Consider the following 72089-nt stretch of genomic DNA (forward strand, 5'->3'; position numbering starts at 1 on the left):
TTTTCTAAAGATTTATTAGGCAAAAAATATAGTCAGGAAAACAATATGACCTGTATACCTCCTTTCCTACCTGTGCCTCTTGGTATGAGTCAAATTTATTATAGTATAATGCTTTTCTAGTTCTAGTATTAAGGACAGTATTAACATCAACACGATAGGCTGTATTTTATCACTATATCCCCTAGAGCCTAGTTCAGCCTGCTATATTCCTGATCTCATGAGCTACCAAACCTTTATGTGAAGTCTTGGCAAAAATTTGGGATAAAAACCTCAATAGAAAAAAGAAACAAGAACATCCCTGGCGTCAAATAAAGGAGAAGAGTAATCAGTATTTATTTCATATTTAAATGTTTCAATGTATGCGATAGAATGGTACTCTCTTCCCAAATATTAATTTTACATTCAGGTATGCATACATTGTGGAATATATTTTGTCACACTTCAAAATTTTTTAGGATTATCACTGAGATGTATGTGGGTTGGGGAAGAGAATACATAGATAGTCTCATAGAAGATGTGATGCGTAAGTTGGTCTGAAAAGAAGCACTTACCTGAAAAGCAGCCTAGGAAGGATGTTTATGAGAAAGACTTCTCATTATCATATCCTTGACCCAACCACTGCATTTCTTACTTTGAAAACTCATCACCTACACAGCAAATATTTTCTGTTTCATTTTCCTATCTATATTCTACCTTAGCAGGCCCCAACCTGTGAGGGCTCTTTTCTTTTTGTGTCACTTTTCCATAATTCATATTTTTAATCTTGATAACCATCATCTGCAGTTTTTTAAAACCAATGGTGGGAAGCTACCCAGAAACAAAACACAGTAGACATCAGTAAGACATCTCATGAGTAAAGTAGCCCTAAAATGAACAAGTTCAACCACTCAGGGTTGCCATTGCTCCACTTAAGTGGGGAAGCATTTTTTTTAAGTACCTTTATATATGAGAAAATATGCAACATCAGGTCATTTGGCATCCACAAAAGAAACAACTTTACAATAAAAGTTATCCACCTCCTCAATTCGTCAATTTACAGTTGTATCTCCAGATCAGTTCTTTCAATTATAACCAAATATCCATAAAGACTAGTATTACATATTGACAGCACTTTGAGTTAGCTGTCTTAAATTTGTAACGGACAAAGGTAGGTAGAAACGACAAGAAGCTTGTCGACTCTAACACACGACATTTTAAAATTACTTCCATCAGCTGAAAACCAGTTTATAATGCCCAAGATATGACATATATTTAAAGGCAAATTATTTAGAAATGACCTTCTGTTTTACCGTACGTTTAAGCATTACTGGTCTTTATAAACAAGAAATGGATTAATAACTTCATTATAAAGATGATAGGTACTACATCTTATTCTCAATGATATCTCCAGCCTAGTCCAGGCCCTGGCATTCAATAATACTTCATTGAACAAAAACTTAAATTAATAAATACATGAATGAATGAAGAACGAATACATAAAATCACCTGCAGAAAATTAAATTAGATATACATTAATAGAAAGTTCTGCATTTGCAATAATTTTAACATACTAAAGTGTTAAATTGCTTTTAACACTCTAGTAATATACTTATATCAAAGATCCCATCTAGGTCTACAGATGGGGATCCTTGCCTTAAAAATAATTTCACTTACAACATTCAACCAATGTTTCTTCAAAAAGATGGCAGAAACATCACAAAATGGGGAAGTTTGCACAATAGCACTGACTCTGTATAATTAGTTAAGATACGCATCCAAGGCAAAAACAATTATCATTAGGGCAAAGAGAAAAGTTCATGTTTAGGTAATTGGCTAGAATGAGCAAGGTTATACTAAGTAACAACCCCTAAATTTCAGTGGCTTAGAACGACAGAGGCTTATTTCTCACCTATGTGCTATGTCTTTCCCAGAGTGGCTGAAGTTTCTGCTTTATATCATCCCACTCTAAGACCTCGTTGATGGAGCAACCACCATCTCCTACATGTCCAGTCCTTGAGTCAAAGAGAAAAGACAGCTCTGAAGAGTCTTGCACCGGCAATTAGATGCCAGTCACCTGATCCACGGGAAGTCCAATCTTACAATGTGCCCAGAAGAGAAAGGTAGCTAACATATTTCATAATGGCTACCACATTTAGAAAGTAAATTATTGCTGATTTCCACTCAAACTATAAAATCCTATATAATTCCTAGAAGAATAATAAACTAAAAATATGTATTTGAACACTGCCAACTTCATTTTCCCGGTTTGTAAGTAAGTAAAAGGAGCTTTACAGTTCAGGATAAAATTGTGCCTTCTGGTGTGCCTCCTGGTGTGCCTCCAAGGTGACAGACTGAGCCCAAACAGGATCTCTGCACCCACCAGGTGCAGCTACCTGGCAGTATTGCAGTTGTTTGCAGAACACCTAAAAGGAACACAGAACTGCAAAGACTGTACTTAGGGGACACAGTTTTTTGCAAGTTATAAGGAGCAGACATACTAGAGGGCAAAGATTTAACAATAATGAAGATGTCAACATTTTCCAGATGGGAGAATGATATGTGTGTGTGTGTGTGTGTGTGTGTGTGTGTGTGTCTGCTCACACTTCACCTGGCTGCACTTCCCAAGAAACCAAGAGAAATTAGGTACAGCCCAGCAAAGAGAAAGAAGAATAAGGTGGTCTTAGGTTGTAAATTCCAGAACTTCTGAAAGATTTAAATATTGAATATCTGATCTCTTTGCAAGAACCAACAAAGATTTATGAGGAGAAAGTGTGAAGGGGACAGGATTTCTAACGAGTTAATGTTCGGAGCCGACCCTCCTACCGCCCATGAAGAGAACAAGCGGCCGCATTTACTGCTCCTCCCACCTCTGCGTTCGGAGGAGATTGTCTCTGACAAAGTAGTTCAAGGACTCTTGCAAGCTGAAAAAGAAAATGGGCAGAAAACAATTGAACCTAAAAATACAAAAGAAAAGAGAGGGATGCCTAAGGAGAAATCGAAAAGTGAGTAGAAGAGACGAAAACAAAAAGAGAGGCCAGTTAACGGAGAAGGAGAAAGAACCCGAGAGAAGAAAGTACGCTGTGGGATTCGAAACGACGGAGGATTTGTTTTGTGAACTTCTGATTGTGTGTGGAGGGTGGAGGGTCACACACAGATGAGAGGCTCCAACAAAAATGATATGAAAGGGAATTGAGACAAAGCAGGAAAAGGAGCATGAGAAATATTACCTGAGTTTATGAATTGCATTCCCTTTATTGTTTTCCAGAGACTGAAGGGTTTCATTACTTTTGGTTATTTGGATATGCTTAGATGAATAGGACTCTGTAAGGCTTTCATTTATCTTTAAATACACAGATAAGAAATTGCTGTAATTTATTTAGAAATGCAAGAATTAATATGTCATGATACACTTAAGAAATATCAAGAAATGTTGGTCTTTGGTCAACAGAAAAAAAAAGTTTGATCGTCAGCATATTCGAAAGGTTTTAAAGGTTCTCTTTTCTTTTTTTTTTTTTTTTTTTTTTTGAGGCGGAGTCTCGCTCTGTCGCTCGGACTGGAGTGCAGTGACCGGATCTCAGCTCACTGCAAGCTCCGCCTCCCGGGTTTTTACGCCATTCTCCTGCCTCAGCCTCCCCAGTAGCTGGGACTACAGACGCCCGCCACCTCGCCCGGCTAGTTTTTGTATTTTTTTTAAGTAGAGACGGGGTTTCACTGTGTTAGCCAGGATGGTCTCGATCTCCTGACCTCGTGATCCGCCCGTCTCGGCCTCCCAAAGTGCTGGGATTACAGGCTTGAGCCACCGCGCCTGGCCAAAGGTTCTCTTTTCATAGATTGAAAATAGCCTCCAGCTTTTTTTGTGATGCTGTTATTGGCCTTCTTCACTGCTTTTGGACCCTGGGTCAGGTATCAGTTTATTGTCATACGGGTGCAAATACACCCTTCAATACAGTGCGTTGTGATCAACCACCAGTTCCTTTAAGCCTTTCTCCTTTAAAGTGACAGTGATGTTAAACTGTGTCAGTAGAGGGCGCTGGAGGAAGATTCCAAGAAAAAGAGGCTTCCGTGATTTGCAGCACAGGCAGAGGAGTTGAGTGTCAGCCACGCTGGAGCCTGACCAAACCACAGGACCAGGACACAATCCCTCGGCAACCTTGCACACTTGGCCCGGGGATAACCTGTCCTCAGCCCTGAGAAGCTTTTCCCAGACCCCTGCCCCAGTGCATCCCATGCACTCTGAAGGCCCTCTTGTCCCACAGCCAGGTAGCACTGCACCCCCATTGCACCAGTTGCTGATCACCTGTTCCCAGCTACAATCCCGAGGGTTGCCTAGTGTTTGCACACAACTCCATACCAGCTAACTTTCTCTGCTACCAAGTGGCCAAGGCAAACCTCATCCAAGAGATCTCAACCCCTTCCAAATGTTTCCTCCCTTTTCTTATATCTATGGTTACTTTTTTATTAGAGTTTGAAATTTTTATACTCAACTTTTCCTGTTAAACCTACTATGTGGTTTCTCTAGAGCCCAGATTGCTACAGGCCCTGATGTAATTTGCTATACCAAACTCCACACCTAATACTGTTTCTTGTGCAAGTGTGTAACTGGCTCGTTCATTTGGAAACATCCATTTTATGAATATTGAAAAATGAGCAGATAAAAAAACTTACATAGAGCCACAGGAGTCTGCAGTCGATCCAAAACCAGATTTTCGATGACTAAAGAATTATCTTTAGGCTGGATGCAGTGGCTCATGTCTGTAATCCCAGCACTTTGGGAGACCAAGGCAGGCGGATCACTTGAGGCCAGGAGTTTGAAGCCAGTCTGGCCAACATGGTAAAATCCTGTCTCCACTAAAACTATAAAAATTAGCTGGGCATGGTGGTGGGTGCCTGTAGTCTCAGCTACTTGGGAGGCTGAGGCAGGAGAATCACTTGAACTCAGGAGGCAGAGGTTGCAGTGAACTGAGATTGTGCCACTGCACTGCAGCCTGGGCAACAGAGTGAGTGAGACTCCATCTCAAAAAAAAAAAAAAAAAAAAATCCTTTAATCCACTGCTGAGTAAACAGTTAAAAAATAGTTATAGATCTACAGGGAAACACATTCTGTGGAGGCAAGACACGGAGATGAAATGACATATCCAAAAATGTAATTGAGGGTGAACTTCAGTCTAGATCTTGTGATTTTTCACTCGTCCTGAGCCTAGAAAACGCCAGCTACATCACGTGCGGATCTGTTTCTTAACATGCAGCACATTCTAAAGGAACACTCAGGATCTGTTTCTTCTCTAGGCATCCTGCCCCACTGCTTCAGAGATTTAATGTTTCACCGCGAAAGTTAACCGCTAAACAGTTAAAAGGATTTTCCCTACCCACTCCATGACCACACACACAAAGAAAAAAGTTTTGGTATATCTGACTTCTAACTTGCATCTATTCCTACCTCCTATCATTTCATTTTTTTCTTCTTATTTGTAAATGCCACCACTGCTTTTGAAAAACCAGGTTATGGCCGGGCGTGGTGGCTCACGCCTGTAATCCCAGCACTTTGGGAGGCCGAGGCGGCCGGATCATGAGGTCAGGAGATCGAGACCACTCTGGCTAACACGGTGAAACCCCGTCTCTACTAAAAAAAAAAAAAAATTCCAAAAAAACTAGCCGGGTGAGGTGGCGAGCACCTGTAATCCCAGCTACTCGGGAGGCTGAGGCAGGAGAATGGCGTGAACCCGGGAGGCGGAGCTTGCAGTGAGCTGAGATCCGGCCACTGCACTCCAGCCTGGGCAACAGAGCGAGACTCCGTCTCAAAAAAAAAAAAGAAAAGAAAAACCAGGTTATAATTTACTGCATTTTAAAAAGTCTTAATTATGGATCTTGCAGCCTTCTTAATCTTGTGAGCAATTATTTGAGTTTTCTCTTTTTCTGTTTGTCATGTCACATGCCTAAGAGTAGAATTTACATTAGTAGTTCTCAAGCCCATGAGTCCCAAACTAAGAAAAGAGAACCTACAGGTTATATCAGCTTTTGAAAGATAAAATAACATCCTGTTGCAAATACCTTTAATTCAAATTTGTCATGCTCCAGAGGGCTCATCTCTTTCAAAAGTGCAGAACTCAGAAGGCCAAGAAATGGCAGTAGAAGGTGTGATCTTGAGTGTGGAATATCTGTGCAATTACTACATTAAATATTCATGCAATTCAGAGCAAATGAAATTTCTCTCATAATCAACTTGCAGTCACAAACTAGTATGTATCTTATTAATCTCTTAACAGGAATGAGACCAAATATAAATTTGAACCATACTAGCAGTTATTGTCTGATCTGCTTTTCCTTAACTTACTAAAGAAAAAAATCCGCATATGAGAAAAAAATGATATGAGACTTTGTTAGAAAACAATGGCTGAGTCAAACCTTGGAAGATACTATCAATTGAAAATATCTGAATGCATTTTCAGCAAGACTTACGATATTACAAACCGACATCAAGTTACTTGAAATGCATCAGATGTAAAAGTTGAAAAACCTATTGCTAAGAATGTCAAAAACTGAAAAATAATATTAAACAAAGTGGAGCCATGCATAATTCCTATGTTAATACATTTATCATCAATCACCAGTTTCAGATCAACTGCAAATCTTCTATTCTTTCAAAGGTCTCTATACTTTTGATTTTTTTAACTTTCTGAAACTTTACTGTTGTAAGTTTCCACATAGCCTGTGGGTAGACTGTTTTGAAGAAGTTTCTTTCCATTTGCTGTCCTATCTTCGGTATATTCATGTAATCTTTCTCCCTCAAAGCCTATTTCCTTACATCATTTTGAAGTAAAGATTTGACATTCTTACCAACCACCTTAAACTCCTCTTCAGCCCCCACCCCCAACATTGCTATTATCATGATCCTAATACAAGCTCTCATCTTCTTTCGCTTGAATGATTCCAGCAGATTCCAGACTTGTCTTTCTGCTTCCCCTCTGATCTATTCTTCCGTATTGCCTCTAAAGTTGTTTGCAGTTAATGGTTCTGGAATAAGTATGTATTCATTTTGAAAGTAATGAAATTGCATCTTCACTTCACATTAAAGACTCAACACCTGATGTGTTATATACTTAATGTAAATACAAGACAAATCTGTAAAGCTTTCAGAAGGATATGAGAAACTATCTTCAAGGTCTTAGGGTAAGAAAAGCTTTCTTTAGTAAGTCATCAAAAGCAGAAATTAGACATATCTTAGTTTATTAAAATTAATAACTCATCAAAAAGTACATTTTAATAAAGTTTAAAAACACCCAAGAGTGGGGAAATCTATTGCAGCCCATAAAACCAGCCAACATTCAGGTCCAAAGTATGTAAAATCTTCTATAAAGCAATAAGAAAAGACATACACAATTAAAAAAAAAAAAAAAGGACAGAAGACTTGAACAGGCACTTCATACAAAAGAAATCCAATGGCTAAAAAATATGAAAACGTGTTACATATTATACATAAAGCATAGATTATGATTATATTTATTATAGAATCATATTATATGTATGATTATATATAAATACCTCATTAGTAATCAGAAAATGGAAATTGTGGAAATCATAATGAGATTCTGTCACATACCCACAGACTGACAAAAATTAAAAGTCTGACAATAACAAGTGCTAGCAAGGATATGGAGCATCAGGAACACTCAAATACAGCTGTGTCAGGGTTAAATGGTTCCTGGCACTTTTGAAAATGATTTGGGTCTCTTTCACTGAAGTTGAAGATATGCTTATTTTAAGGCCCTGAAAATTTGTGTTTCTGGAGAAACTGAGTTTCTACTGATATATGTAGCAATAGTAAATTGTTTAAATACTGTACTTATAAAATGGAAATGTACCTGTCAATGAAAATGAATCAATTATAGCTATCCAAAGCAAGTAACAGCATTAATCAAAAGAAGCAAGACACGGAAGGACATATGGAATGACTTCATTTACATAAATTTCAAAAACAAGCAAAACTAATCTATAGTGTTTAGAGGTACACACCTCTGCAGAGGTGGTAAAACAATAGAGCTAATCAAGGACTTGATCATCATCATAAGGTCGGATTGCAGTTTGCATTAGGCTGAGAGGGGAGGGTATGAAGAGGAAGGAACTTCCGGCATGCAGGCAGTATCCTGTCTCAGACCTGGGTACTGGATATATGGGTGTCTGTTTCGTAATTTTTAAATAAACAGTACCTTTATGTTTTGTGAACTTTTCTATGTGCTAGACTACAATAGAATGTAACCAAATTTTTAAAAATTTGTGGAATAGACAAATGTGAACAGAAATATATAAACGTAGCCGGGCGCAGTGGCTCACACCTGTAATCCCAGCACTTTGGGAGGCCAAGGCAGGTGGATCACCTGAGGTCAACAACATGACACCAGCCAACATAGTGAAACCCCATCTCTACTAAAAATCCAAAAATTAGCTGGTGTGGTGGCGGGCACCTGTAGTCTCAACTACTTGGGAGGCCAAGGCAGGAGACTCACTTGAACCTGGGAAGCAGAAGTTGCAGTGAGCTGAGATCACTCCTCTGCACTCCAGCCTGGGCACAGAGCAAGACTCTGTCTCAAAAAAATAAAAACAAATATTATATATATATACCTATTTTTCATAGACCCAGTTGGGTCAAGTATGTTTTCAGTTAAGGAAATATTTATACCACTTTTAGTAGTCATTTGTGACCTTGCAGTCCCTGTTGTCATGGACTGTGTCTGCTGCTTTTGTGGGTTGTGAAGGCTTCTTCCATATCTCCAGATTTGGCACTCACCAATTTTTTTATTATGGACTCTATGACCATCCCCACTGAAAATGATATTTAGAATGAACCCACATATCCTGAGTATTTTAAAAAAGATAGACAAAAATCAAATAAGTGAGAAAAGTCTGATCATTTGAACTTTCAAACTCAAAGAGAGAGAATGCAATTGGCAATATCTTTCTGATCATAGTGGGAAACCCCAGACAAGTGCAGGCTGCTGCCCTGGCTGGCATGAGAACTTCAGAGAAACCACTGGTCCTGTCTCCCAGCTGTTACTAACCCAGGTGACTCAGATCACCTGCTTCATTTTGTTCTTTTCAATTTTCTCTGGCACAGCTATTAAAATGTTTAAAGAGAAAATGAAATATCTTACTTGGGGAATTTTACATATTTGGTTATTCTGTTGCTACAACGACTGTTACCTTGTACTTCTAGTTTATTATTATTCACCTGTTCCGTGTACAACACTGAGTCGCTAATGAAACACGGGTACTGTGCTGGGCCCAGCGCTACAAGAAGCCACTCATGCACAGCCACTGCATTCTTTCACAGACTTTTCCAACAATGTGATGGGGGAGGCAATGGATATGTTGCTATTTTATTATTAAAATTAGACTTATTATTAAAATTAGAATCAGTTGTCTTTTGCTCGAAACAACCTACGTCAAAACTTAGGGGCTTAAAGCAGCATTTTTTTTTTAGCTCCAATTTAGCAAATTAGCTAAGCAGTCTCCTCTGATCTGGTTAGCTGTGCTCATACTGGGCAGGCTCTTTAGTGATGCAGCTAGCACCTAGCTGGCTTAGGATGGCCTTGCTTATATGCCTGGCCAGGATGATAGGGAAAATGGGTCACATGTATCTAATCGTACTGTAGGTTCACTCGGGCTTCTTCACCTGGCAGAGTTCCAAGGGCAGCCAAAGGGCAAGCCAAACCGATAGAGACAGGAGGCAGAGAAATTCTGGGAGGGCAGGTCCCAAGTGAGGGCCCCACCCTCAAGCTGAAAAGCCTGATACCATGACCCAAAGTGAGAATTTACACACCTGTTTTCTTTCTTGAATGTTGCCTTCTCCAAAACCACCCATGGCCCACCCCACCACCCCTCCTGTACCTATAAAAACCCCAGGATTAGCTGGCAGAGAGAGGAGAGGCAGCTGGACATTGGAGACGATGGTTGGATGTCACAGAGAAGCAGTTTGACTTCAGAGGGACAGCTTGACAATGTAGCTTCAGAGAGGAGTCTGGCTGGGGATGGTCAGACTTCCGCAGAGGACAACTTTCCCACTCTGTCCCCTTTTTAACTCCCCTTCCTGCTGAGAGCCACTTCCGTTGGCAATAAAATCCCCCACATTACTGTCCTCAAATTGTTTGTGTGACTTCATTTCTCCTGGCTGGACAAGAACTTGGGGGCCATGAATGTGGGTGCAAAAGGCTGTCACACTGACCCTCCACTGAGCTGCTAACACTTAAGCCATCTGCAGATGGCAAAGCTAAAAGAGCACTGTGTCACTCCTTCTGAGGCTTCAGAGGTCATGGGCATCCCCCCTAGATGCTGCTATGGGACCCACATGGAGTTTTGCTCCTACTGGCACCCAAAAGCACTCACCCTGGCTCCTGTACCCACTCGCCTGTGCTCCCCCTCCTGCGAGGGGTGGAATGCAGTGGGACAAAGCAAGTGGGTGGAGTACAGCCCTGACAGCACTGAATCAGCTGGCTAGTTCTACCACCTGGGCACTCCTGTTCTTGCCCACAATGGGGTCAGGGAAATATCCTGCTTCAAAATGAGCAAGCATGTTTGAAGGCTCTGCTTATGTCACATTTGCTAAAGTCCATTGGTCAAAGCAAAGCACATGATTTAGCCCAGAATCAGGGCAGCAGGGGACTACCAAGGAATGTGGCTGCAGAAGATGATGAATTCATGGCCATCCTTGCAACCCATCACAGCCCTAGAGAAATTTTACTAGGGTCATACAGTTAGTGTGTGGCATTGGGACCATAGCTTATGGCTCCCTTCGGTTCAATGTTCTTTCCACCGGGGCAAATAAATGTAAGGAATAGGGAAGCAAATGGAGTGGGAGCTGGGGAAGATGTGCAGGGGAAAATGATCAGCAAGTTGCACAGAATAGTTCAGATTGCAAAGTAATCTTTTTGATCTGAATTTTTTGGTTAATGTGCTTATCTTGTTGAAATCAACTGAACAACTGCACGTTTGTTTACAATGCTAATCAATTTCAGAATACTCAAATCACCAACAACATAAATGTGACGATAAACACGCATCCCAGCTTCCTATATCCTTTCATCCTCTTCCCATCTCCCCAGGATCAACACCTCATTACTGCTTTGCAGAGCACAGAAATCCTTTATTTCTTTTGTAAGTACACATAATATCTAGCTGGGTTTCACAAAGTGAATGTTCCTTAAGTTTGGTTGACTAAATGATCATTAGCATAAAGAACACATTAAAATATCAAACGATTTACCCTGGGAATATTTACTTTATTATGAGTGTTGTTAACGCTACAAAGACTGTTCAGGCCCCGCAGTCCAAGCAGTGCCTTCATTTGTATGTTTAGTTTTCTGTCACTCATATGTCACATTCAAAACATGGGAACGCTGCCCACAGGTTTGGAAAAACCAACAGACATAAACGGTTAAGAGGGCCATGGAGCCAGACACTCCCACCCCACCCCACTGGTGTGGCTCTCACTCTTACCCTTCCCAGCTCTTTGTCCTCGAGCTGGTTGTTAATGCTTTGAGACTAAGTGTTCACATCTGTAAAGTGACTAAGTGTTCACATCTGTAAAGTGTACCTGCCTCAAAGGGTATGTGAAGGATTGAACAGTATCTGTTTGTAGCATGCAGCACAAAGCCTGGCTCATGGTGAATATTCTTTCAATGATTACCCCTACCGTTGTTAATAGTATTATCATTACAAGACAGATTATTTAAAGAGGGATTGGTTCACAAACTTAGATTGCAGGAGAAACTGAAAGATCCATCTCTAAGGAATTCTAGGATTTTTTTTTTTTTTGCTTGTTTTCTAAAGTTCATTAAATCTCATTTAGAGCAAACCAGAGAAGCTGTTTCATGAGTCTTCTGATGTATTAATTAGTTCACCCAGGCCTTTCTTTCATCTCCCTGTCTCCTTTTCCCTATTCAGAGGACCGATGTTGTTGACCTATCTTTACACACTTCCTTCTACCCAGAGTCACTCACTGCCTTTCCACATATATTCAAAAACATCCCAGGTGTGAAAAAAATCAGACTGATAAAAATGCAGGCTAGTCATTTGTTCAAAAAAAATCACCTTTCTGAATAAAGATGAGAGATTTTACTAGTAATACTCTTCTTGAAAAAAATCATGTTTTCATTCATATAGAAGAAAGAGAAGGCAAACTCTTTGCAAGGGGCAAGTCTTGTTCTTCTTTGGGTCCCCATTGCTTCTTAAACAGCCATGTGCATCTACAAGGAGGAGAATATCTTGCTGAAACAATAAATGGTTCCTAAAGAACTCAAAGACCCCTGAGGAAATTATTATTAATTTTTCAATCACCATTTTAACAAGGAAAAATTTCAGATTCAAAAAATTAAAATGGAATCCCTGGAGTCATATGGCACTTGTATAGTGAACAAGTCTCAGTGGACTGGTTTTCCAAAAATATCTTGGTCATTTTCATGAAGGGCTTTTTGAAAAATAAATACCAACAACACAAAAACATATATATACACATACACACATACACACACATAATAGAGGTAGTTATATATAAGTATGGCCTAGTTCAGAGACATGGATTAAAAGGCTACTCTGTGTAAAATTGTTTAAGATACACAAAAACTGGCTGGGCACAGTGGCTCAAGCCTGTAATGCCAGTACTTTGGGAAGCCAAGGTGGGCCGATCACTTGAGCCCAGAAGTTCAAGACCAGCCTGGGGAACATGGCAAAACCCCGTCTCCACAAAAAATATAAAACTTAGCCAGGTATGGTGTTGTGCACCTTTGGTCCCAGCTACTTGGGAGCCTGAGATGGGAGGATTGATTGAGCCCAGTAGGTTGAGGCTGCAGTGAGCTGAGATTGAGCCACTCCACTCCAGCCCGGGTGACAGAGTGAGGCCCTGTCTCAAAAAATGAAATATGATACACTAAAGTCTATTCGAGTTCAAATTATTTTCTAAAACAATTGTTACTATGGTTCTCATTTGTTTAGGTTAATTCACCAACTCCTGTAGTAGTAACTCTGGGAGAGGTAACATAATGAGTCACTACCTGTGGAATATATCAGTGTGAATTAATTCATCCAAAGAAAATGAAACAGACTAGCTGTTTTTATGTCAAAGGAAGGGGATACAGAGATTCTGAGCATATATGGCAGGACTTCACCCTGATAAATCTTTTTTGTTTGTTTTTTTGAGATGGTGTCTTGCTGTGTTGCCCAGGATGCAGTGCAGTGGCATGATCTTGGCTCACTGCGACCTCTGTCTCCTGGGTTCAAGCAATTCTCTTGTCTCAGCCTCCTGAGTAGCTGGGATTACAGGTGTGCACCACCACACCTGGCTAATTTTTGTATTTTTAGTAGAGACAGAGTTTCACCATGTTGGCCAGACTGGTCTCGGACTCCTGACCTCAGATGATCTGCCCACCTCAGCCTCCCAAAGTGCTGGGATTACAGGCGTGAGCCACCACGCCCATGTCCAGCCCACCCTGGTAAATCTTAAGCTCACAGGAGATGGGATAGGAGGGTATGAACACAGGCAATGTAATACGACTCAGTTGGTAGTTAGGCAATTTTCTCTAAGCCTCAACTTCTTCCTTTGTAAAACAGAAATAATAATTTTTTTTTTTTTTTAGCTCAGAGATTCACTTTGAGAATTAAATTCAATAATATGGTTGAAAAACTTTAATGTTTTTCAAATGTAACAAATTAATAAATGGGTCCTAGAGGTGGGTGGCAGAGGGTCATAAGCACAAAAAACTAACATGTATTAAGATGGGATAGGAGCGTTGATATAAGTAAATGAATACATAAATACATAATATAAGAAATGTCAGTTACTGAAGTTCTGCCTGAACTTACTCCTGAAAAAAACAGTGTAGATATTGTATTCAAGGACGTATTATAAAATAAGGATAAAAATAAGACAAGTTGCTGCATTAAACAAAGTTTCTCTAACGTATTTCTGAAGAACCCTGGAGACATGAAAGTCAGTTTCTTTCCTTGATCTCTCCTTTAAAAAAAAAAAAAAAAGCAACTGCTAAAAAAAAGTGGTAGATTTTTAAGCCCTGGCGTGCACAGATGCCCATGAGATATGAAATGAGAAAGCTAACTGCTGAACCATATTCATATATAGATTCTATTATTTATATGTATGTTTGTAAATGCAGACAAAAAGAGCTAGAAACCACACTAAACTATTAATAGTGGTTACCTCTAAGGGGAAGAGTAGGACTGGGGAAAGGTAGGAAGGAGGACTTTCTTTACATGTTTATATTATTGAAAAATTTTGCAGTTAAACCCTTTATGATTTCAAAAAAATTTTTTTCTTTTTTTTTTTTTTTTTCTTGAGACAGAGTCTCACTCTGTCACCTAGGCTACAGTACAGTGGTGTGATCTAGGCTCACTGTAACCTCCACCTCCCAGACTCAAGTGATTTTCATGCCAAGTAGCTAAGACTATAGGCGTGTGCCACCGCACTGTGCTAATTTTTGTATTTTTAGTAGAGATGGGGTTTTGCCATGTTGACCAGGCTGGTCTTGAACTCCTGGCCTTAAGTGACCCCCCCACCTCGTTCTCCAGAAGTGTGGGATTACAGGTATGAGTCACTGCGCCTCGACTATGATTTCAAAAATTTACTATAATATATAGCCTTATAAATCACAGTTATAATTTTCTTACCATTGGGAAAGGATGGAGGGTAAAGCCTTGAAGACTAAGTGGGAACTGGTCAGAACACCTATATGGCAGAGGTGTTCAAGTTTCACACATAATGATGTAATCTGAATAGGAAAAACATTGAAAGGAGATATGAAGTTTTCAGCATGGAATTTGGTATTAGTTCATCGCATCACTATGAACTCCCTCAAATCCCTTGCCATTCCAGCCATGGTTCATACTCTGCACTTCAAGAAATATGAATTTCAACTATATCTGCAGGCTAGACAAACCTTGAGAATGCACAAGTTTAGATCAGGAAAAGCCCCAAAATAGAATCCTCATACATAAGAGGTGAGCATAAAAAGAAAAGCTAACGAAGGAGTCTAGGACACCACACCTGGTCTGAACTGAGAAGGAGAATCTAAAGTGGCAGGAGAAAAGTTCAATGCAATTGCCATTGAAACCAAGGGAGAAAAAAATTAGAAAGAGAAAGCACCAGTTAAGAATGAAGAACTAGGCCAGGCGCGGTGGCTCACACCTGTAATCCCAGCGCTTTGGGGGGCCGAGGCGGTCGGATCACGAGGTCAGGAGATCGAGACCATCCTGGCTAACACGGTGAAACATCGTCTCTACTAAAAATACAAAAAATTAGCCAGGCGAGGTGGCGGGCACCTGTAGTCCCAGCTACTCGGGAGGCTGAGGCAGGAGAATGGCGTGAACCTGGGAGACGGAGCTTGCAGTGAGTCGAGATGGCGCCACCTCACTCCAGCCTGGGCGACAGAGCGAGACTCCGTCTCAAAAAAAAAAAAAAAAAAAAAAAAAAGAATGAAGAATTAGGCCGGGCGCCATGGCTCATACCTGAGATCCCAGCACTTTGGGAGGCCAAAGTGAGAGGCTTGCTTCAGCTCAAGAGTTGGAGACCAACCTGTGCAACACAGTGAGCCCTCGTCTCTGTTAAAATTTTAAAAAAGGAATAAGCACAAGTATCTGCCTTCTAATTGGCTCCAAATCCCAAGCAATGGCATAAAATAACAACTTTGTGAAAGTACTATCAGTAGAACCATAATTTTAAGAAATTCCTGAGAGCCATCAGATGACATCAAATGCACGGAGAAACAAAACCGTGCCCCATGTGCACACTGAAGATGATTTAACAGATTTAACAAGGGTTAACGGATTAATCAAGGTCAAACAGGGATTATTTCCAGGAAGCAAGCATAATAGATGCCTCTCCCTTTTCTTATCTATATTATCTTAGTTCCATAATAAATAAACAGTATTTTGTGATATTAAGCAATATTTTTAATTAAAGGAATGTATTAATTATCTCTTGCTGAGTATAAAATTACTCTAAAACATAGTATGTTAAAACAACATTTATTTATTAGCTCATAATTTCTATAGGGCAGGAACCTGGTCATGACTTCTCTGGGTCCCCTGGTTCATGATCTCTCATAAGGCTCTAATCAAAGTGTGGGCCCAGTGTTTGTGGTCTCATCTACAGTCTCGACTAGGGAAGGAGGTGCTTCCTGGTTACTCAGTGGCTGTTGGCAGCATTCATCTCTTTGTAGGCTGCTGGACTGATGGTTTTAATTCTTTACTAGTTCTTTTCTAAAGGCAGCTCCTGGTTCCTTGTTTGGGGGCCCCTACAACATAACATCATGCTGTATCAAAGTGTGCAAGCCAAGAAAGCAACAGAGAGCATCTGCTAGCAAGAAAAAAAGTACCAATATTTTATAACCTAATTATGGAAGTGACATTCCCTCAATGTTGCCATGAATAGCAGGAGGCAAGAATCATGGGCACCTATCATAGAGACTTCCTACCTCAAGGAGTCCTTCTTGCGCAAATTATTACATTTAGATCCATCTGACTCTAAAACTATACCCAAGTGCTTCAGTTTACAGATGAGAAAACTGTGACTCAAGCGATTCCTTTACTTACCCAAGGTCAAGTCTAGAGTGAGAACCAAGATCTCCTCAGCTTTATTTTAATTTTCATTACCTATATTTCAGCTGCTTCTAAATCCAAGCACAGATCCTACATACCAACAGCTTTAGGGTTTGCCTGTGGACAACCCTCCTTCTGAAGATTCACCAATAGCATGAAGTCTCTATGTTACTGACATGGTATTGAATCACACAGTAGCTGAGTGACTGTTTAAGGTTTTAGAGTAATTGCCTTACCTCCCCAAAAATGTACCTCCCAAGTAAAAACAATATTTCATGCATCTTTATTTTCCTTTAAATCCTAGGAGCTTCCTACCCACAGAAAGAATTTAGTGAACAGTTTGCTGACTGACAAAAGTTTAAAACTTCAAGGAAGCATAAATGTTAGAGAAAGAAACATGGTATGGCTTGCTACTGAGGGTCATATAACATCCTCAAATTGTCAAATAAAAATTTCCTTAAGTAATTTTTATGGGATAATATGGGGTCAATGAATTAATGAGAGCAAGGGTCAGCATTGCCCACCTAGTAAAGTTCAATGTGAGGAAATGTAAAGACCTTAACTAATTCCCACCTCTCAGTCTCTGGTCCCGGGCTAGTTAGCATTTCTACTCCTTGGGGCCTTCATTTGCATGAGGAGGGCCTCAGCTTAACTTTTAAGAGTATAAAAGATATATAAATGACAATGAAACATTTGGAATGTACAGACCAATGAAAAATTGTGGACAAACATTCAATGTTTGAGAAGAGAGTAATCACAATTATTTTTATTATTTTTCCAGTGCCCCAATCCACTCCCTTTTCCTCCATACAAAGTAAAATCGATCTCTAAATAAACTGCAAAGGAGGAGGTTGAACTAATCATCCTTTTATAACAAACCCACTGCCTCTGTAACAGCACTAATCCATTCATGAGGACAGAGCCCTCATAACCTAATCACCTCTTAAAAGTAAGTCCCACCCTCCCCAACATTGCTGTGTTGTGGCTCAAATTTCCAACATGTGAAATTTGGGAGATACATTAAACCATAGCACTTGGATATCTATGTGGATAAAACAGGTACTTGCAAACTTCTCAGTAAAAACAATAGCTGCACATTTTGTCCAAGGCATTATGAATTCCTCCACATTATAAATTTGCCTCCAAAAAGAAACGAGAAGGTAGGTTGTAGGAAGATAAGTCGTTTCATTTTTGTGACACTCTGGGAAAAAAAGGAAATATAATTATAGCTTCCTCAACATTCAAAGATGAAGAAAATGTTCTAGCATATATTTAGTAATTGGTAGACCCACTGTCCTAAGCACTGGTACAGCAAGCAATACTAAAACAACAGCTTGTTGATGTTAAGACAGGTGATTTTAACATATGGGTAGGTGAGGATAGCAGTACAGCAATATATACGCAATTAATTCTAATGATACTACTGATAGAAAAGTCCAGAAACACATCAGTGATGTAACTGAAGATTTTACAACATTTATACTTTTATTTAAAAGATAGCTCTATTTCACATTTGTCTCTACAATCTTATCAAGGGAAACTGGGTTTTTATTCAAAGATGTGAAATAGTTCTTACATGCTTTGAAAGATTTGAACAGACCAAGTTCTGATTTCCTATATTAGTACGTTCATGATAAGGAAATTTGTGATTAACTATTGGCAGCACAGAGACTAGACACGCCCTTCTTTACCTTGGGTTGACATTATGTTTTGATACATTTTTAACAGCTTGAATTCCTTATTTTTGGAAAGGTTAGAAGCAAAAGACTAGAAAAATATTATTAATGACAGGCCTTTGTCCTCCCTCAGAAGATTTGTCTCTTTCCATTCAAATAAAGTAAAGAAGATTCTGGTTTCCCTCACCAGCATCCTTGTAGGGGCCTGAAGCAGGGCATACCCAAGGTGGGAGAGAGACTGTAATTTCTAGGAATTTCTTCACATTAAAAAAAAAAAAAAGGCATCAGGATTTAAATACTCCTTCCTCAACAAACACAGGTATCCAAGTGCTATGGTTTAATATATCTCCCAAAATTCACATGTTGGAAATTTGATCCCCAACACAGCAATGTTTGGGGTGGGACTTTTAAGAGATGATTAGGTTATGAGGGTTCTGCCCTCATGAATGGATTAGGGCTGTTATGGAGGGAGTGGGTTTGTTATAAAAGGGTGAGTTCAACCTCCTCCTCTGCTCGCTCTCTCTCCTTCCATCTTCCCCAGTCCCACGTTATGCCTCCCACTACGTTATTAAGCAGCAGGAAGGCCCTCGCAAGATGCTGACCCTGTAATTTTGGACTTCTTAGCCTCCAGAAATTGTGAGGAAATAAATTTATCTTCTTTATAAGTTTCCTAGTCTCAGGTATTCTGTTATAGCAGCACAAAACAAAGACACCAAACACAATTTAGCTTACAAAAATTTTGCACTCAAATTGATGCCCTAGGGAAAAATCAGTCAAACTAACAGATGCTCAGTCATTTTAGAGATCTTTTAGAATATTGGAATTTAACAGCAGTTTATTATCATCACCAATAACAACCAAAATGATGAGATTCAAGGTCTGGTCTTTAAGACAAAATTATTCCTACTACGTTATCCATAATATGACAATTGCAAAAAATAAATTATCAAGACTAAGTAAGAAATGTTTTCTAATAAAGGTGGCTATTGTGTTAAATGAGATTAATAGGGGCTTTGAATTTTAGAAACATTGAATTAAACATCAGGTGATGAAAAATAATTATCCCAATTAAGCAGAAAAAAAATAAAATGAAAGCACACACAATGGTCTTCTTCTTTACTCCTGAAATGCCCTGATGTATAGCACTAAAATCCTCATGTGATTTCTATACTACCTTCTGAAAAAGCAAGAACTCTGCTTAATTCTCTATATAACATCAAATAATAGTTTCTCCCTGATTAGTCTCTTCAATTTTGCAACCGAAGAAAGATATAAGTGAAGATAAAATTCCCTAATGATAAGAAGTGGACATTTAAGAAGAAAGATTGTATAAAGGCACATCAATTTTAGAGAAATCAAATATGTGGGCCTGGGAATGGATCTCTAACTCATAAAGTCTCCTCAAAAACACACATTGGGTCACAGATTGACGGATGGCTCTGGCAGTTTTTGAGCCAGAGATTCAAGACTGTGGTGAGAGCTGGATGGCATACTTGTATTCTAGATGGCCTAGAGTGGGGTCCATAAAGGATCATGTAGATGAGCTTTGCCCTACCTCTTATTTCATTCCCATCTGTGAAATAACTGAAACCCCTTCTGAGGACCTCGACAGAATCGGGATGTTAGACAAAGTGCTTCTGGGTAGATTTCCAAGGTAAATAAAGATGTGTGACCATTCACTAGACATGCTATATATTTTATTCTGATATCTAACCTTTTATTGTGATTAATACATGTTAAATAGCCTTAGAAACATTTTTTTCTGAGAAGATAACTAAAATTTTCTAGGTCTTGTGCATCCCAGGTACTCTGTTAAGTGCCTTCACATTTGACGTGTTATCCAGTTTCGTCTTTGTAACCCTGTAGGGCGGGTGTTTCACTCTGATTTTACAGGTGGAAAACCCAAGCCTCAGAGAAGGGCAAAAAATAGAAGATTGACAATAATTTCTTAAGATAGACTATGAATAAAGCATGAGCAGATTATCACCAACATCTATAAAGGCAGTCATTTCAAACATAACTAAAATAAAGATTTTTCATTTTTCACAAGATCATGACTAATAGAAAGTATCCTTTCTAAGCAGCCGGCTGTTCAGTTCAGAGCAAAGACTGTCACAGCTTTCAGCATCTACTGACGACAGTTCCCATGGTTCACTTTCTTAGATCTCTCTATACTTCTTAGAGGGTAGAAGCTCCATGCCTGGGCTAGACTGTCTGGATTTGAATCCTATCTGTACACTGGGGGTAAATCCTAGTGAAAGAATTACTGACTTGATTACCTAAGGAAAATTACTCAACATTGGAGTTTGTAGTAGGCCATTAAAAGGGGAACACGATGGTATCCATGTTGGTAAATTTAACTACAGCCTGACATCATTCCACAAAATGACAAGTGAGCCAAGTGCATACAGCTGCTCATAAAAGGACTCTTGGGGACAAGATAGAACATTGTCACAGTTTCTTCACCCAGGCAGCATACAGTACTCTCTCAGTGGCAGTCAGAGCTCTTCAGAACATTGGCTGGATTTCGAGTATTGGCCAACCCTTTATATGTGAAGTCTTGTGAAACTGACCTTGTGCATTCTTCTGTCTCTCAGCCAGGGGTCAGGGTAGAAGCAACACTGGTCTAGCATAAGTTTGCCTAGTCTCCTTCAGCTACTTCTATGGTGTAAATTTTGTTTGCTTCCTACATTTTTCAATCCTTCTCTTTTCAATCTCAAAACTCTGCTTTGGAAATCAAGAAAATGAAACACAGACTCTTTCTTCTTTTAGTTATTTTTTTTTAAGAGACAGAGTCTCACTCTGTTGCCCAGGCTGCAGTGCAGTGGCATGTTCATAGCTCACTGTAGCCTCAACCTCCTGTGCTCCAGCAATCCTCCCACCTCAGCCCCCTAAGTACCTGGGACTATAGGCACACACCACCACGCCTGGCTTTTTTTTTTTTTTTTTTTTTTTTTTAACTTTTTGTAGGAACAAGGTCTCTCTATGCTGCCCAAACTGGGTCTCCAACTCCTGGCTTCAGGCAATCCTCCTATCTCAGCCTCCCAAAGTGCTAGGATTACAGGCACAAGCTACTGTGTCCATCCTTTTCTTTTAGTTCCCTTTATGACATTCCCACTTCTTTTTGGAGTAGTAGGGATGCGTCTGATAGCCTGGGGGAAAATAAATTGGAAAAAAGAAGGGCTCAACAAATAGTGTCTCAAGATATTATCTCAGTTCGTAACTATATAAAATAAGCTGAAATGTAAGTTTCTGAAGCTAAAGTTACTTCTAATCTTATTTATATGGGCAAGAAAAACAAAAGTGCCAGATTCACTCAATTATATATATTTTGCTTGTAGCTGCTCCCTTGCAGTTCCCTTTTTAAAAAATCTCTCCCATCATTTGCATACTCATGTACTCCAAAAGTGCTCTGAAATGAAGGTTTTGGAATTTGTTCTGTGGTAGTAGAAACTCTAGCAATTGATAAACAGTATCACATCCTTGCTTCCACTCTGATTACAACACACACCACCACTGCCCAAAGTTTCTTCCGTCTCCCACATCTGTATCAAATAATAATAGAAAAATCTGCTTTATAAACCAAACACAAGCAAGTTCTAAATTCCAATAGACGAAATGTTCTCAAATAATTAAATTCACATTATACATGTGAAGAGCGTTCGCATATATAATGGAGTGTTGGAAGTATGTCATAATGCATAAAATATTATTCACTGCTGTTGGGAATTACTCTCCTGCTTACAAGCCATCTTCCTATGCAATATTTGGTTAAACACAAGAGCTCAATATCTCATTCAAAAGAAGTATTCCAATGGAAAAAAAAAATGTCGGTGGCTTGCCCTTGTTAAGGAAAGCTGAACTTCTCTCTTATATTGAACACGCACAAGAGCAAATACACCTGGCGTTTCACCTAGTAAATAAGCCACAAGCCCAGCTTGGGAAAGTTGGCTGTGGGAAGTTTGCAGAACAATGTAGCCAGTCCTTTACATGCAATCATGTCTCTAGGCACCCCTTTTTTCTAGCCCAACTGTTCCCATTATTTCTGTGATGTCATTCAGCCAACTGGACACCTTAGTTTTTTCCAACAGTTTTTCCTATTGAAGTTTCATCAGTGGAGCTGCCCCTATGAGTGACATAGCATGTGGCACACTGAACACCAAGACCTACCCTTCCCATCGCCAGCAATGGCAGGAATGTCCATCGTACCTGCAAAAGTCAAGTAATCGACAAGTAATGCGGAAGGGCCAGCAGTCATTTAGGCAGCGCCCGCTTTCATAGACTTCCATAAAACAAGACTTGTGAAAACTTTGCTGGAGTCTTAAAAACCTAAATGATTTAAGCAAATAATACTAAAGTAGAAAAAAAAAAAAAAGCCGGTAAATCTTTTTGTCAGAATATGGTGTCAACATGGAATTAAGCTTCAGGTCAAGCTAATGATTCTTGCTGAACAATCATGATTGTTCAATAATGATTGTTCAACAATCATGATTGAACTGTTGTTCAGCCTAATGATTGCTGAACAATAGTTTACAGCACAACTATGTGGCTGATGTGCTAAGACTTACTAGAATATAAAAACACCTCCATTATTTTCCCTGTGTTATTTTACCATCTCCAGGATTGACGAAGAAAATCACAGCAAGTAAGAAATGCTGGATTACTGTATTTCTACAGACATCATCTTACTGAACCCTGGAAGTCCCAATAACATGAGGTAGATGAGTAAAGTTTAACATATATCACAGTTCATGTACAGCTCTTGGATGGTGATAGGAATGGTAACTGAGGATGAAAAAGATGACGAGGATATAAAGCAAAATGATAGCAAAGGAAAACACAGCATTTCTGTTCCTCTTTACTAAACCAGGCTCTCTACTTCCTTTAAATCTCACTTTGGCTGGGCGCGGTGGCTCAAGCCTGTAATCCCAGCACTTTGGGAGGCCGAGACGGGCGGATCACGAGGTCAGGAGATCGAGACCATCCTGGCTAACACGGTGAAACCCCGTCTCTACTAAAAAAAAAAAAAGTACAAAAAACTAGCTGGGCGAGCTGGCGGGCGCCTGTAGTCCCAGCTACTCGGGAGGCTGAGGCAGGAGAATGGCATAAACCCGGGAGGCGGAGCTTGCAGTGAGCTGAGATCCGGCCACTGCACTCCAGCTTGGGCGACAGAGCGAGACTCCGTCTCAAAAAAAAAAAAAAAAAACTCACTTCAAGGACGGGCGCAGTGGCTCATGCCTGTAATCCCAGCACTTTGGGAGGCCAAGGCAAGTGGATCACCTGAGGTCAGGAGTTGGAGACCAGCCTGGCCAACGTGGTGAAACCCCGTCTCTACTAAAAATGCAAAACTTAGCCCAGCATGGTGGCGGGTGCCTGTAATCTCAGCTACTCCAGGGGCTGAGGCAGGAGAATTGCTGGAACCTGGGAGGCAGAGGTTGCAATAAGCCGAGATCACACCATTGCACTCCAGCACTCCAGCCCAGTCTGACAACAGCAAGACTCCATCAAAAAATAAACAAAAACCAAACCAAAACAAAACAAAAAAACTCACCTAGAACAATATCCCTAAACCTAACCAACTTAGATTATTCTTTAATTGTTCATTGCCTCAGTATTCATGTATTCTATTTTTATTCCACCATTTGTACCAGCTATTTTACTTTATAATTTTTCGAAAATTACTTCAGATCTGCATATGTTGGTTTTCTGTCTCTTAGAACGGAAGCTGTGACTAATATTTTTAATGCAATCAATGAAACCTGGCTCAGCGCTCTGTACATCTTGGGTGCTGCTTAGTTATTAAATTCAACTTTATAAATACATGCACATGAGCACCTATTTAATGTGAATGATATCAGGCTGAAAAATGCAAAGATAAATAAGACATAATGCCTTACCTCACATTCCTGAAACTTAATATTTAGTAGGTAAGAGAGACTTGTGAATAGTTAACAAGAATAGATGGTAGGATGCCATCATTGCTCATGTAATTAGCTAATCTATGCATTAATGTTAAAAACAACAACAACAGGCCGGGCGCGGTGGCTCAAGCCTGTAATCCCAGCACTTTGGGAGGCCGAGACGGGCGGATCACGAGGTCAGGAGATCGAGACCATCCTGGCTAACACGGTGAAACCCCGTCTCTACTAAAAATGCAAAACTTAGCCCAGCATGGTGGCGGGTGCCTGTAATCTCAGCTACTCCAGGGGCTGAGGCAGGAGAATTGCTGGAACCTGGGAGGCAGAGGTTGCAATAAGCCGAGATCACACCATTGCACTCCAGCACTCCAGCCCAGTCTGACAACAGCAAGACTCCATCAAAAAATAAACAAAAACCAAACCAAAACAAAACAAAAAAACTCACCTAGAACAATATCCCTAAACCTAACCAACTTAGATTATTCTTTAATTGTTCATTGCCTCAGTATTCATGTATTCTATTTTTATTCCACCATTTGTACCAGCTATTTTACTTTATAATTTTTCGAAAATTACTTCAGATCTGCATATGTTGGTTTTCTGTCTCTTAGAACGGAAGCTGTGACTAATATTTTTAATGCAATCAATGAAACCTGGCTCAGCGCTCTGTACATCTTGGGTGCTGCTTAGTTATTAAATTCAACTTTATAAATACATGCACATGAGCACCTATTTAATGTGAATGATATCAGGCTGAAAAATGCAAAGATAAATAAGACATAATGCCTTACCTCACATTCCTGAAACTTAATATTTAGTAGGTAAGAGAGACTTGTGAATAGTTAACAAGAATAGATGGTAGGATGCCATCATTGCTCATGTAATTAGCTAATCTATGCATTAATGTTAAAAACAACAACAACAGGCCGGGCGCGGTGGCTCAAGCCTGTAATCCCAGCACTTTGGGAGGCCGAGACGGGCGGATCACGAGGTCAGGAGATCGAGACCATCCTGGCTAACACGGTGAAACCCCGTCTCTACTAAAAATACAAAAAAAACTAGCCGGGCGAGGTGGCGGGCGCCTGTAGTCCCAGCTACTCGGGAGGCTGAGGTAGGAGAATGGCGTAAACCCGGGAGGCGAGCTTGCAGTGAGCTGAGATCCGGCCACTGCACTCCAGTCCGGGCGACAGAGCAAGACTCCGCCTCAAAAAAAAAAAAAAAAAAAAACAACAACAACAAAAAAAGATGTTTGCTATGGTGATCACAAAAGAAGAGTAATTCGTTTACACTTAAAAGAACAGGTAAAACTTTGAAGTGAACAAGGTGAAGCGTTTCAGGAGGACAAAATGAAGGGAGAGCACATCAGACCAAGCCTAAACAAACACATGAAATGCCAAGAGTGCAAATTTCCCTCAGGAAATATCAAGAAGTATGACTGTATACTATTCAAGTGCAGGAAAATGTAATACATGGCTGAAGGTTTAATTGGAGTCATCATAAGAGATGTTGGGAGTCATACTGAATAGTGGACGTTATTCTGTTGGCCGCTATTCCCTAAACTATTTTCCAACAAATTCTAGTTTCAAGATATTATTTGTTATTTAACAGTCGTGTGGTGAGAAATTTTGGGGAAATGGGCATACTTACTATGCTCCCTTCTTGAGAATGTTTTATGCACTCTGAGTCCTGCAATTATTTTCTCCTTCTTTGATGACATCTTTAATGCCTTGTAGATTTGGTCTTTAGGAGAATATTGAGAAAGGTGATATGAAGAAACCAGTCAGAAAGGCAGTTGCGGGGGGTCTTCGGTTGAATTTTTTCAAACAAAAGAACAGCCTGAAAAATCAAGCTTTATGCACAGATAAGGGAACTTTCATAGGTGGGCTTGCCTAACACATGCCCACAGCTGCACAGATAAGAAAGTCTACATGGGTAACTTGCTCAGACATGTCCACAATGGAAAATTCCATCCCTTAACACATGCGCAGTAAGGAGAACAAGGGAATAATGGAGCAACTCAAGCTATGGGTCTGCATGTGCACTAGGAGGACAGAGTAGAGCTACACAGTTTGTACCTTATGCAAATGAGATGCCCAACCCTCATTGGTTTTTTATAAAAGCCTTGCATTCAACTGTGAAAATAGCAATGACAACCCTCTTCCAGGTCCCCTCTCCACAGTAGAGAGCTTTCTTCTTTCACTTATTAAACTTTCGCTCCAACCTCACCCTTTGTGTACAAGCTCCTTAATTCTCTTGGTCATAAGACAAAGAATTCTGGGTGAAATTCACCTTACAATGAGGGACTGCTACATTGTGGTGCACTGGCAAGACTGCAACAATATGGCTTGTAAAATGCTGCTCTGGGCAAAGAAGATCAATAATTTACCTGGATGGGAGTGATAGGGTCTGGCTCATGTTTAATAAATGTTTGTAGCTTGCCCACTGAAAAAAACATAAAAGGAATTTTAAGCAATGTAGAATCATTAATGTGAGAGCCCTGAAACTAAGCCACCAACAAATCACCCCTGCAAGAGGAAAGTAGGATAAGTTAGGACCACTCAATTTTTTATTGTGATAAAATATACATAAGATAAAATGTGTCACTTTAACCATTTTTAAGAGTACAGTTTGGTAGCATTAAATAGATTCACTTGTGCAACTATCGCAAGAATCCATCTCCAGAATTCTTTCATTATTCCAATCTGAAACTCTGTACCCATTAAACACTAACTCTCCTTTCCTCTCTCCCCCCAGGAGCTGGCAGCCATCGTTCTGCTTTCTGTTTCTGTGAATTTGACAGAATTCAGAATTCTAGGTACTTCATATAAGTGGATTTATACAATGTTTGCACTTCTGTTTCTGGCTTATTTCACTTACCATAACACTTGCAGGACAAGTCATTTTTAAAAGAGGTGGCCTAAGGTCCATGAAAGAAAATAAACAGTCACATATTATAACAGGCCCTAGTTAGAATTACTAGCAAAATGCCAAACAATACAAATGTAAAGCACTAAATGTAAAGCACTGAGGGATATAAAAGCATTAAGGCTTTCCTCAAGAAGGACATACTCTCAAATAAAGGGCAGAAATGGAAAGAGCTGAAAATACATCTTCCCCTGGTATTTAATTCCTTGGGAGCTGGTGTCACAGAGACTAATCAGCATCACGCAAGGCCTTCAAAAGGCTTTGCTTATGTTAAAGCATCTAGAACATATCAGACCTCACCAAAGCCATTGAAACTGCTGCAGAAGGTCCACTCTAAACAAGAACATAAACTGCTTTCATTTGTTCCAAATGGCTACTTTTCAAATCACAAACAGCAGAATGTATCCTGATTAGCATTCAAATATCAAAGGCAAAAACGTGACTGTTTGTTGCGTTGCAAAACTCTCACAGGGAAAGGAACCAGAAAAAAGTAAGTGTGCTTGTTGTAAAGAAGGAAAGCTGAGAAAAGAGGAAGCTATTAAGATATGTCTTTTTAGGTCTTCTCCATGTTTCCCAAAATCATATCAAACGCAAATCACTTCCCACCTAGGCCAATTGCAAGACTGCTCCTAGCTGGCCTCCTACCCTGATCCTAAGACCCTAATTCTCATGACTTTATTCTCCTGCACCAAACCATTCTCCACAGGAGTTGCCAAATGAGCTTCCCATCTAAAGCATCACCATGGTAATTGTGCTTCTCCAAAATCTCTGATTCTCTAATGGGTCCCCGTTGTCTAACAGTTAAGTTCAACATTCACAGTCCTCCATCATTGAACCTTTTTTGAGAGACAGATCAAACAGCTGGGAATCAGTCACACCTTCTCTGCTTCTGGAAAACTCCTCTCTGTGTACATCATAAGTTGCGTTTGTCGTTGACACTTTTATGTGTAGCCTTTTGAGAAGATAGCTGAGTTAAGGGAAAAGCTGGGGAGTCTGCATGCTGAGATCATATTCTACTTCCTCCCTGTGTGACCCAGGGCTAGTTGTTTAATTCTCTGTGCCTCAGTTTCCTTGCCAGAAAAATAAGAAAATAATAGGGTCTGTATCACTGGAGGCACATATGGATGTGTGAGTTAATATGGATGAAATGCTTAGAGAACAGTGTGGACTCTGAGCAGCGCCTAACCTTGTGCTCTCTAGCACACAGTATCATATAATACAATATGTACTGCTCAACAATGTCTCTGGATGAAAGAATCCATTGAAATTAAAAAATAATGTGGCCAAATAGAAAGGTTCTTGTGTTGAACACAGGAAATTCTTTTAAAGTTGAAAATTTCCAAACTATTTAGGGTTATCATTATTAATGATAAATTGTAGAAATAAAATTCTGTCATTTTCTCACTTCTAATAATAAAATTCAGTCAAACAAAGGAAAAAAGAAAGAGATTGATGGGAAAGAAAGTTCAGTCATCAATAGATGTCTCTTTTGTTCATTCACCTTCTTATGCAAACACTACCCTGCTTCCTTGCTAATCCTTCCATTACAGAATTGTGAACAACAGTCCTCCAAAGATCAATCATTCTTCTTCCTTACCATAAAGTCTTATTATTTCATGAAGACACAATGTCCCTCTCAAACTTTTCCAGCAAGAGTGGACACACCCCAATGCATTAAGCAATAAAAATAAAATAGATTCTTATGCATGTTGGTGCTGAAATATAGCCAAGCCATCACCTTCCTTTAGTCATTCCTGGCTTTTGTAATTGTTGCTGTTTACTTTTAGGTTTCCATTATGAATTTACATCAACCTCTTCCATCATGGTTTCTCTGTCCTGAAACCTCCCTTACCTTTTTGGATTTTATACAGACTTTCTCCAACCCATTCCTTGCATTTTATTCTTAGGCCTTCATTAATACGTTCAAAACTACCATTTGAACTGGGAAATACAGAAAAGTGATCTGCAGCAAGAAAAGAAGAGTCAAACAGATTCACTGAGGGGAGTTCCTGCATCTCCGCAGCACTCTAGTTCCTGATTGCCCTCTGCAGACTATGAAGAGCCCCTGCTCTTAGAGTCCCAGGAGATCCTAGTGTCCTTCCTTTCTAATTCAAGTTGGTTCTAATTAAGTTTCTATTATAACAGAACAAGTCTTTTTAGGTGTTTTTTTTTTAAAACATTTGTCTAAAGTCAGAAAAAGTCATAGGGCTCAGGTTAATGTGGCCTTCATGTACGGCATGAAGTAAGTCTCTTACTGTCTCTGTCTCTTTTTTTACTTTAGCAAAATGAGAGACTGCATTTAATTTCTTCCCAGAGCTATGGGGAGAACAACTAATCAATCAGTGTGCAGGGTCCTGAAGAAGTGTAGTGAGCATCCCCAACATGCTGTGGCACAGTATTCTCCTATGCACACTAATGAGTACTGTAACTAGAATGCATCTCAGTAGCTCTTTAACCTAGGGGGACAACTCCCACTAGTACTGGATTCCAATTGGACTCTGTCTCCTCTAACTCTATGGAGAGTATCCTAGGGGGGTCATGGATTATCTGAGCAACTCAAGCTAAAGACTTGGGTGATTGAACCTAGATTTGGATGTTGAGTATTAGAGACCCAAGTAATTACATATCCACAGGCTCAACTAACTTGGCAATCATGGTGCCAGCTAGAGTAAAGAGCCTGTTTTAAGTTCTTTCGCCAATCACTTTCTTCTCTCTTTATGTTGTTGATGTATCTATTTTCTAATTTTGAACCATAAAGGCTTAATTCTTAATAAATGTGTATTTATTTAGAAACATTTTACAGATGGCCTAATTCTTAAGTCCCTTCAGTTTCTCTTAAAGAGTAAACTTTTGTAATGTTTCCATCTTGACCGTCTGAAAATAAAACTGGGGTACATCACAACTAATGCACCTTGCATGGTGTCTCTCCAAATTTGATTCAATGATAATCCAACCCCTTATAAAAAGCCAAAGAATCACACACACAAAAATGTGTGATTTATCTTTCATTTGTTTATCTTTCAAGGAGGATTTAGCAATCTTGGTATCTTTGTATCTATTTAGCAATCTTGGTATCTTTCAAGGAGGATTTAGCAATCTTGGTAAAAGAGCCACAAACTTAGATTGCAACTGATTTAAGAGTCTCCATGTAGCTCCCAAGTAACAAAAATGTATGATCTTTGGATATTCATTCTAAAAGGAAAAAATACAATGTAAAAGAATTGGGAGCCATCTCCAGAAGTCGGCAGTAGCCTCAGCCCTCAGACTTGTGCTTGCTACAGCGAGTGGTAAACACAGTGTCTTGTGGTTCCTGGTGTTTGAACCTTGTCTGTAATGGTGGGAAAAGAAAATGTCATTGCCTAGCAATAACCGGGCTGCAGTCAGTGCTTCAATCTAGGGGCCAATTCCAATGACGCTTGTTCATCCCACCCAGGTGTTCCAGTCTTTGCGATGCATTAGAGGGTTGGTCTCACTGTAAGAGAAGCACAACTGATTTTTCTGATTCCTTATGCATTGCAGGCTGTACTACAGGTAAACGGAATAGTGAGAAGTCACCTGAGCCAGTCAAACCTGAAGTCAAGACTACAGAGAAGAAAGAACTATTTGAATCAAAACCCAAATTTCAGGAGCTCATCATTTGAGCCTCTAACCCAGCAGAATCAAAGAAAAGGCCAAGTCCAGATAAACCAGTGACAAACTTGAAACTAAAAAGCATCTGCCCGCCTAAAGCACTTGATAAACTGTCGTAAGGGAATGAATAAGATAAGAAAGAAGACAGTGAAGAAATCAAGATTGGGACCTCATGTGAAAATGGAGGTTGTTCAAAGATACCTCACGGTCCACAAAATCTAGAGAAAGCCTGTGTCTATCATTCTGGAGCACCTATTTTCCACGAGGAGATGAAACTCTGAAACTATTGAAGAAAATGAAAGAAACTTCTGATTTTAATATGTTCTTAGCCCAAGAGGGCTGTGTAACAAGGAAACACATGTAGACCAAAGAAAAAAATGCCGGGAACAATTCCATGTAGACAAGCCTGGCATCAAGCAGGAGGTCACAATTTCCATAGATGTTAAAAATTCCCTTCTAGAACTTAGTTGAGTAGAAGCAAATAGTACATTATTAAATGTGTACATTGCATTTGAATGTGGCTCTTTGCATGGTGGCTCATGCCTATAAGCCCAGCACTTTGGGAGGCCAACGCTGGTGGATCACTTGAGCCTAGGAGTTCAAGTCCAGCCTGGCCAACATGACAAAACCTGTGTCTACCAAAATACAAAAGTTAGCCAGGTGTAGTGGTGAATGCCTGTAATCCCAGCTATTTGGGAGTCTGAGGCATGAGAATCACTTGAACCTGGGAAGCAGAGGTCGCAATGACCAGAGGTTGCACCACTGTACTCCAGCCTGGGCAACAGAGCAAGACTCTGTCTCAACAATAACAACAACATCAACAACAACAAAACAATGCATTGTATTTGAAGGAGAGAAGAAGTTTCATCAAAATGCAAAATTATGGATTGTTGTAAAGTGAAGTTGTGTAGCTATGACTGCAACGCAGATGGAGAGCGCAGTAAGAATAGCTGGTCCTATGCAATAGGCACGCCTTGAATGGCCTGCAGCCAAAAAGCAAGAAAAACAAATAGAAGATACAACAGATTGAGTGATTGAGCTATTGCCTATTTCAGAATTCTTAATAATGTGTGGCAAAGTGGTATCTTGCTGCTATAATCTTTCGTTTTCTTGTTGTGCTATTGAATCTGGCATTTCAGGGTCAACATCAGGTTCCTAAAAGCCAAAGTCAGTTCATCTTTTTGTGCCTCCCATCATTCTTTTGAGTTACGTAAGATTGATTATTCATTTCTCCTCACTGATAGAACCACAGTTGTGTCCTATACTTGGAGAAGCTGGAAAATAGCTCACCAACATAATTGCAGTATTTCTTAGTGTAATACTATGTTAGGCAGAAAAACATTAAAGAACATCTGTTTTTGTCACATCTCTATTATCTCATAATTAGTAAGGCAAGATGAAATGTCAAATTGTAATCCTTTTTTTATGGATTTGTGTTCCTATAATATATGAAAATCTTTGAGGAAGAGATGAAGCTCTGCATTATTTTTTCCATGTGGGAGGGTTCTTTTTCATAGGAGGATTAATTCTGAGATAGTATAGTAGGTGGTTAAAGGGAAATATATACACTTATTAACAAATCAGAATTTGTTTACAACTAATTGAATTTAAAAATTATGTCAATACTTATATTGCTTGCCAAGTAGTATTATTTAAGAGTATGGGAAACAAATAAGAGTACAAAGGTATTAATTTGGTTAAAATTTACCATTTTATAAGACTAAGCAATAATGTAGAAAAAAAAAACTCTTTCCTAATTAAGTGTCTTTGGGTGGTGTTATGGCAAAATTGTAACTGTTTACAGCCTAACCTCTTTTAAAGCCTTTAATTAGTTACATATAAAAAAAATTATCTACATCTGGCTTCTTGGATGGAAAACTATATCTATAAAATTTTAGACTTAAAGATTCATGGAAATACATTAGGGTATCAAAAAGCAAAATGTATGAACTTTATGACAACTATGATGTATTAAATAAAATAGCTTAATTTTTTTTTAGAAAAAGGATCTTAATAGGGTTTGAGGTAAAACTCATGCTACTGCTAACTGATGAAGGTCGTATTCCATAAAAATCCTCCTCCATCCCTTTTCTTATTGATGGATGGCTCCAAAAAATTTGCTCCCTCCAATTTCACTCATGTATTGTGTCCTCTGTGAGCAGCCATATTTGTTAAAGCTGAAATGTCATGATGATGGATCACAGCCAGGCACTGTATTCAGGGTTAGATACCTGAGCCGATCTGTCATTATGTGCAAATTATCTTCTTGTTGGATCTGGGAGAGATAACTAAGGAAGATGAAATTGCACATGGTTTTATAACCTGTTTTAACTAAACGAAGGTATGGCCCTATAAGAATGGGGGTAGGACATCGTGGGACTCCATGGAACCTGTGATTCTGGAAGTGAGCCAGCTAAGGCCCCTCTGAGCCTGCTCCTGCTTTCCTCTGGATTTTTGGATGCACCATGATACCTAAAAAACACTGAACACCATCTGACTTAAATTCTATTTCATATTTGTTCACTTCATGCTTGAACCCTTAGCCTGGTCCTCATCTCTTCAAATTCACCCGCATCTAACTCCAAAGATGATTCCCTGACTTCATTTCAGACAATGCCATTTTAGTCTCCAGCAGGAGCCCTGGGGAAACTCACTATGTCTACTTTATCTTCCGTGAATATCAAATCATATTTCACCACATAAAGGTTAGGATGACTTTATCAGTTTTATTAAAGCTGTAAATTTTGCTTTTAAAACCTGCCAAAGCCTGTGCTTCTAGAATCCTCTAACAACAAATTCACTTTTTTCCCTTCTTTCTCTGCATAGTCCTCCAGCCAGTCTGACCAATAGGATACTCCACGTAGAGCATGTGTGAAAATTGTCCTGTGATTCCAAACAGCAGAGTGGTATTTCTGTTTTTCTATCTGGATTCACACTTGGCACAGTGCTGTAGTTCAGAAAGAAAAACTGCACATCTAAGAATCACAGTTCCAGGCAAGGCTGTTGGAGGCTTTGGTCTTACAGACATGAAAAAGTTGCTTTCAGTCGCTTGACGTTTTCGACTCAGGAACCCCAAACTTGTGCCTTCTGTTCTCATTCTTTGTTAAGGCCTCCTTCTCCAGCCTCTGTGTAACATGATCTCAGCCCTCCTGAGCCTGGATTCCCCCATTGCCTCACTCCTCCCACTGCCCTCACTATGCCTTGTGGGAACCTCTCCAGAGGATACTATCTCCTGAATGGAGACTGTTCCTTCAGATCTTTCAGCTTTTGCTCTGAATATTCCATCCAAATACATTCTCTTTGTCTTCTTTTCCACCTGTTGAAATCCTATAGATCTTTTAGGGACCAGGCTGAATTCACATGCTTCATTCTCCTCTAATGCATCTAATCACCTTTCCTCCTTTCTCCATACTCCTTTAGCACTTTGCATCCCTTTTCCCTGTCTATCTCTCTCTCTACTTTAAATGCTCATGATCATCCTGATCCTCCCAGCACCTGTCTCTGTCTTTCCAATACTAGCCATAGCAAACAAATTGCTTAAAAAGCTCACGTAGGGCCGGACGCAGTGGCTCACGCCTGTAATCCCAGCACTTTGGGAGGCCAAGGCGGGTGAATCATGAGGTCAGGAGATCAAGACCATGCTGCCTAACGCGATGAAACCCTATCTCTACTAAAAATACAAAATTAGCGGGTGTGTGTTGGCAGGCTACTCAGGAGGCTGAGGCAGGAGAATGGTGTGAACCTGGGAGGCGGAGCTTGCAGTGAGCTGAGATTGCGCCACTGCATTCCAGCCTGGGCAACAGAGCCAGACTCCATCTCAAAAAAAAAAAAACTCAGGTTAGGCCAGGTGTGGTGGCTCATGCCTATAATCCCAGCACTTTCAAAGGTCAAGGCAGGTGGATCATCTGAGGTCAGGAGTTGGAGACCAGCCTGACCAACATGGTGAAATCCTGTCTCTACTAAATACAAAAAATTAGCCGGGCATGGTGGTGCATGCCTGTAATCCCAGCTACTTGGGAGGCTAAGGCAGGAGAATCACTTGAACCTGGGATGTGGAGGTTGCAGAGATTGCGCCATTGCACTCCAGCCTGAACAACAAGAGCAAAACTCAGACTCAAAAAAAAAAAAGGAAGCTCACATTAGAAAGAAAAAGAAAGATGATTTACAAGGTGAGGCATAGAATTTGCATATGGATTATGGAGCTGAAAAAGACATGGAAGTCAAGGAGTTTGGTGCATGTTCTAGGAATAAACCAAATACCAGTGGCTGTATCATAATAAGTCCTGAGGCTTCCTCACCCAGGTGACACTCAAAGACTTAAAGACTTAATATTTTATTTATTCAATTAGCCAACCAGTATCCTTTGCAAGTCAAGGCCATTTTATAAAACCTGAACAATATGTTCATCAAATCTTTGTAATTAGGGAACTATATTTCCAAAACCAAAATAAAATCCAAAAGACTCACTCACACTTGCATTTTCCAACATTACTAAGGAAATAAGAAAAAAAAATTAGGAGACTAGACCACTGATAACAATGGAAATGTCGGTCATGGAGAAAATTCCTTCTTTTTTCCCAGTCATTAATGACAATTCTGGGCACAAAGATCATGAGGTCTGTGTATTTCCTTAGCACCTAGAATACTACCTGGGACATGACAGGTCTTAAGTATATGTAGAATAAATGTTTTAGGAGAAAAATTGATAAACTGTGGTTCTCAATTAAGTGTGGATGGCAAGGCAGAGAGAGAAGTGTAGAGCAACCACCAGTTTGGAGCTGGAACAGCAGAGTGGATGTTGGAACTGTTGATTAAAGGCATTAGTAGCAGAAAAAGCGTGGGTTCTACAGGTAAGACTGTTGGTTTGGCTTTAGATATGTGTTGAACTTGCGAGAACTTTGATCCCAATAGAGATGTCTGTTAGCTAATTGATTACTCAGGTCAGGAGCTTAGGAGAGAGGTGGCAACCAGAAATTAAGGCATAGTCTCATGGTTGCAGACTGCTAGCTCACAGACTTGTCTAGCCAGCACAACATTATTTATATTTTTGTGTCATTTGAAAACTTTAACAAACAAGAAGATTTCACATAAAAATCCAGATTTTCGGCTTCTCTTTAAAAAGCTGACGATCTAGTAAAGTTATACCTACCTTCCCTCAAGCTATCAAAGAGCGGGGGCTGAGAAATGGCTTTTCCCTTACATGGAAATGTCCCCTCAGTCACCACAGAACCTTCATTTCATGTTGTTCTCCCCATGCCAAGGGTTCCGGGTACCATTGCCATCCTGTTTGTGTGGTTATTCTTAGAGGAGAGCTAAGAAAAATGAAATCTTTCTCTATCATATTTATTTAAAGTGGGAAAATTAAAAGTACCAAGACTAGAAAAAAAAAATTCTTATACTTATCCAACATCTTTGTTGTGTTACCAATCTAGCTTCTGAAGGCATTCGACATTGTGACCTCTGACACAGTTTCAAGAGTTGTCTGAGTTACTGTCGTGATACTCAGCTTTGAGTTTCATTGCCCAGAACCTCAGCAGCAGATGGTTCTCTCTCAGAAGAATACAGTGGTCTTGGGGTCAAGTTCTGTTCTTTGTTCAGCATTTTCCTTGACGCCATTGCCAACCATTTTTACATCCTTGTTAAGCTGGTAGTTCATTCATAATAAAATTATATATATTGATGTTTTTCTGGTGATATCAATGATGAATGCAGGTTAAACTGTTACTTGCTGGGGTAAATAAGGAAGCACTAACAGTGAGCTAAAATTAAGTCATGCTTATTTTAGTAACTATAGAACTTGTGAACCTGTAAGAAATGTCACCTCTCTATGTGGCACAGACTTGTTTACAGAATTCTAAAACCCCTTAGATCAGTCTTCGTTGCCTACTCCCAACCTTGATTCTTAGATACTTAGATAATACTAATGCCTTCTCCTAGAATCCTAAAATAAACTATCCTACTGTTCTGAGAAAATAAATTTTAAAAGCCTCCTTGAGTTGAAGAATGAAGCACATGTTGCATAAGGAGGAAGCACCAAATAGCTTTATTTAATAGAAATGAACAAACAACTTACTCTACTTGGGTTCAACACTGTAATTCTGCTGTGAACTTGCTATCATTCTCTGGATAAGTTAATTAATCTTTCTAAACCTTTCTGTAAAATGGGGGTTAAACAATAGCTGAATAATCTACCTCTCAGAACTGTGGGAACTAATATGTAAAGGACTTTATAAAAGCATATGACATTTTTCAAATTTTGATTGTCATTTCGTTTTCTGGAGATAACAAATGACATATGTTGAGTCTACTTTGTGTTCAAGCCAATCTTTTGTCAGCTTACCTTTGGTTTATTAATACTACATTGGTTGTTGAACTAAAACAGAGGCTTTTCATGGGTGTTTGATAAGAAAATATTACCAAGAAAGTTGTTTTTACATTAAAACATTCGTTCAAATGGTCACTTTTTTAGCTTCCCCTTGTTATCTCTTAGTACTGACTTTACATCTAGTATTTTGATCATTTTCCTAAAAAGTCTTCCCTTCAGCGGCTGGGAGTTAGTGCAGCTTACTAAAAGATTAAAAATAACTAAACATTGCAAATAAAGGTCTGTGCTGTCACCCAGGTGATAGGAATTGCAATGGTGCCCCCTTGCGAGGATGTTCTGTCAATGCACCTCACAGACGAATGGATGCAATGTGTTTTTGGAGGATATTCTCAGCACTAATATGAGTTAGATGAATTCTGTGGCTCTTTATAAATGTAAGAAGCTCCCAGGTACGGCTGTCATTGACCACAATTCTCTTAACTTAGCCAACAATGCAATTAGAAGTGGACTTTTATTATAGTATTTCTAGAGTTTTATTTGTACTCGACTGTGTCTGTAATTGGTTGCCAGGAAACAGAAGTTTTTAAAATTATATTTCAATTTGAATTTCAATTAAATTTAATAAATACATATATATGAATCCTCACTTGTCTACTTTTTAGAGGGAATAATAGGCACTACTAACTATTACTTGTCCACCAAGTACAAAGCAATGGACTTCATATAAGATTTTTGAAATATAATTTGTTATGTCTATCAGATATTAACTTCCCATTTCACTTAAAAGGAAACTGAAATTCAGAGAGGTTATTCAAATTCATGTAATAGTAAGTGACAAAGCTGGAAATCAATAAATCTTTGAGTCCTGTTAATTAAAGCATTAAAAGATATATATGTGTGTGTGTATGTATATCTCCTATATAGATAGTGCTCAAAACACTTATCATCTAAAAAGTGATAGCAAATTAAAAATCCCAGCACCTTGTGTTGATTGATGTATATAAGGTACTTTGGAAGCACTTGACCCAGACTGAGGAAACCAGGGATGTCTTCTTAGTAAAGATGACACCTGAGTCCAGACAGGAAGGATGAAGAGGAGTTCTGCAGGTAAAGTAGGAAGAAGGTAGGTTGCTCCTGTCTCAGGCTAAAGCCTAGATCTGTTCTATTCTGTGATTAGTACGATGAGGTGCAGGTCCATCTAGTAAACAAAAATATGAGTCTTTTCTAAAGGATCAAAATTTGTTTCTCTCTTACATGAGAGAAATCCAGTGATGGATAATCTATAGCTGTTCTGGCAGATCTGTGGTGTTTTTAGGAACCAGCCTCCTATCTTTCTGTCCCACTCTCCACACTTAAGAATTCAAGTCTAGGCCGGGCGCGGTGGCTCATGCCTGTAATCCCAGCACTTTGGGAGGCCGAGACGGGCAGATCACGAGGTCAGGAGATCGAGACCATCCTGGCTAACACGGTGAAACCTTGTCTCTACTAAAAAAAAAAAAAAATACAAAAAACTAGCTGGGCGAGCTGGCGGGCGCCTGTAGTCCCAGCTACTCGGGAGGCTGAGGCAGGAGAATGGCGTAAGCCCGGGAGGTGGAGCTTGCAGTGAGCTGAGATCCGGCCACTGCACTCCAGCCTGGGCGACAGAGCGAGACTCCGTCTCAAAAAAAAAAAAAAAAAAAAAAAAGAATTCAAGTCTAAGGGCTCCTGAAAGATATAGAGCTCCAACCATCACCTCCCCTGTTCAGTCCTAAGGAGGAGGAAAGGAAAGAGGCACAAAAAGAACACCCCCCAACACCGAGTCTACACTCATTTCAATGTCTTCTCCTAAGTTGCATGCATTGTCATATTGTTGGCCAAAGCATAGATATACGGCTATACCCACTTGCAGAGGTGGCTAGAAATGTCTTTTATTGTATGCTGCAGTGTGCACAATTAAAAAGTAGGAAGAAGAAAAAGGAAGATAATAAATGGATAGGCTAGCAGCTTCCCTCAGACCCCAAATCCCATACTTCTACACACTAGTATTGTCCCAGGTAAAAATGTTTAGGTAATTAATAAAAGAGAATAAATGAATTACAGCAAACAAATGTCAAAGGAGAAGAAGTATTTTTCAATGATCAAATGAAATATTACAACAAAGAAAACTTAGATTATGTTTGTATTTGTCTCTCTCCCAAACAAAAAAAGCAACATTGAATACCTGGAGTATATCTGCCTAAAAAATAATGTCTCAAACTTAGACATTCATTAGTAAACAAGAGGTCCTTCATTATCCAATTTGAGAAAGTATCTAAGTAAATTATTAAAAATCTGTTAATGTGAGGCTAGGCTTTTGGTGGAAACCTCAAAAACACCAATAGCTTATGTTAATATAGTTGTTTTGGTTAAAAAAAAAAAAGTCACTTTCACATAATTTTTTTCTTTTTCAGAGATTTTGCAGAATATATTACCTAGTCACAACTTTTAAGTATTCTTTAAATCTTAAATACATGCCTGATAACATCTACTTGAAAAACACAGACCCACTGGAAATTTATCCCAAAAAAATCGATATTTATACTTTCAGGATAGATACCAAACTGCCAAGTCATCCCTGATGTTGAATTACACCTAAAACACAGAATCTGAAAACATGCATGTGCTAAATGTATAATTATTTAAGTCACTAATGAGGGCACGACTGCCTGCAAGGTGTCTAAAACCTGCTTTTTGACATTGGAAGCTCTGTGTGATTTTATGCCTGACGTGAGGTTCTGCTACGTGGCCTGGTTATTTACAGCTGGAGGCAGTATCTCTCCTCAATTTATTCCTGCCTCCTGAGGGGAAATGTGTTAGCTGGTGTGAGAGTCAAACTGCTGAAACATTTTTATTAGTGACAGATACTTTTAATAAGGTAAAAATGGCTACAGATTTGCATTGGTTTTCTATTGCTGGGCAAAAATTACTAGAAGCATGGAGGCTTAAAACAAAACTGATTTAGTGGCTCTCGTTAATGTGTTAGAATTTTAGGACAACATGACTGAGTTCTCTACTCAGGGTATCCCAAGGCAGAAATAAGGTATCATCTGGACTGAGTTCTCTTTGGGGCTCTGGGAGAAAATCCAAGTCCAAATTGATTCCTGGTGTTGACAGAGTTCAGTTCCTTGCAGTTGTAGGACTGAGGTGTCCATTTCCTTGCTGGCTCTCAGCCGGGGGTCACTCAGCTCCTAGAGGTCACCCTCAGTTCTGTGCCACGTGATTCCCTCCATCTTTCAGCCAGCAATGATGTGTCAAATCCTTCTCACTTTTCCGGTTTCTAACTTCCTTACTGTGACAAGCTGGACAAAAGTGGTCCAGCCCACTTGATTTTCATCATCTAATCATGGGAATAAAATCCATCCTATTCTCAGTTCCAGGGATCATTCAGGATGTATACGGGGGTGAGAAGTCTTAGGAGCTGTTGAGAATCTGCCTGCGTAGGAGCTGCTCAGAACTTGAATGGGGAGGGAATTCTAGGCTGAGAATGGCAAATCTCTCTTGGGATTTTAATCCTAACATTAATAGCAAATAGTAAATTTTCCTAGATAAACCAGTGCTGAAATGTCTCTTTCCTGTGCTGGCAAGTATCCATTCTCTACTTTTTCTGATTGCTCTGAATTAAATGAAGTTTTAAATACCCTAGAAGGACTGAAAGAGATTTGCTTGAGATTCGTTGTCACCTGGGGCTTGGGTCTAATAAAGCAGGAGATTGAGTTGTTTGTTACCAATTTCCAAACGGTATCTCAAAGAGCAGTTAAATATCTGATTATCTGATTATTGGATAAGTGTCATCCCCTTGATAAGCCTACAAAGCAGGTAAAAGAAATACTTTTGTTTTAGGTTCCTTAAGGCACCCACCAGAGCCCAGAGACTAAGCTTCTACACCAAGAGACGACTCCCTTCGTGAGTCTCAGTTTCTGTTTGTAATTTTCTTTTCTTTCTTTTTTTTTTTTTTTGAGGCAGAGTTTCACTCTTGTCGCCCAGGCTGGAGTATAATAGTGCAATCTCGGCTCACTGCAACCTATGCCTGCCTCCCGGGTTCAAGCAATTCTCCTGTCTCAGCCTCCTGAGTAGCTGGGATTACAGGCATCCACAACCATGCCTGGCTAATTTTGTATTTTTAGTAGAGATGGGATTTCACTATATTTTGGCCAGATTAAAGAGCCTTCTGGGTTCAAGAGATTCCTGCCTTAGCCTCCCAAGTAGCTGGGATTACAGGCATGCACCACCAGGCCCAGCTAATTTTTTGTATTTTAGTAGAAATGGGGTTTCACCACGTTGGCCAGTATGGTCTCGATCTCCTGGCCTCGTGATCCACCCGCCTTGGCCTCCCAAAGTGTTGGGATTACAGGCGTGAGCCACTGCACCCAGCTGGTATCATTTTTATCTAGTAGATTACTCTTGAAATTTCATGATGTGATGTTGGTGAAGTGTTCCTGTCTGTATTACTGGTTTCCTGGTTTTGCAAAGGAATTTGGTAACAGGTACCTAGAATCTGACAAGGACTTCCTCCTTAACTGGGTACTTGTCAGGCTCCTCTAAGCATTCTTCTTGACCAGGCCTCATCCTTGGCCGACTGAGTCCAGTTTTACAAGAGTCCTGAGAAGCCAGTTTAGCAAGAATGCCTCCTATAATTGATCAAGTTTCTCATTTTCCCCAGTTGTTGATATCTAATCAAGTTCCTCAGTAACTTTTCACTCACTGATCCCACCCTGCCTAGTGGCCATCCACCCCAGGGTGCCTTGGCTGTATTTAGAATCCAGTTTTGTACTGAAGTCGCTCTCCTGTACTGCAGTAACTTGACAGAATAAAATCTGTCTTGCCATTTTTAACAAATGTCTGTTGTAATTTCTCTTTGGCAAGTCCAAAAATACTAAACAAACTTTGACTAAAAATTTTTATCTCTGGGAGTTTGTCTTAAGGAAATAATTTGGAGTCAAGTAAAAAGATTTATTTATGAATTTGATGGTAGTGAATAAAATAGCAAAGGAATGGGAACAGGTAATTGATTCTTAAAATACTCAACACTAGGGGGATGAATGACCTTACCAACATGGAGCAACCCAGTGATATATACTGTATTAATAGATAGAGTTATGAATATATATAGTTATAGTGGCATTTTTAAAACTGGAAGTTACTCAATACAAAAAGAGAGGTGAAAGACATAATAATTATATATAATATGTGGACCCTGTTTGAAATATTTAAACAAAATAAATGTAAATAATATATTTAGGGAACAATAAAGGAATTTTGAATATGAACCAGTTATCGCATTATGTAAATGTGTTTTACATTCTATGTTACAAAAAAAGTTCTTAATTTTTAGAAATGTAAAATGAACTAGAAGCGAAATATCATGTTATCTGAGATTTGTTTTAAAATTCTCCTGCAAAGAAAAAATTAGATGAACTATTAAGGAAATCTGTTAGTAGTTATTCTATTTAGGTATTCCAGTTTTCTGTTGCTTTTTAACAAACTATCCAGAAACAGGGTCTTAAGACAGTAATAATCCTTATTTTGCTCAATAATTTGGAAGTTGACTCAAATCAGTTAGGCAGGTGTCTCTCAGGGTTTCTCCTGCAGTACTGGAGAAAGTACTGGAACTGGGTCATTCTTCACTCAAACAAATGGGAGCTGCAAGAGCTGAAACTCTTCAAATGTGTCCCTTCCCTCCTCCTCTTCTCCTGCCTTCTCTCTCCCCCTCACCCCAAGGGGTTTCTCCACTTGGTCACCTCAGGGAAAACCAACTTCTTATATTGTAACTAAGGAATCCCAGAGTAAGTGTGGCAAAAAAAACCAGCAGAAATTGTATGTTGTTTTTAAGCTATTTTTTGAAATTATGTAGCATCACTTCAGTTTTACTCCAAACACAAAAGTCCACTCAGGTCAAGAAGAGGGATCCAACTATTGATGGGGGCGTGGCAAGGTCACATTGTAAGAACAGCATGTGAGGTGAAAGTTACTGTTCCAGTCATCTTTTTTTTTGTTTGGATTTGTTTTGTTGTGATGCAGAGTCTCCCTTTGTCACCCAAGTTGGAGTGAAGTAGCACCATCTCGGCTCACTGCAACCTCCGCCTCCCGTGTTCAAGTGATTCTCCTACCTCAGCATCCCAAGTACCTGGAATCACAGGCATGCAGCCACCACTCCCGGCTAGTTTTTGTATTTTTAGTGGAGATGGGGTTTCACCATGTTGGCCAGGCTGGTCTCGAAATGCTGACCTAGAGTGATCCGCCCACCTCGGCCTCCCAAAGTGCTGGGATTACAGGCATGAGCCACTGCCCCCGAACCCAGCCATCTTTGAAAAATAGTATTGCCACACGAGGTGATGAGTATTTGAAATTCGTCACAATATTCTTTTAAATATTTTTACCTTTTTACTTTTGACTTTTTTTTGGAAAAAAAAAAGACCAAAAGGAAATGTATCAAAATATGCACAGTAATTCTATTAAATAGTTTAATTCTAATTTAATAATTAATTTAATTCTAATTTAATTCTATTTTTAATAGAATTCTATAACTTATAATAAATTCTATAATTTAATTCTAATTTAATTCTATTAATAATTGTTTAACCTCTTAAATATTACTTCTGTTACTTAATAAAAATAAATAATTTCAAAGAATGGTTCTCTTAATTCCTTCCCAATAGCTAAACATAGCCAGGATATCCTAATATTCTAAAAAATAAACCACAATAAACATCATCACTAAATGCTATAACCATTTCCTTATTTTACATCTTTTTCCTTTTTCTGTTCTAAAGTTGGAGCTGAGAGAGCAAATATTTTTATCCCAGCTTGGATAAGAATCAGATTTTACTTAAGCCAGGAGCCCAGGATTGGTGGATTAGTTAATATGTAAATTATCTAAAATGCTGTGCAAAACTTGGTGAACATGCATCAGTGCATCTTAGAGAAGAGAGGATTGGCAGGGTGCGGTGGCTCACGCTTGTAATCCCAGCACTTTGGGAGGCCGAGCTGGGCAGATCATGAGGTCAGGAGATTGAGACCATCCTGGCTAACATGGTGAAACCCCATCTGTACTAAAAATACAAAAAATTAGCCAGGCATGGTGACATGCACCTGTAGTCCCAGCTACTCAGGAGGCTGAGGCAGGAGAATCATTTGAACCCAGGAAGCGGAGGTTGCAGTAAGCTGAGATCATGCCACTGTACTCTGCCTCAGAAGAAAAGCAATAAAAAAGAAGAGAGGATCTATAGTTTCTATCAGTTCTGAGATAAACAGTTTAAGAATCACAATTACTCTTGTTGCAAAATATGTTTAACATTTTTCCCAGCTCTGTGGATTCATGGAAAGCATATAGATCACATTTCTACATCTCTGACCATTTATTTTCTCTTCATCATTCCTTACCTCATTCACATCCAGATGTACAGATTATACTTGCCAGCTTCTCCCTAGAGCCACAGGGTCATATGTGAACATAAGACTCTAGCTATCCTTTTAATAATACCCAAAGAGTATTCACAAGTCCTGGACTCTGTGTCTTTAAATCTGGGTATTTAAGGAAGAATATTCCTGGATGCTATTTCCTCCTACCCAATGCTACACTGATCTATATTTTGTTAACATTTGGTTCTACTCAAAAATCATCAAATTAGCATTTTTGCCAGTTTTTTTGTGTGTTTTCTGCCGAGACCAACTTGATCAGGGAGACCCTAATCCAGTAGCACTAGAGGAATTCAAGACACACACACAGAAATATAGAGGTGTGAAGTGGGAAATCAGGGGTCTCACAGCCTTCAGAACTGAGAGCTCCAAACAGATTTACCCACGTATTTATTAACAGTAAGCCAGTCATTAGCATTGTTTCTATAGATATTAGATTAACTAAAAGTATCCCTTATGGGAAACGAAGGGATGGGACGAAATGAAGAGATGGGTTTGACTAGTTATCTGCAGCAGGAGAATGTCCTTAAGGCACAGGTCGCTCATGCTATTGTTTGTGGTTTAAGAACACCTTTAAGCGGTTTTCTGCCCTGAGTGGGCCAGGTGCTCCTTGCCCTTATTCCGGTAAACCCACAGCCTTCCAGCGTGGGCGTCATGGCCATCAGGAACATGTCACAGTGCTGCAGAGATTTTGTTTATGGACAGTTTTGGGGCCAGTTTATGGCCAGGTTCTGGGGGGCCTGTTCCCAACAGTTTTCTTTTCCCAAGAGGTTTAAGACAGTATTTTTAATCAGATTTTTCCGCAGTTTTATTATGTTATGTTCTTTTGTTTCTCTCAGATCTTTCAGGGATGAATATCAGGTTCAAGTGATTTGACTTATATCCTACTACCTCTGATTCTAAGTTGGATAGTATTTATATTGTTTTGCAAGAGAGAAGTTCAGGAATTTTTTGTAGCCATTAGTTTGCTCTTATTATAGAAAAAATATAATCTCATGAGGAATTTTAAAAAATTGAGAAAAAAGGACAAGCATGTGGTTTCTAAGAATGAATGTTCTCAGAAACCCAGCAAGAAACTCATGCTGATGGCTCCCAGTCACCTTGCCTAACTTCTTGGGCAAGTCCATTTGCTTCTGCACTTTAGCTACTATGGACGCACCATTAACCTCCTAGTCTGTATCCCCAGATCTCACACAGATAGATGCTCATCTGCAATCTCTTATCTGCAATTCCAAAATTTAAGAAGTGCTGAAATACAAATGTTTTTCCATAACTCATTTTGCATTCAAAAATGACTTAATCTGAATTCACTTGGTAATAAAACTTGATCTGTATTGATGTGAGGCTGCTTTAAATTACTGTTTTTTCCTCTTAAGGAATCATAGGGTTAACTGTAGAACTGTTACTGTGTTTGACAACCAGGTGCTCTCCCAATCCTCCTTTGAGAGTTTTACATAACGTAGGGTTATCTATCATTTAAACTGTCTAACATAGAAATATCTGAATATAAAGCACATCTAGAGCCATAAGTTTCCTATAAAGGATTGTAGATCTATCCTGGGCAACACGCCAAAACGCCATCTCTATAAAAAATACCAAAACATTTAGCCAGGCATGGTGACACATCCCTATAGTCCCAGCTACTCTGGAGACTGAGGTGGGATGATGGCTTGAGCCCAGGAGGTCAAGGCTGCAGTGAGCCAAGATCATGCCACTGTACTCTAGCCTGGCAACAGAGGAAGACTCTTTCAAAACAAAACTACAGAATTGTAGATCTAAACTAACATTTCATTTAACATATTCAGTCTAAATAATTTCAATCATGAAAGCACTCTAAAGGCATTTTACCAAGTAATGAGATAGAAAAATATGAATTAACTTCTTAGAGGGAATGTTTTAATAAAATAACAATCTCAAGATTAGATGTCTTTATTAAGATCTAAGAAAAATCTGAAAAAGAGTAATAATCATAGCTAACATTTATTGAACCCTGATAAATTGCTAGACACTCTATTAATTTACATGTATCTACATTATTTCATTAATTCCTCTAAACTACAATGTGAAGTAGATATTTCTATCATACTTTCTCTATAAATGAGAAAACTGAGGCACAGAATAGTTAACATACAAGGATACATTTACAAGTGGTTGAGATAAAATCTAAATCTACGTAATCTGACTCCAGAGCCTCTACATCAAACCTATGTGGTATATTGGCTCAATAATAATAGGAAACCAGCCCTAAAATGTATTAAAATACTACAGTGATGAACAGTTTAGTGCTGGCACAAAAATAAACAGACATGCTGAAACTAGTAAGATTTCCATGAGTGTTCCAGTTTTCTACTACTGCACAATAACCACAAAACGTAGTGGCTTAAAAATGTATATTATCTCTAATGGTTTTGTGACTTGGCTGGGCTCAGCTAGGTAATTCTTGTTTAGAGTTTTTCATGTGATTGCAGTCCAATGATGGCTGGAGCTAGAATCATCCAAAGGCTCATCTGGGATAGATGTCCAAGATGGCCGACTCACATGGTTGGCAGCTGATGCTAGTGTTAGCTGGGACTGTAAACTGGAACACCCACACAAGGCCTCCCCATGTGGCTTGGGTTTTTCACAGGATGACCGCTAGGTTCTACATGGGAGCATTCCATGAATGAGTGTCCTAAGAAACGCAGGCAAAAGCTGTAAGACATCATATGGCCTAGCTTCCAATGTTCCAGAACATCTCTTCTCTCCACATTCTATTGGTCTAGCAGGTCACTAAGTCTAGCCCAGATTCAAGAAGAGGGTAATTTGACACTACTTCTTGATACAAGATACAGCATATGCACACAAGGAGGAAAACGATGGTGGACATCTTTGGATACTAGTTACCAAGGTTCACCTTCTGGTCGCCACAATTTACATTTGTCCCATTAGCAAAATGGGCTTGTCACCATTCTCAAGAACCCTATGATGATATGGCATCAGCTCAAAGTCTAGGATCTACTCATTTAAATCCGACCCAGGTACAGTTGCAGGTGCAGTTCATTGGGTATAACTCTTCAATATGTCTCTTCTCAGGCTGAAGAACTGTGTACTAAGTGTCTACACACTACATGCAATGATGATGCAGAAATATAATAAACAACAATTTTCCAATTTTCCTCAAAAACAAGAGGATGGGGCAAAGGGGACTAGTCAGAAGACACATAGCAGTCTCTGATTTACAGCAATTCTTAGGTCCTGGCAGGCTTATGTCACTAGTTTCTTCATAAGGGAGTCATTCCTGTGGCTCTTGGTTCTACCCTCTGGACTTTCAGCTCTTCATTTTGAATCAATCTTCTTTCTTTTTAAGAAATGATTAATGTTTTATAACTTAATAGCTTTCCCAAATTGCTTCCTAACTAAAGAAGTTTGGGAACTCTAAAAACTTTTTTCTTTCTGAACTATTTCTGTCCTTTCAATCCAAGCACATTGTACTTCAAATGGTACAACCCTCTTAAAAACTTAACAACTTCCCTACTAATCTTACTGGGGTTCACTCCTTTGTACAAAAGCCACACACACAATCTCTTTAAGACAGGCCTTGTTCACTACCATGGCCCAAGAGTCACAGTTCTTTGGGTCAAATGCCCTTAGGACTTTGTTCACTTGAGACGATCGACAAGGCACCCCCTTGAGTCTTTCTGAAAACTCAGTAGGTGGTTACAGATGCATGCTTAACTCTATTTTCACCCTAACATCACATCAGTGTTACTGGAAATGCCCTAGATTTATTCTTTGCCCAGAAGCCCTTTCTTTTTTTTCTTTTCTTTTTTGAGACGGAGTCTTGCTCTGTCACCCAGGCTGGAGTACAGTGGCGCAATCTCGGCTTACCGCAACCTCTGTCTCCCAGGTTCAAGCGATTCTCCTGCCTCGGTTTTATGAGTAGCTGGGATTACAGGTGCATGCCACCATGCCTGGATAATTTTCGTATTTTAGTCGAGACAGGGTTTCACCATGTTAGCTAGGCTGGTCTCGAACTCCTGACCTCAGGTGATCCGCCCACCTCAGCCTCCCAAAATGTTGGGCTTACAGGCGTGAGCCACAGTGCCTGGCCTGCCTTTTCTTGAGAAAATTTTACTCTCTGGAAACGGTTCAAAACTTAACAGTAACGGTATCCTCCCCCTCCCCCCACCTTTTTAAAAGTTCATCCCTCTCTAGCCATTACTTTAGCATATGAGACTAAAAGAAAGAAGGTGGCAATTTCAGTATTCTATGTGGACACCTCCTTAACCAAACCCATTAGTTCATTTCGACTTCCTATATTTCTCCTGGCAACATTGTTACCAATCTTTCTAACGTTGTATAACAAGGATCTGCTTTTCTCCAGCTTCCACTGGTAATTCCTCACTGTCCCTCAGGTTGTCACTAACAGTCTCCTCAAGGCCCTATTGCCCCTTGCCTGCTGCCTAGTCCCAAAGCCAATGCCACAAGTTTTAAGTCTTTATTACAGCAGCATCCCAGTTTCAGTGACAATTTTTGTTGCATGCATCTAATATTGTGTAACAAATCAACCCAAACTTAGATGTTTAAGGCAACAATTTATTATTACCTCTCATAGCCCCAGAGACATCAAGTACAATGGATGGATGAGGTGCCATATTGAGAAAAAGGCCACTCCAGTCCCTTTTTTCCATTTACTACAACCACCACCCCTGAGAATGATGCCTGTCAGGCTAGAAATTGGAGGCTTTCTATGTGGGGAAACTGGAAATTGATGAGTCCAAGAAAAAAGAGCTCTAGATTAACACTTGGTAATCTCACACTCTTACGCCTAGGTTCCTCTCAAATCTCCCTATAGTAAAACCCAGCAGCTGATGAACCCTGCTACTCTTGAAGTGCCTCCAGGCAACACTCTTAAATATGATTAGCCAGTTACAAATCACAAGACATTTGTAAACAGTCTCAAGCATGAAAGGAGAGACTAAGGTAAGTAAATCAAAAGAACTCAAAGAAAAGAGAGTCAACGCATTGCATAACACTGTGAAAAACAAAGACTGTTAAAAAACCTATAGTTAATAAGCTTGAGGATAAAACAATACTTCAAGCAAGAAAAAAGTTGCTACCAACAAAGAATATCCAGGGGTAGAGTGGCCAACCATCCCCATTTGCCCAGAACTGTCTCAGTTTTAGCTCTGAGAGTCCCACATCCCAGGAAAATTCTTAGTCCCAGGCAAACCAGGAGGGTTGGTGACCCTGCTGAAAAGTGGGAATGCTTTACTAAATTAAGGACATGATAGCAGAAATAAGAAGCTATTTGAAGGGTTGACAAATAAAGTTGAGGATAAAATGCAGGAGTAGAATGAAAAGACAAAGAAAAAAATGGGAAAAAATATTTTTTGAAAACAGAGAATCTATCTAGGAGGTAGATCATTTGGATAATAGGAGTTCTTGAAAGAGGAAATAGAATACAGAAGGGAAGAAGCTATCAAAGAACTAATACAAGGACATTTTCCACACTGGAAGGACCCAAGTTTTCAGACTCAAAGGGCTCACTGGAGGCCCAAAACAGTGTTTGGAAAAAAAAGAATGGCAATGGGGACTTTCCTCAAGAGTGTTAAGAGCTGTAGGAGTGAATAAACAATTCTTAAAGTGGAGAAGGAGAGGAGGGGTGTAAATAGAAAGTGAACATATCAAATTCAAAGGACTTGAATGGAATCAGAAATCCAAATGACATATTTAACTACTCAACAGCAATGCTGCAGCTTTAATCAATAGAAGATCATACCTTTAAAGTTCTGAAAGAAAATCATGTCCAACAGAGATGTCTATAGCCAGTGCACCATAATAAATGTACAAGGATAGTTTCTGCATCATTGTTTGTACAAGCAAAAACCTATATACAACCTAAATACCTACTGTTAGAGATGAAAGAAATTATAGCATATTTTATAACATTCAGATCATTTAAAATAATTTATTCACCAAATTTCATTGAAGAATGAAATCAATGTATATGTACTGACATGGAAAGAACTCCATCATATATTAGGCTTCTAGAAAAAAAGTTTCAAAATGTACAGTATTAGGTACTTTTTATAAAAGAGCATAAACACACACACACACAAACAGTATAGGAAGAGAAAAATCTCAGTTATTAGTGACTATTTTTGGGACACAGAACTTAGAAGTCTGGCTGTTAGTTTTTGTTTTATACAGTTCTACAGTAGTCAGATTTTTTTCTTAGATGGCCAAATTGTTTTTAAAACAATGCACATACTTTATTTCTTTGGGATGACAGCACCATCTAGTGGTCTATGTTAACTTAACTTTTAGAATATTTTTAACTTTAAAGTGATATTTAATAATATTTTCATATTAAAATAAAAACAAGTAACTACAGCACAGGGAAAAATATTTTAATATGACATTTGAAAGAACAAGCCCTCATAATTATTAATAGAGTTTATGTCTTAGAATGATCTCCAACATGTATCAAATGCAAAAATTAAATACAAAAAATGTTTTAAAAAATCTACTATTTGTGCTAAAAAATACTCGGCTAAAAAAAAGCAGAATATTTTTACATATTAGATTATATGTGCATAAAATGTTTCTGGAAAGACACATACACATACAAACTAGAGACATTAGTTATCTTTAGTAAGGATAACTGGATGGCTGAAAAATAGGAATAACAACAGAATTTTTCTGTATATCTTTTTGAATCTTTAAAATTTGAACTTTGTTGGTATAAAATTTAAATTAAAACAAAGTTCATATCCAAGGAAAATTTGCTCTGTGCTGCTTTCAGATACTTATGTTATAAACTCTTTGCTATTCTTTATAGGTCTTATTTGTACCACGTGTTAAAGTAAGTTTTTCTTGAAATAAAACACAGAGGGACACAGAACCAAATTATTTGTTTAGGGTCCAGGTCCAGAAACTGTCTTAAAAGAAACATCCTGAGAAAAACCAACTACAGAAAGCATTCTACTCTCAGAGAAAACAAGATTGCCACCCACCTTACCTCCTCAGCACCAAAGATTCCAGATTCCCTAATTGAAGATGAGAGATATCTCATCTTCAGAGACTGATCACTATTAAAAGAAACATGTACAAACTTCTAGAATAGAAAGCTGTGATCACTAAGACCACTAATGCATTATCAAGAACAACGGATATTGGACCAACCTTGTTTTTCTAGAGTTAATTTACAGTAATCAACACAATAGCATAACTGGCTGTCAATGATGCCTTGATAGTGTCTTTATAATGATGTGTGATTATATAGAAATATTGAATAGATAGTAATGTCCACATGACAGTGGTTGAGTATCATAACCAAGGAATGCCAATTAATACATTTAAATCAAATTGTAGATGTCTAGTGCTGTCTTCCATTCATGTTTTTAACAGTTGTGCCAGTAACTTCACAGTGTTATCAAGTCAATAGGCTTATCGAATTTGTGAAAAACATAAAGCTTTGAGAGAGAGAGATATGCATCATATAACAGAGTTAGATGGACTTGATGTTGTAAAGAAATGATTAAAATAGAATTTAGGACACAGGAATGTAAGGAACTACACTTGTTTTCAAATAAAGCATCTTTACTAGTACAGATAGAGAAAATCTGGATTACCTGTAACAAGTGTATATCAGGGGAATCTGCCCCCAATATTTCAACATAGGTTCTTTCTATTTTCCATAAGGGTTGGCTGACTGAAAAATAAAGAGAGACAGTACAAAGAGAGGGATTTTACAGCTGGACCTCCAGGGGTGACATCACATATCAGTCGGACTGTGATGCCTGCCTGCGTCGCAGACCAGCAAGTTTTTATTAAGGGTTTCAAAAGGGGAGGGGGTGTAAGAACAGGGAGTAGGTACAAAGATCGCATGCTTCAAAGGACAAAAAGCAAAACTACTAATAATGGTCTAACAAAGATCACATGCTTTTGAGGGAACAGGACAATGGGCAAAAGCAGAACTACTGATAAGGGTCCAACAAAGATCACAAGGCAAAAGGCAAAAGCAGAACTACTGATAAGGGTCTATGTTCAGCAGTGCACGTATTGTCTTGATAAACATCTTGATAGCAGAAAACAGGGTTTGAGAGCAGAGAACCAGTCTGACCACAAATTTACCAGGGTCAAGTTTCCCAACCCTAGTAAGCCTGAAGGTACTACAGGAGACCAGGGCAGATCTCAGTCCTTATCTCAACTGCATAAGACAGACATTCCCAGAGCAACAATTTATAGTCTTCCCCCAGGAATGCATTCCTTTCCCAGGGTATTAATATTAATATTCCTTGCTAGGAAAAGAATTTAGTGATATCTCTCCTACTTGCACATCCATTTATAGGCTCTTTGCAAAAAGAAAAATATGGCTTTTTTTACCTGACCCTGCAGGCAGTCAGACCTTATGGTTGTCTTCCCTTGTTCCCTAAAAATCGCTGTTATTCTGTTCTTTTTCAAGGTGCACTGATTTCATATTTTTCAAACACACATTTTACAATCAATTTGTACAGTTAACACAATTATCACAGTGGTCCTGAGGTGACATACATCCTCAGCTTACAAAGATAATAGGATTAAGAGATTACAAGTGTCAGAAATTATAAAAGTATTATTTGGGAACTGATAAATGTCCATATTAAAATGAAATCTTCACAATTTATGTTCCTCTGCCACGGCTCCAGCCAGTCCCTCCATTTAGGGTCCCTGATTTCCCGCAACAGGTGTAAAAAAAAAAAAAAAAGTGGAAACACTAATTCATTGTATAAAGACATTATCATTTTAATTATATTTTATAATTACATGATATAGAGTGTTGCTGTTATATGTCCTGTTTAAGGAAAGAACATTTTCTAGAATGAAGAGGCAATTTCCTGTTCTGTTGTGTGCTGAGCAGAAGCCTCGTGGATGCCGCACAAGCTTCTGGACACCACACTTTCCAGATGGACACTCAGCAAACTGTAAACAATCTAAATGAAAACAACAAGGGCGTCTAGGAGATGTGAGTTTCCGACATAAGCAAAAGCAAGTAAACGAACTAGCAGATCTATGTTTCACATGGACAGTGTGCCCTCAGATATGCCAGTCGTTCTTGAGGAAGTAGAAACATCAGTGTACCTTGGAGGGTAAAAATAAACTCTGTTGGTAGAAATTTCAGAGAAACAAAATTTGCTTTAATGTAAGTTGATATTTTCTCATAGTCATAACTCTAAAAAGATGGAAAGGACTACTTCAAGAAGTAGTGTATTTTCCCCAAACTAGAAAGCTCAAGCAAAAGGAATAAACTGCTATGTGGAAATGCTGGAAGGCCACACCTAATTGCACTGGTTACACTCTCCAGTAAGCTTTGTTGGTACTATTGCATTAGGAAGACAGCATTCAATATTTCACCTTTAAGTAAGGTGTTAGTTCTAGGTTTTTATTCCTTATCAGATTGAGGAAGATTCCTTCTATTCCAAATTTGCTGAGGATTTTCAGCATGAATTACTGTGAGGAGGTTGATATTAGAATCTCATAGAACCCTATATTGCTGACTAACATGCTCTATGAGTTTCCCTATCTCAGCCTCTCTTGCTTTTTTAGACACCAGTGTGCTATTTCTAATATATGGCGAGAAATGAGTTTTATACATTCCAGATTTTATAAACTAGAGAACTTTTAAAAATCTAGATAATTATACATTCAGTATGTATGTGAATTTTTAAAATGTCGACTTAATTTTTTTTTTTTTTTTTCACATAAGACTGAAGGGGAGGAGACAACTGTTTCTCAGAGTTTAAAAAATGACAAAAGTTGGTCAGGTGTGGTGGCTCACGCTTGTAATCCCAGTACTTTGGAAGACAAGGCAGGTGGATCACCTGAGGTCAGGAGTTCAAGATCAGTGTGGCCAACATGGTGAAACCCCATCTCCACTAACAGTGTAAAATTAGACGGGTGTGGTGGTATGTGCCTGTAATCCCAACCACTCAGGAGACTGAGGCAGGAGAATAACATAGAACCTGGGAGGTGGAGGTTGCAGTGAGCTGAGATCACACCACTACACTCCAGCCTGGGCAACAGAGTGAAACTCTGTCTCAGAAAAAAAAAAAAAACACAAATGTTGGACATCCAGGCTGCAACACGTGGTCAAGTTGTCCAGGTGGAATTCATTCTCAGCCCTCATCCTTACCATTACTGATAGTTCACTTCTTCCCTTTTTATTTTTCCCAGCTGAACTAAAAGTAGAAACTAAAAATGAAAATAATGATTAACAAAAAAAGCAAAGGAATAAGATCTCCTTATTGTGAAGAGCAAAAGGGCCATTTAATATACAACAATAAAAACCAAGACAAGGCTGGGCGCGGTGGCTCACGCCTGTAATCCCAGAACTTTGGAAGGCCGAGGCGGGCAGATCATGAGGTCAGGAGATCCAGACCATCCTGGCTAACACGGTGAAACCCCATCTCTAATAAAAATACAAAAAATTAGCCGGGCGAGGTGGCGGGTGCCTGTAGTTCCAGCTACTCAGGAGGCTGAGGCAGGAGAATGGCGTGAACCCTGGAGGCTGAGCTTGCAGTGAGCCGAGATCGCGCCACTGCACTCCAGCCTGGGCGACAGAGCAAGACCCCATCTCAAAAAATAAATAAATAAATAACGAAGACAAAAGCTGACAAGTAGCTATGAAGCCCCAAGATAAACTGCAGTTGAAAAGTTAATTGTTTACCAAACTCTCATGTGTTCCGCTTGCCTGTTATCATTAAAGACATTAAGGAATACTATAGAAATTGACCTGTGTTCAGACACGTCACTCCTATAAACCACCTGTTGAATATCTTGTTTGTCAGCCAAAGCACAATCATTGTTTGCTCAGAACTGTGTATAGTAGTGGTATTTACAGCCGGTTGGGTGACAGCAAAAGTAAATAACTACGTTTCATTAGTTTCCTGTTTCCTTCTTGATCCTTCACAAGGGAAGATTTCCTTTTTTAGAGGTACAGATTCCCCTTGGTCAAGTCCTGATTAACACTCCAGCTAAGAGATTAGTAAACCTTGGTTAGTGAAGTGGCATCAGGAAGCGCCTACATTTTCATGGCCTGGTAGCTCTCAGTGAAAATGTTTGTTAACAGACACAGGCCATTCAGTCCCGAATCCCAAGACACTGAAGACTCTGTTTGAATCGGACTCACGGGTTCCTTCCTAGCCACTCTCAGGAACAGGAATGCTTCTGGTAAGTTTTTATAAATCCCCTATTTTATTTACCTCAAAACTCTTTTTTTTTACTAATGCATATTGACTAGAAATGTAATATTTAATTGTCACAGTTAAGAAATTTTACTTATTGTTCTTTCCTGGAGATTTTTTTTTTTTTTTTTTTTACTGTTTAAAAAAAATGGCTAAAGAGGGAAGGAAAATTTTCCATTTTGTAGAACAACTCCCCCTCAGAATATTTTTCTTCTCTTTTGCTATGTTTGGTTTATTTGTCCTAGTTTTGTTTTTTCCCAAAGCCAGAAGATATGTATTTTTATTTAATTCCACGGTAGAATTAACCACATTAAATTAAATCATACGATTTCCCTTGGTTCTTGTACTTTTCTACTGCTGAAAATAATGGTACCATATTTTGGTGAAAGCAAGAAATAATTTCAAGGGAAATATTTTTAAGGGATATAGTTAAATAATTATTTATTTTAAGTTTAAGGTTAAAAGCAGATAAATGACAGTATTTCCTCCTATTTCTAAAGCCTTTTAATAACATAAATCTGATGATAGAAATCTTTTTCTATCATCCATAGCCACAGCCAGGCACAGTGGCTCGCGCCTGTAATCCCAGTACTTTGGGAGGCCAAGGCAGGCAGATCACTTGAGTTCAGGAGTTCAAGACCAGCCTGGCCAAAATGGTGAAACCCTGTCTCTACTAAAAATGCAAAAATTAGCTGGACACGGTGGTGCGTGCCTGTAATCCCAGCTATTCGGGAGGCTGAGGCAGGAGAATCACTTTAACCCGCGATGCAGAGGTTACCGTGAGCCGAGATAGCGCCATTGCACTCCAGCCTGGGCTACAGAGGGAGACTCTGTCTCAAAAAAAAAAAAAAGAAAGAAAGAAAGAAAAAAAATCTGTGGCCAGCATTGTTTTGTTCTAGATATTCAACCTGCAAATCTAAGCTGAAATATTATGGGATATGCCTTGAAAATTGAAATTGAATCAAACTGATGTTATTGACTTGCCTTTTGTCCCATGTGAGAAAATATAAAAAACACACCCAGTCTCACACCAGTCTCTGGTAGGACAGAGACTAGCAATTATGTCATCAACAATTTTAAAAATTCTTTGGAATGCAGTAGTAGCAAAGCCTTTTAGTTCCCAACACTTTGTTATGAAAATTGTTCAAACATAGAGAAAAATTGAAATAATTGTATCATGAACACTCAAATGCCTTCCATGTAGATTGTAAAATTAACATTTTGCTTTATTGGCTTCTTTACATATTATCTAATATCCATCTGTCTGTACATCCACTGATTCATCTTTATTTTTATGATACCTTTTAAAGTTGAAGACCTCAGTAAACTTTACCCCTAAGCATTTAGGAAAGTATATCACTAACTAGAAGTCGATACTTGTTTAACTATTTTCTCGAAATAAAATTCAATTAGAGTGAAATGCACAAATCATTAGTGTTATGATTCAATGAATTTTGATGGACATATACATCTATGTAATCCAAACCCCCGTCAAGATATAGAGAACATCTCTGCACATGTATCCCAGAACTTAAAGTAAAATTTGTTTAAAAAGGAAACTTTAAAAAATAATAATAATATAAACAAATAAAAAGATATGCAGATCATCGATATAGCTCCAGATCTGGAATGCTGTTTCCTTCCTCCACCTAATCAGTTCCTAGCCCTGCCTCCAGATGTAATCTTCCTCTCTACATAGCATGTATGCTCAATGTTTTCTTCAGATTCATTTGTCTTGCTGTGTGTACCACAAAATCATCCTTTTTAATGTTGAGTAGGATTCCATTATATAAATATGTAATTTGTGTATATCCATTCTCTTGTCCATGAAGCCTGAGTTTTGTCCAGTTCTTGGCTAGTATGAATCAGCCTGCTATTGGAGATAAGTGTTTCTCTGAACATATGAACATATGTTTTCAGTCTGTTGTGGAACTTCTAGGTCATACTGTAGTTACAGTTTATTTTATACACTTCCAGAGATTTTTTTCCAAGGAGCTGTATCATTTTAACACCCTAATATTGTATGAACATTTCAGTTACTGCACATCTTTGCCAATCTTAGGGTTTTGGCTTTAATTTTAGCTATGTTGGTGGTTAGGCAATGCTATCTTATTGTGATTTTATTTGCATGTGTCTGATGATGAATGTTGTTCAGCATTTTCTCTTAGGTTTATTGGTCATTTGCATATGTTCCTTTGTGAAATGTCTATTGAAATATTTGGGCCATTTTTTAAAACTTGGATTGTCTTTTTGTTATTGACTTGGAGGAGTTTTCATAAGCATATATTGTCGATACAAGTTCTTGGTCAAATAGGCATTTTGTTAATATTCTCCCCCAATCTGAGCCTTGCCCACTTATTTTCTTAATGAAGCATTTTGATGAGCACTAGCTTTAAATTATGAAAGGTCTAATTACAAATTTTTGTTTGGTTATTAATTTTCATGTCCTATCTTTAAAAAGTCTTTTTTTTAACCACTAAGTTATAAGGACACTCCACTATGCTTTTTTCTAGAAGTCTTATTGTTTTAGCTTTTACATTCCGTTCTAAAACTATGTTGAATTTATTTTTCATATATTGCTGAAGCAGAAATAGAAGTTCCTTTTTTTCTTATAAATATCTCATCGTTCCACTACCGCTTTCAAAAAACCATTTTCTTTTCATTACTGAATTGCTTTGGAGCCTTCGTAGGAAATCAAATGTCATAAAGGGTCGATCTTAACTTTGAAATCTTTATTTAGTGCTACGAATCTATTTGTCGCCACTTACACAAATACTATTCTCTTTTGATTACTAAAGTTTTATAGTAAGTCTTGAAGTCAGATAGTTTGAGTCTTCCTACTTTGTTCTTTCTCAAAAGTTTGGGTGTAGCTTTCGCATTTCCTTAGACAGTTTAGAATCAGCTTGTCAATTTCTACAAAAAAAGCATGATAAGATTACAACTATAATTGCCTTGGATTTATAGGTTAATCTGGGAAACTTAACAATATTGAGTTTTTCAATCCATAAATATGGTGTATCGGCCGGGCGCGGTGGCTCAAGCCTATAATCCCAGCACTTTGGGAGGCCGAGACGGGCAGATCACGAGGTCAGGAGATAGAGACCATCCTGGCTAACATGGTGAAACCCTGTCTCTACTAAAAATACAAAAAATTAGCCGGACACGGTGGCGGGCGCCTGTAGTCCCAGCTACTCGGGAGGCTGAGGCAGGAGAATGGCGTGAACCCGGGAGGCTGAGCTTGCAGTGAGCCGAGATCGCGCCACTGCACTCCAGCCTGGGCGACAGAGCGAGACTTCGTCTCAACAGAAAAAAAGAAAAAAAAAAAAAAGAAAAACTACATATATGGTCATTTCCATAAATACTAACAAGGCATTTGAAAAAAATTAACACTCTTCATGATAAAAATACCAGAAAGTTAAGAATAAAAATGATGTTCCATCTATGAAAAACCTAGAGCTAACACCATAGGTAAAGGTGAACTATTGAGTCCTTTGCCCTTAAGCACAATATTTACTTCAGTCATTTCTATTCAACTTATACCGAAGTGTTTAGCCAATGCAATAAAGTTAGACATAAAAATTTAAAAACCTAAAGATCACAATTTAATAAGTAAAACAAACTCTATTTTTAGTTGATATGATTATTTATGTAAAAAATCCTAAGAATTTTACAAGATTAGAATTTAGTAGCATCTTAGGATACAAGGTCAATATTGAAAAACCAATTGTGTTTCTGTATATTGGCTTCAATAATTGTAAAATAAAACATGAAAATTATATTTTAAATAGAGCTCAATAATTTAGAAATAAATTAACAAAACATACTGAAGATACATACACTTAAAACTATAAAATACTGCTGAGAGAAATAAAGTATCTAAATAAATTGAGAGATACACCATATATTTTTTTTTTTTTTTGAGGCGGTGTCTCGCTCTGTCGCCGGACTGGAGTGCAGTGGCCGGATCTCAGCTCACTGCAAGCTCACGCCATTCTCCTGCCTCAGCCTCCCGAGCAGCTGGGACTACAGGCGCCCGCCACCTCGCCCAGCTAGTTTTTTGTATTTTTAGTAGAGACAGGGTTCACCGTGTTAGCCAGGATGGTCTCGATCTCCTGACCTCGTGATCCGCCCGTCTCGGCCTCCCAAAGTGCTGGGATTACAGGCTTGAGCCACCGCGCCCGGCCTTTTTTTTTTTTTTTAGTAGAGACTGGGTTTCACCGTGTTAGCCAAGACGGTCTCTATCTCCTGACCTTGTGATCCGCCCATCTCGGCCTCCCAAAGCGCTAAGACTATAGGCGTGAGTCGCCGCACCCTGCCTCATTATGTAGCTTTTCTGCTTTATTCTGTTAACAGAGAACATTACAGTGATTGAATCCCAAATATTAAGCGGACCCTGGGATAAACCCTACTTACTCATTATAGTATCCTTTTATGTACATTGCTGGATTTCATTTGCTATCATCTTATTAGGATTTTTGTGTTTGTGTACATTAAGAATATTAGTCTGCAATTTACTTTTGTTATTGTTTTTGTAATGTCTACCAGTTTTGGATATCAGAACTAATCCAGGCCTCATAAAATGATTAGGAATTGTTTCCTCTGATTTTATGTAAATTTTTTTTTTCCTTAAGTGTTTGATAGAATGTGCTCACCTTGTGAGAGCTCCTCACAATCTTCCCATGGAAGAGGAGACTGCTGATAATAGCTATCATTTTGTGAGGTCCTACAATGTATCGGTTACTTTATTTGGTATGTTACATATGTTAATTAATTTAATCCTCACAACAACCCTGAGAATAGATATTATTCTTATGTCAAAAATACAAAAACTATATCTGTAAGTGCCAGGGGCTAGAGTCAGGTATGACTCTAATGGGTAAGCTTTTTCCATTCAACTAAACTCCCTACCAAATTTATTTTTGTAGTGACCTAAAGATATCCCTATCAATGAGGAATCATTCCACCAGGCAAATCTGTGTCCTCTTCATTAGATCTTCATTCATTCATTCATTCATTGAATCATATTGGTAGATACTAACTGAGCTCCTCCTACTAGCCAGGCACTATTCCAAGCACTGTTCTAGGCTCAGCAAACAAAACACACAAAAATCCTTGCCCCTTGAAGCTTAAATTCTATTACTAAACAATAATATAATAAGTAAGATTAGAAGGTGATCATTGCTTTGCAAAAATATAACAAAGCAGGCTAAGGAGACTGGGGGGAGTTCCAACTTTTAATATGATGGTGAGAGTAGACCACACTGAGAAAGTAACACGTCTGAGCAAAGACTTGAAGGAGGTAAGAAGGTGAGCCATTCAGGTCTCCAGAAAAGAGCATTCCAGGCAGAGAGAATAGCCAGTACAAAGGCCCTCTGGCAAAAACATGCCTGGAGTGAAGGAGCAAAAGCCAGGAGGATAGTGCACCTAGAATGGAGCAAATGACGGGGAGGAAAGTAGGAGAGAAAGTCAGAGACAAAGCGGGACCAGATAATTTAGGGTCTTCCAACAGGGCATTTACAAAGATGCTGGCTGTTAATCTGAGTGAAATAGGAGCCATAATGGAGTGTTGACCAGATAGGCAATGTAGTATGCCTTACAATCTTAAAGTGCTGTCTTAAGGGTAGACAAGAAAAGCAAGGGGAGAAGCTGAGAGATCAGTTAAGACCCTATTTCATTCAACCTTGTGAGTAGTAGTGCTTCAAATCAGGGCAGTTGCAATGGAAGTGGTGGGATTCTGAATGTATGTTGAAGATAAAGCCAGTAGGGGCCAGGCCTGGTGGTTCATGCTTGTAATCCCAGCACTTTGTGAGGCTGAGGCGGGTGGATCACTTGAGGTCAGAAGTTCAAGACCAGCCTGGCCAACATGGTGAAACCCCAACTCTACCAAAAAAAGAAAAAAAAGAAATGCAAACATGAGTCAGGCATGGTGGCAGGCACCTGTAATCCCAGCTATTCAGGAGGCTGAGGTAGGAGGATCACTTGAACCTGGGAAGTGGAGGTTGTAGTGAGCTGTGATCATGCCACTATGCTCCAGCCTGGGTGACAGAGTGAGACTCCACCTCAAAAAAAAAAAAAAAAAAAAAAAGATAAAGCCAATAGGATTTCTTGATAGAAGAGGATATGAACTGTGAAAGAAAGATAGGCGTCAAGGATGACTTTGAGGATTTTATGCTGAACAACAAGAAACATGGAGCTGCTGTCAAACGAAAAGGGAAATAAAGGAGGTGAGATGAAGAAGGAATTCTGTTTTAAACACATTAAGTTTGAGAAATAGCATGTACAAGTCCAAGGATGCATGAGATCTTTGTCCAGTGAAATCTCTTAAGTTTCTTGACGTTTAGAAATATTACATATTTGCTCAAAGCCAATTGCCCACCTATGATAAATTTTTTATTGCCATTCTAAGCCAAAGGATTAAGTGCCTTGGTTATTCTTCCCATTTTGAAAGCAACCATATTTTCAAATATAGTAGTATTTGAGTCTCAATTTTTCTTTTAAAAGAAAATCACATGATTTACTAATAATTTATCTTTATGCCATAGCATAACTTTGTCAGAGAAATATTCTTTCTACTATGAAGAAGTAAATTAACAATTTCACTTAAGAGTTCTAGGAAACAAATAGACTGATTTTCTTTAATTGATTCTATTCTTTATATAATCATCTTTTTTTTATCTTTCTTTTATTTATTTATTTATTTATTTTTTTATTTTTTTATTATACTTTAAGTTCTAGGGTACATGTGCGTAACGTTTATATCATGTATAACTCCCCAATGCAATCCCTCCCTCCTCCCCCCTCCCCCTGATAGGCCCCAGTGTGTGATGTTCCCCTTCCCGAGTCCAAGTGATCTCATTGTTCAGTTCCCACCTATGAGTGAGAACATGCGGTGTTTGGTTTTCTCTTCTTGTGATAGTTTGCTAAGAATGATGGTTTCCAGCTGCATCCATGTCCCTACAAAGGACACAAACTCATCCTTTTTTATGGCTGCATAGTATTCCATGGTGTATATGTGCCACATTTTCTTAATCCAGTCTGTCACAGATGGACATTTGGGTTGATTCCAAGTCTTTGCTATTGTGAATAGTGCCGCAATAAACATACGTGTGCATGTGTCTTGTAGTAGAGTAATTATAATCCTTTGGTATATACCCAGTAGTGGGATGGCTGGGTCATATGGTACATCTAGTTCTAGATCCTTGAGGAATCGCCATACTGTTTTCCATAATGGTTGAACTAGTTTACAATCCCACCAACAGTGTAAAAGTGTTCCTATTTCTCCACATCCTCTCCAACATCTATTGTTTCCTGACTTCTTAATGATTGCCATTCTAACTGGTGTGAGATGTTATCTCATTGTGGTTTTGATTTGCATTTCTCTGATGGCGAGTGATGACGCGCATTTTTTCATGTGTCTGTTGGCTGTATGGATGTCTTCTTTTGAGAAATGTCTGTTCATATCCTTTCCCCACTTTTTGATGGGGTTGTTTGTTTTTTTCTTGTATATTTGTTTGAGTTCTTTGTAGATTCTGGATATTAGCCCTTTGTCAGATGAGTAGATTGCAAAAATTTTCTCCCATTCTGTAGGTTGCCTGTTCACTCTGATGGTAGTTTCTTTTGCTGTGCAAAAGCTCTTTAGTTTAATTACATAATCATCTTAACTCTATTACTGAGCCATTCATCCTTATCTTAAAAAAAAAAATTCATAAATCACCTTTGAACCTTGGCAAGGTAGTTACAGTTTCTGCCCTTTGAAACCTAGCAAAATAGAAATTACAACACTGATACATATTATAAAAGAAGCCACAGTCAATTCCTCATGCCTACAGTAGAGTCTGTAGTTGCAAGGAGTTGGGTCAATTCTACTGTCCAGCAGCCCAGTGGCCCACTGTCATAGTTATACCTGGGTTGCGACAGGTAATCTCTACCCTGTTCATAAGACTCAGTTTAATAAGGTCTCTGGCCAGGCACTGTGGCTCACGTCTGTAATCTCAGCACTTCGGGAGGCAAAAGAGGGTGTATCACAAGGTCAGGAGTTCAAGACCACCCTGGCCAAGATGGTGAAACCCCATCTCTACTAAAAATAAAATAATAATAATAACAATAATAATAGCCAGGTGTGGTGGCTGATGCTTATAATCCCCTCTACTCAGGAGGCTGAGGCAGGGAATTGCTTGAACCCGGGAGGTAGAGGTTAAAGTGAGCCGAGATCCCGCCACCACACTCTAGTCTGGGCAACAGAGCAAGATTCCACCTCAAAAAAATAAATAATCAAGTCTCTGATGCTTTGCGTCGGCTCCCACTTCCAGAGTTCCTGCTAGCTCAGCCAATGTCGGCAGGAGGGAGGAGAAATGTTAGAGAGCCACCCCACCTCTCCACATGCCACCACCCCCAAGGCTCACACAGAGCTCACTCGGCAGGATCTAGTGGTGGTGAAATGGGAAACTGCTTGCAACTTTAAATAGGAACTTTGGGGTGTGAAGCTTATGACTGAAAGGGGACTATAAATATATCGTCCTTTAAATGGATAACAACCATGGGCAAAAACAGAATAATCTCTGCAAAATGTTAGGGATTCTAAAGACTGGAGATATACCTAACATCAATAGAAAGTCAAGGAATGGGGAATAAGGTATAATGTTCCAAGTAAAGCCTTCTTCTATTTTAACAAATATCTAATTCAACCAAGATGATTGAATCAATGTTTAATTCAATCAAATGATTGAAAGTATTCAATATCTGGCCAGGCATGGTGGCTCACACCTATAATCCCAGCACTTTTTGGGGAGCCGTGGCAGGTAGATTACTTGAGGTCAGGAGTTTGAGACCAGCCTGGGCAACAGGGTAAAACCCCACCTCTACTAGAAATACAAAAACAAAAACAAAAACATATGTATAGCAGGGTGTCCTGGCACATGCCAGCTACTTGAGAGACTGAAGCAGGAGAATCGTTTGAACCCAGGAAGCAGAGGTTGCGGTGAACCAAGATCGCACCACTGCACTCCAGCCTAGGCAACAGAGTAAGACTCCGTCAAAAAAGACGAAAGAAAGAAAGAAAGAGAAAGAAAGAAAGAAAGAAAGAAAGAAAGAAAGAAAGAAAGAAAGAAAGAAAGAGAGAAGAAAGAAAGAGAGAGAGAGAGAAGAAAGGAAGGAAGGAAGAAGGAAGGAAGGAAGGAAGGAAGGAAGGAAGGAAGGAAAAAGAAAAGAAAGAAAGAATTCAGTATCTAATCAGAGCCCACAATGCTGCTATAAAACAGTGTATAGAACATTTGCTTATATTCAGTGCGCACTTCATCTATCAGATTGAGAGCATCAGAACTACACAGTTGTGGGTGAGTTTATGTGATTCCACTCTACCTAGAAGAATGAAATGCTTTGAAGAACATGCAAAGGGGAAAACCTGAAGATACCTGAATTCATGCTCTTCTTGGACAAAAATAAAGCTCTAATGACTCCAAGTTAAAATGACTTTGGAGATCTAATATTTTTCAAGCACAAAAGAATTCTAATTATTTTGCTTAGGGGATGAATATCTAGTTAAAGACAAAAGATATAAAGAAAAAAATGAAAGTTATTATTCACAACGTTAAATACAGTGTGTATACCCTTATGAAGGGGAAAAGAACTTTAGTAAACCTATACCTCAGAGACTCGCAAATCTGGCAGTGCTTCTTCTAACCTTATAAATGCCCATTGCCTCAATAATTCAATTCATTAAATGAGAATATCAAAATAAAAACACAAACCCTTCCATGATTTTATTTCCTATTGCCTATTCTCTTTAGTTTCCAAAATTCTTAAACATGTTATATTATCTATAATCACAAAAATTAATAACTGGAATTTTTACATCATCCTTCAGAAACTCAGAAAGTGTCATTAAATAAATTGAAAACTAAAGTGTACATCAGGAAGGATGAGAATAATGTCTTTTAAAAGACATTTTCAATCTCAGAATTTTTAAAATGAACCAAATAGAAATTCAGCCTAAAATTAAAGAAAAACACTTTTTAAAGAATAAATCTCCAATGGTGAATTAAACGTCAGAATTTCTAGTGGACACAGAAAGGGGGGATGAATCTCAATGATTGTATGATTGGGCATTCACCAAATGCCAGACACTGTTCAAAGTTCTGTATTTCACATGTGACCCTCCCTAAGACACAAATCAGTCTCCTAAGCTTATAGGTTAAGCAAATTCAACAATCACAGTATATTTAGCTTGTTCTTATGGAAAAGATAACCTTGTTTCAGGCAATGTTTTTGCCCAAGATTTAAAAGAAGGCATAGAACACCTGCTTGTTAACCTAGTGGGCATGTGTATATATGAAAACATCAAATTGTAAACCCTAACTGTATACAATTTTTATTTGCCAATTATACCTCAATAAAATTGGGGGACGAAAACCTTGTGGGTGACATAAAGCAAAGGAATCTTCAATCATTCTGTGAAATAAGAAAAATAAGGGTAGGTAGGAAGTGCTATATCTAGCTATCTTTAGTTTCCAAAATTCTTCAACATATTATTTATAATCATATGTTTAAAATCACAAAAATTAATAACTAATTTTTAAATAATCCTTTAGAAACTCAGAAAGTGATATTAAATAAATTGAAAACTAACAATTGCTGAATTTTCCCTAAGCTGTTTTGGTCAAATAGATGTCTAGCCTGAATTCCTCTAGTGACGAGGAACTCACTATCATTGGAGGCATGGATTGTCCTATATTATAGGTTTTTTTAAATGAGGCCTGACTGGCAACCAGACCATTGGCAGATCACTGAGTTAAAATGTGGTAGGTGTGGCGGGGTGCAGTGGCTCACGCCTGTAATCTCAGCACTTTGGGAGGCCAAGGTGGGCAGATCACGAGGTCAAGAGGTCAAGACCATCCTGGCCAACATGGTGAAATCCTGTCTCTACTAAAAATACAAAAATTAGCTGAGCGTGGTGGTGTGTGCCTGTAGTCCCAGCCACTCAGGAGGCTGAGGCAGGAGAATCACTTGAACCCGGGAGGCAGAGGTTGCAGTGAGCCAAGATCATGCCATTGCACTATAGCCTGGGCAACAGAGCGAGACTTCGTCTCAAAAAAAAAAAAAAATATGGTGGGTGCTGTTGTTGCCTAATTGGAATCTAGTCAACCTAATTCAAGATATTACCTTCAGCTTGGTTACTCCACTTTAGAGGGATTTAGAAGTAAAAGAGAAATCAAAAGGGACCAAGGACATAGAATTATGCCATATGAAGAATATTTGTCTAGACAAAGGAGAGAAAGCAACATGACAAAGTCCTGGTCTTCAAATATTTGAGGACCCCTCTCATAAAAGAAGAGCTTTTTAGTTCTGTATTTAGGAATCACATGGTAACAGTTAAAAGGAACAAAATTTTGGCTCATATAAAGATGGAGTTTTCTAAAGAGCAGGGTTATCCAGTGCTTAAACGGATTGCCTCCAATGATAGGCAGTTCCTCGTCACTAGAGGAATTCAGGCTGGGCATCTAGTTCACCAAAACAGTTTAGGGAAAATTCAATCATTGTATGGTGTCTTCACAAGGGTGATTTTTTATTTTCTTTCCAAACCTGAAACTTCATTTGAAGGAAAGTTCTCAAGGACAAGATGGCTTTTTGTTCAGAGTGTGATGAGAAGAAGACTCGAAACATGGAATTGTCCCAAGAAACAGAGGAAGGCAACATGATAGGGGATCCATCCAAAAAGAGAGATTGAGAAAATCAAAGAGACATGTAGCAGGTTGAAATGTCAAGTAGGGACAGCAATGACAGGAGCTGGGACACATCATTTGTCATTCAGCAAGTGTGATTTGCCAAGTACTTGGTGTCAGGGAGTAAATAAGAAACAGTTTTCTGCCTGTATGAGCCTTCAAGGTGAATACATAATTCAGAAAGCATACGCAGAGACTAATGAGAGTTGTTGGCATTTCACAGATGGACGGGATACTTAAGGCTTTGTTTAGTAGACAGGATTTACACCATGACAGCATCATTTGTATAGCCATCCACCCGCCTACAGATAAAACAGAAAAAAGTACCACTGGTTTCAGATTATTTAAATTAGATAAGCATTCAATGCATCAGGTGAGTCTTGTTCAGAATTTTTAAAGGAGGAAGGGATACTTTGTCTCAGAAAAAAAAAAAAAAAAGCAGATAAATCCAGCAAGCAACAGAAGTGGCAGGCATGTTGGTTAGTAGCCTTTAGACTTTTTCCACAAGACCTTTGAAGGCTAGTGGGGGAGTGGGCACTGCAGTATCTCACAGAATTTTTTTCAGCCCATAGTTTTCTAATACAGCAGGCTGTAAGAATTCAAAACGCTAAATTCCCACTGCCCAGAAAAGTGCATTTACTTCCTGTAAATAAGCCCTTTATTTTTACTCTAGCAGATATTTCTTTAGATGAAGGCAGACATTTTACCTAGTCCCTTCGGCCCTTGATGCATGCACACAGCATCTACATTAGGAAAGAGGCCCAGTAAGAAGAGCATGTTCCAGGCTGTCCTCGAGCAATCATAACAGCACCAAGGGAGCCGCAAGAGAACGAATGGATGGTGCACAAGGAGAGCAGTGAGCTCAGTCAGCAACCATGAAGACAGAAAAATAAAGCAACAAAGGAAAGGAAACACATCTCCCCTCCTGAGGGCAGTAACAGCAGCAAGAAAAGCCGTCAGTCCCAACCACACTGCTTATTTTATGGAAACCTTAAAGTCATTTTCAAAATACACTTCTTGTCCTCTGGGTGGGATTTTCTCAAGTAATAGAGTGCTTGATGCCGCTGAGATTTCCAAATATATCTTCAATCCAGAGTTTCTATTCACAGCTGCGAAATTCAGATTTTTGCATCAACTTGCCTTCTTCAGTGCTGCTTTCTTCCGCTCGTTTGTTTACGGTCACTCAATGAATACTTATGGGAAAATGTACTATATGCCAGTCATTTCTTCGAAGTCCTATAGGTACAGAGGTAAACAAAGCAGCCTGGTTTCATAGAACTTTAATGGGGAAAGACAAAGAAACAATAACAAAAAACGCAGCCGGGCGCGATGGCTCACATCTGTAATCCCAGCACTTCGGGAGGCTGAAGCGGGCAGATCACAAGGTCAGGAGATCAAGACCATCCTGGCCAATACAGTGAAACCGCATCTCTACTAAAAATACAAAAAAATTAGCCAGGTGTGGTGGCACGCACCTGTAGTCCCAGCTACTTGGGAGGCTGAGGCAAGAGAATCACTTGAACCTGGGAGGTGGAGCTTGCAGTGAGCCGAGATCGTGCCACTGCACTCCAGCCTGGTGACAGAGCGAGACTCCGTCTCAAAAAAAATAAAAATAAAAATAATGCAATGGAGAATAGCTGTGACGAGAATAAAACAGTCCTTAGATTAGAAGTCAAGAAAGGCCCCTGTGGGTAGGTGGTGCTTGAACTGAAGAGAAGACACAGAGAAAGTAGACAAATGAGAATGTGGAGGAGATTCTCAGGCAGGAGGAAGAGAGGATGAGCTTAGCCGGGCAAGGTACGCAAGCCAGGTCAGTGCAGGAGCATGCAAACTGTCACACAGGCTACCATCAGACGGATGCGGGGCAGGTGATGGGAGCCTAGGAGGGAAGAACTGGGAGTTTGAATTTTATTCCAAGGGAAGCCATTTGCTAGTTACGTAGAAGAGGAGTGAATCTGATTTCCATTTACAAAGATCATTCCCTTCGTGATGCTGAAGGATAATAGGAATACAGAATGGTAGGGTTGGGATAGTCTAATGACCCATTTCCCTCCTTAAATCAAGAAGATAATGTCTGAATTTCATCTGTTTCCTAAATGATCTAAGAAATAATGACATATCCAGGTAACCATTCTTTAGTCACTAGTAAATGATTTTAATTTAACTAAGCTTAGATAAGCTTAAATGCGATACAATATATGATATGATAAAAGGAGTTCGATTAATTTTTATCATACAAAAATGAATATGATTTACCTACTATCTGTTACTAGATAATAATTTCAGTTGGTCCTAACCCTTAGAGAAGCTGCAGGGAACAAGTGATACATTTTTGCACCAAGTAAGCTGAGATGGAGAAAATGTCCAGAGAACAGACTACAGATACACATCCCAGGAAGAAATGCAGGCTGTACAACCAGCTGTTCTTCAGATGCTCCGTCAAGGATACACAAGAACGGGAATAGTGTAGGCACCAGAAGCATCATCTTTGCATTTAGAAAATATCTCTTGGCTAGTTTATTTATGCAGAAATCATCTCTTCTGGAATTTAGGGCATGGTTGTGGAGAGCCCCTGGTCTAGGGCTGTTTGCCCTGAGCACGTGACAAGAAGGTAGTCGGGTTCCAAGTTCCATAGTCATAGATGTCTGACAATATCTATTATCCCACTATGTCTTCTCCCCCAACTTTCAATTTCTACTGAAAATTCAAAGACCATTATTTTGTATTTATTATGCCTAGAATGACAGTATCTAGGATAGTGAGCTAGAAATAACTCACCACAGGGCCAGCCGCGGGGGCTATGCCTGTAATCTCAGCACTTGGGAGGAGAGGTGGGTGTATCGCTTGAGCCCAGGAGTTTGAGACCAGCCTGGACAACATAACGAGACCTTGTCTCTACATAAAAATCAAAAAATTAGCTGGGGGTGGTAGTGCATGCCTGTGGCCCCAGCTCTTCTTGAGGCTGAAATGGGAGGATTGCTTGAGCCCAAAAGGCTGAGGATGCAGTAAACTGTGATCATGACATTGCTCTCCAGCCTGGACAACAGAGCAAGACTTTGTCTCAAAAAAAAAAAAAAAAAGAGAGAGAGAGAGAAAGAGAAAGAAGAGAAAGAGAAAGAGACAGAGAGACAGAGAGGAAGGAAGAAGATACTCTGGAAGCTGAGGCAGAGAACTGCTTGAACCCGGGAGGCGGAGGTTGCAGTGAGCCGAGATCGCACCACTGCACTCCAGCCTGGGCGACAGAGCAAGAGTCCGTCTCAAAACAAGAAAAAAAAAAAAAAAAGTGAGGATTCTGTAACTAGGTTGCCGGAGGAAGGGAGGGAGGGAGGGAATCACCACATATGGGCTATGTGTCCAGAAAACATTAACAACTGCCTCCTCTCAAAGACAGGTACCTTAAATCTGTTGATATTCTAGGCGTAGGACAAAACCGGAGAATAGGAGAAACCATTTTGCATGAGCACAGGGTAAACACGTAACCCATAATGAAACATTTTTAGAGAGTGTGGGCAATTCATCCTTCTTTCTCCGACCTATAGCACTTAAAAACCACTAGAGGGCACAATTTTTTCCTTTCTGTTTTTATTTTTATTTTTTTCTTCAGGAAAGAGTCCTCACAGAAAACTGATAGTAAAAATAACCGTATTCTCTGTGCTGCTTTAGCAGAGTTAATAGTCTTCATATTCTCTGAAGAAGCATAAGCATGATCAATTCATTTTCCAAATATTGATGAATGGCCGAATACGTGAGAGTGCATCTGCATCCCTAGTAACCACAAGGAAGTTTGAGGAACTGATATTCTCTACCACGGATTTCACACATGATTCTGGGGGCCTCTTTTTCCCAGTGATCTTTGTTTCTCCTCTTCCTTCCTGCACTTCATTTTAATGTTGGGACACCCTCTGCACACCATATAGCCAACAAGCTGCCAAGATCCTTCTTCCCTTCTATCAAATCGGCTTTTAGTTTTATCCCTTCCTCTCCATCCTTCCTGCTAAAATCCTAACACAGAGCTAAAACTCACTCTGAGTTTTTTCCAGTTACCAGTCTCTTCCTTCATTCTCTCCTGTACATGGAGATGCCATTAATATTCTCAAAATACTGCTTCATCATGTCTCTGCACTACCAAGGACCTTATATTCATCTTCTAATATCATTTGAAAAAAGACTAAGCTCTCATCTTGACATTAAATTCTTTCCAATATCCTTGGCTTAACCCACTGTATCTTCTACTACCTAATATAAAAACTCCTCTCCAATCAACCCACTTAACACTTTTGCAAAACATGATCCTAACCATTACGGTGGGTTTGGGATTGGTTGGCTGGTTGGTTGGTTAGTTGGTTAGTCGAGTGGCAGTATAGTATACTGACTAAGAGTGAGGATTCTGTAACCAGATTGCCAGAGTTGCTGTTTCACCTCTGCCATATACTAGAGTTATAACTTAAGGTAAGTTACATCTTAATGCTTCAGTTCCTTCATATATGAAATGGAGACAATACTGGTATCTCACAGAGTTATTGTGAGGATTAAAGGAGGTAATAGCTCAAGCTCTTTCAAGTGCCTGGTCCTGTTTAAGTGCTCATTGCATGTCAGCATACCTTATCTTTATTCCCAGAGTAGTGTCGAAAAACTCACAAAGGTGTGTAAAGGTAAATTGACTCTGCCATTCAGACTTCTAG

General features: G+C 39.1%; 1 long non-coding RNA gene and 1 pseudogene across 2 annotated transcripts; both read left to right on the plus strand.

Annotated features, from left to right (window-relative positions):
- Nucleotides 1-2779: 2779 nt before the first annotated feature.
- LOC117084971 lies at nucleotides 2780-31754 on the plus strand (annotated as a pseudogene).
- Nucleotides 31755-47250: 15496 nt separating this feature from the next.
- On the plus strand, nucleotides 47251-55676 carry LOC117086082. Of its 2 annotated transcripts, XR_004438195.1 has the most exons (4): nucleotides 47251-47500; nucleotides 49295-49445; nucleotides 53311-53472; nucleotides 55576-55676. It is a non-coding gene; the product is annotated as an uncharacterized LOC117086082 (long non-coding RNA). The 2 variants fall into 2 exon arrangements; XR_004438196.1 differs by lacking the exon at nucleotides 53311-53472.
- Nucleotides 55677-72089: the final 16413 nt, after the last annotated feature.

Source organism: Trachypithecus francoisi, unplaced genomic scaffold (genome assembly GCF_009764315.1).
Source record: "Trachypithecus francoisi isolate TF-2019V2 unplaced genomic scaffold, Tfra_2.0 Lachesis_group1, whole genome shotgun sequence".
Lineage (NCBI taxonomy): Eukaryota > Metazoa > Chordata > Mammalia > Primates > Cercopithecidae > Trachypithecus > Trachypithecus francoisi.